Here is a 60,683-nt window from a genome sequence, read left to right as displayed (position 1 = left end):
TCAACTTTATTGTCATTGCACATGTCACAGGTACAGGGCAACGAAATGCAGTTTGCATCCATCCAGAAAGTGCTTTAGTCGTGATATAGATATATTACAATATAAATTAGCAATAATAGAGATGTGTAAGTATATTACAGAAATGGGTCTATTATGGTATGTTATAATGTACACAGTGTGAAGTATGTTATGAATATTCTATAACTATAAGTATGTACAGGCTGTAGTGAGTACAAGCTATGTACAGGCTATGAACAGGATATAAATATGAAATAAAAACTATACAGAAATCTGAGATATACAGTTATACAGAATGTGAACTATGTAAGTTATAAACAGTTGTGGGATTAAAAATTATCGTATGTACAGAATGATTATCTACACAGAACTATACAGTAGTGGTAAAGTGCTAGTGGTTGTGGGTGTGTGTATGTTCAGTCCATGAGTTTAACGTGCGTCAGATGTCAGGAGGCAGAGTTCAGGAGTCTGACAGCTGTGGGGAAGAAGCTGTTCCGGTACCTGGTGGTCTTAGTCCGGAGGCTCCTGTAGCGCCTCCCAGAGGGCAGGAGGGTGAAGAGTCTATGTGATGGGTGACTGGGGTCTCTGATGATTTTCCCAGCCCTTTTCAGACACCGCTTCCTGTAGATGTCCTTTATGGCAGGAAGTGGTGCTCCGGCGATGCGCTGGGCAGTTTTCACGACCCTCTGCAACGCCTTCCGGTCCGAGACAGAGCAGTTCCCGTACCAGACTGTTATACAGTTGGTCAGGATGCTCTCGATGGTGCAGCGGTAGAAGTTCACCAGGATGTCTGAGGACAGGTGGTTCTTCCTCAGAGTCCTCAAGAAGAAGAGGCGCTGGTGAGCCTTCTTGACCAGCTTGGAGCAGTTGGTCGTCCAGGTGAGATCCTCGGAGATGTGGACTCCCAGGAACTTGAAGCTGCTCACACGCTCCACAGCCGTCCCCTTAATGTGGATGGGTGGATGTGGGTCAGCATTCCTCCTGTAGTCCACGATGAGCTCCTTAGTCTTCTCGGTGTTAAGCAGCAGGTTGTTTGTGTCGCACCACTCAGCCAGACGATCCACCTCCTCCCTGTAGGCGGCCTCGTCGTTGTCACTGATGAGGCCAATCACCGTGGTGTCATCTGCAAACTTAATGATGGTGTTGGAACCATCAGCAGGTCTGCAGTCGTGGGTGAAGAGGGAGTAGAGGAAAGGGCTCATCACACAGCCCTGTGGTACACCGGTGTTCATTGTGATTGTTGATGAGCAGCGGTTATCCAGCCGGACATGTTGGGGGCGGTTGGTCAGGAAGTCCAGTAACCATTTGCAGATGAGGGAACTGATGCCCAGGTCTGTCAGTTTCCTGATGAGTTGTGAGGGGTGGATTGTGTTGAATGCTGAACTGAAGTCTATAAACAGCATTCTGGCGTAGGTGTTGTTGTTGTCCAGGTGTGAGAGGACAGAGTGCAGTGCGATGGAGACTGCATCCTCTGTGCTCCTGTTCTGGCGGTATGCAAATTGGTGGGGGTCCAGGGTGGGGGGAGACAGGATTTGAAGTGTGCTAAGACCAGCTGCTCTAAGCACTTAGTGATGATGGGGGTGAGGGCTACTGGGCGGTAGTCATTGAGGCTAGATGGGTTGGAGTTTTTGGGTATCGGGACGATGGAGGTGGATTTGAAGCAGGCCGGTACCACAGCGTGGGCCAAGGACAGGTTGAATATGTCTGTGAGCACTCCTGCAAGCTCCTCAGAACACGCTCTGAGAACACGCCCGGGGATACCATCAGGACCTGCAGCCTTGTGGACACTGATCCTGCTCAGCACCGCTCCTACATCGGTGGGGGAGAGAGTCAGAGGTTGGTGGTCTGGCGTCATGTCTGTTATGGTTGTGGTTGTGGGGTTCCCTCGCTCAAAACGAGCATAAAAGTTGTTGAGCTCGTTGAGGAAGGAGGCATCAGAGGATGTGGGGGAGGGTTTGGTGGTCCTGTAGTCTGTAATGGTCTGGAGTCCTTGCCACATGCGTCGGGGGTTGGAGTTGGAGAAGTGTTCTTCTACCTTCTTTTTGTAATGGTGTTTGGCTTTTTTGATGCCCTTCTTTAGATTAGCCCTGGCTGTACTGTAGGTGTGTGCATCTCCTGACCTAAAGGCGGTGTTGCGGGCCTTCAGGAGGAGATGAACATCCCGGTTCATCCAAGGCTTCTGGTTGGGGTACATGGTGATCCGTTTCTGGGTGGTGACACTGTCTGTGGTTTCGGAGATGTAATCCAGTACAGATGAGGCGTACTGGTCCAGGTCTGTGTGGGTGAACATATTCCAGTCTGTGCTTTTAAATCTGTCCTGGAGCACTGCGTCTGTCCCCTCTGGCCACACTTTAATTGTCCTCACAGCAGGTTTCACACGTTGGATGAGTGGTGAGTACCTAGGTGTGAGGAACAGGGAGAGATGGTCCGATTGTCCAATGTGGGGGAGGGGTGTTGCTTTGTAGGCTCCAGCCAAGTTGGAATAAACATGGTCTAAAGTCTTGTCTCCTCTGGTGTGGCAGGAGACATGTTGGTGGAATCTGGGGAGGACTGTCTTTAAGTTGGTGTGGTTGAAGTCGCCAGCAACAATAAAAGCAGCCTCGGGGTGTTTATTCTGGTGTTTGTTAATGGCTGCAGAAAGTTCTTTCATGGCCAACCTAGCATTAGCGTCGGGGGGGATATATACTGCAGTGAGTATGATCGAAGTGAGTTCTCTGGGGAGATAATAAGGTCTGCATTTGACCATTAAAAACTCCGCATTAGGTGAGCAGTGACTCTCAGTAGTAGTGGAGTTCATGCACCAAGCATTGTTAATATAAATGCACAAACCTCCACCTCTGGTCTTGCCAGAGTCATCTGCTAGCCTGTCGGCTCGGTGTGTGTGGCGTCCTGCTAACTCGATAGCATTGTCCGGGCAGCTGTTGTTCAACCATGTTTCGGTGAAAAACATGACATTTGAGTCCATAATCCGTCTGTTGTTAGTGATGGAGAGCCGTATCTCATCCATTTTGTTTGCCAGAGAACGGACATTGGCGAGGAAAATACTGGGTAAAGGCAGCCGATGTGGTGTTAGCTTTAGCTTAGCCCGTAGCCCTCCGCGCCTACCTCGCCTTTGTTTACGTTCTCGGCGCCGTCTGCGTGCACTTCCGCCCGGCCGGGGAGAGTGGGCAGCCTCCGGTGTTCTGGAGATCTCTGGGATGAGTCGGAGATCGGCGATAAAACTGTTGGAGTTATGAGTCCAGATGTCCAGAATCTCTTGTCTGCTGTAGGTCAGCAACGCACAGCAATTCTGGATGAATAATCCGGTTAAAAGTAGATAAAAAACCGCTAAATAGCAGATTCTGGAGAGACACTGAGCCTCGCGTTGTTCACGCGCCGCCATCTTGGTCGTGGCACCACTGACCCACCACTGACCCAGTTTTCAAATGAAGAGAAATGCTAGTCAGAAATTTTACCAGTATTAGCAATGGCAGATAGAGGACCTCTGGAATTTTATGTGCCTGGAAATGGGTTGCATTACCTGGATTTAAATGACACACTGTTGAGTTTAAGGCTCAAAATAACAAACGCTGACAGTACTGATATCGCGCCCGACGCTCCTGTCGGAATTATAAATTAGTCTTTAAATGCCATTTTCTCACAATGTGATGTGACTCTCGGTGACAGTTTGATTTCTCAAGCTAGTTCAACTCACACCTATAGGGCCATCATTGAGACATATTTAAATTACTTGGAATAAAGTCTGACATTTTTTTCTGTGAAAGATTATTGCTCAATAATGTGGATTCTTAGAGCTGTAAAAGCACATTATACTTGATTTGATTTTCTCTCTAATATCCCCCTCGTATTCCAAATCAGCTTCAGCCTTGTCTCTGATGCTTGTCCGAGACGAATTTCCCTGCGTTTCATGTCAGTGTTTGATCTGCTAAGGCGAGATTAAATACATTTTCTGCATTTTCATTTGTGAATGGCGCCTAGAGCTGGATCCCAACAAGAGGTAACATGGTTGTGTGAAGTGGTAACAGGAAACCAACTTTTTGAGTCATTAACTTTTTTCTTCTTCCTGACTCCATCCTGTCTACTCCATCTGTCTGATTTTATCTTTATAGCGTTTTCATTTCTTATGCTGGCATTGTGTGATAGGGATATTTCATTTTAAAAGATTGATACAAATTTCTTCTTCTCAGTCATACAGACATTTTTTGTTATTTGTTCCTCGTTAAAAAGACAAAGCTGTATTCTGTAGCTGTAGTATTCCTGATCTTAACCTTAGCTGCTCTGGACAGGTCGGTGTGAGATTTATCAATAAATATCCGTGGGGCTCTTTGGTGGCTTTTCAAGACTGTCCAAAAAGAACCGCTGCCATCCTGGACATATTTGTCTAGCTAATGTATTAACTTGTAATTTGTCACAAAGGTTTTTAAATAAGACCATATAAGTACTCTTCAGACAGATGGTTCTGCTGTGTTTACCTTGTAGAAACACATTTTGAGTCAACATCAGGACACTCATATTTTTATGATTTTTGTACTGTGTGAAAATCCAGACCACCACATCTAGTACATCTAGTCTGGTGTGGGGGAAACGAACTCTGATCTTCAAAAGAATTGGGGAGATCTTAAATGAATTTATTTTTTATATTTATTTTTCTGTTGAAACTCAGAACACAGAGGCTGAAAGGATGTGTAAACCCACACAACATTTTCAACAAGTTTATTCAAAACATGTCCACAGTTTTCCAATACAGATTTGACAAAAAACCTTTTTCCTGACCCGCTAGTCCCCACGATTGTACAGGAAATAGGGACTTGTATTCTCGGATAAAACTCGATTAAAGCAGGCTCAAACAATTTTATGAAATCAATAACCAGAAAGGTAAATTCACACCTCCTGGTAACATGTGAACAGTGTTGGTCAAGTTACTTGAAAAAAGTAATCAGTTACTAATTACTGATTACTTCCCCCCAAAAGTAATCCCGTTACTTTACTGATTACTTATTTTCAAAAGTAATTAATTACTTAGTTACTTTTTAAAAACACGATTTACAACCTGAATAGGTAATAAAGCGATAGATCTTTCAGCCCAATTCTACTTTTTCTGCATAATCCATCATACAAAATGTAATCAAATGGAAACATCTCTTTTTAAAACTTTAAATCTTTTAACTTTATGCATCAAGCAAAAACTTAATTATATGCAACATTCTCTGACTGGAAGAAATTTGTTTAACATTTAAACCTATTTTCTGCACATTCCAGCACATAAAATAAAATATGTTTTTGTGTTTACACTCACTCTTTCAAATAGATGCAAGTAAAACACAGCAGAAAATAAATAAAATCAAAGACTAGCGGTCCTGTTGCTCTATTTTCACCTGTAAAGCAGGAGTGGGGTAGGCGGAGGTTTACCCTGGTGCAGGTGTGCCGCAGCGGTCAGTGGAAGACTCCGCGAGTTTCTCTGTGAGTTTCACATTACATCGTAGCGCACTCGGTGCTTGCTTGGAAGTTTAGGGGTTTTTTCGCTGTAAAAAGAAGTTTTCTTCCCACGCACAACACTAATGTTTTTGTCACTTTTTATGGAATCAAACTCAAAATAAGGTCAGTACTTCCACGCTTTAAACGCTGCATGCTACACTCTGTCCCGCACTCGATATATGATCCATTGTTGATCTGCAGACAGCTGTTGTCACGAACGTCGCACTCGCTTACGTCACTGTCATGAGACGTTCTCGCAAAAACTCACGGTTTTAGTAACACAGTAACGCAGCGTTCCTACGTGAAGGTAACGGTAATCTAATTACCGTTTTTGCAATAGTAATCCCTTACATTACTCGTTACTTGAAAAAAGTAATCAGATTACAGTAACGCATTACAAGTAACGCGTTACTGCCCATCTCTGCATGTGAATAGGCTGGACTACAGCATGCTTAAAGGCCAGTGGGACAGAGAGTAGAGAAAAATTCATTAAGAATAGAATGCTCGGTCCAATTACGTCAAAGCAGCCCTTAACAATACATGACGGCAGAATATCAAACACAGTATTGGTGTTTTTCAGTTGATCAACCAGCTGGTTGAGAGTCAAAAATAACATGGGCTCAAATCGATGAAAAGTTGAATTACACTCAGAGGAAAAAAAGGACAAGAAGCAGACGAAGAGGAAGACTTAAAGATGAAACCTTATCTAAAAAAAGAATTTGAAAATGCTCACAAAGAGCTTGTGAATATGGTAAAGGCATATCAGAACAGGGATTAACAACAAAATTAAAAATTTAAATAACATTAGCCAAAAAGAAAAGATGCTTTAGCCATTCTAGCAGCAGTTTGAAAATTTGAGCGGCTAGTTCGTAACATATCACAAGAGACCTGAAGTTTATCTTTTTTCCACCTTCTCTCATCACGGTGACAAACACGTCGTAAGGCATGCGTAGTATCATTTAGCCAGTAATGAGAGTAGGTTCTAGAGCGCTTCACCTTGATGGGAGCAACAGAATCAAGAATGGAAGAACAAAAAGATAACAGGATATTAGCATAACCATCAACCAAGCAGAGAGAACAGTAGTCAGCAGAGATGGGCAGTAACGCGTTACCGTAATCTGATTACTTTTTTCAAGTAACGAGTAATGTAAGGGATTACTATTGCAAAAACGGTAATTAGATTACCGTTACTTTCACGTAGGAATGCTGCGTTACTAAAACCGTGGTTTTTTTGCGAGAATGTCTCATGACAGTGACGTAAGTGAGTGCGACGTTCATGACAACAGCTGTGTGCAGATCAACAATGGATAATATATCGAGTGCGGAGAGAGTATGAGCGTGCAGCGTTTAAAGCGTGGAAGTACTGACCTTATTTTGAGTTTGATTCCATAAAAAGTGACAAAAACATTAGTGTCCACTGTTCACTGCGTGGGAAGAAAACTTCTTTTTAAACCCCTAAACTTCCAAGCAAGCAGCGAGTGCGCTATGACGTAATGTGAAATTCACAGAGAAACTCGCGGAGTCTTCAACTGACCGCTGCGGCACACCTGCACCAGGGCAAACATCCGCCTAACCCACTCCTGCTTTATAGGTGAAAATAGAGCAACAGGACCGCTGAGTCTTTGATTTTATTTATTTTCTGCTGTGTTTTACTTGCATCTATTTGAAAGAGTGAGTGTAAACACAAAAACATATTTTATTTTATGTGCTGGAATGTGCAGAAAATAGGTTTAAATGTTAAACAAATTTCTTCCAGTTAGAGAATGTTGCATATAATTTAATTTTTGCTTGATGCATAAAGTTAAAAGATTTAAACTAATAAAACAAGTTTCCATTTGATTACATTTTGTATGATGGATTATGCAGAAAAGTAGAATTGGGCTAAAGGACCTATCACTTTATCACCTATTCAGGTTGTAAATTGTGTTTTTAAAAAGTAACTAAGTAACTAAGTAATTAATTACTTTTGAAAATAAGTAATCAGTAAAGTAACGGGATTACTTTTTTGGGGAAGTAATTGTAACCAACTTTAAGGTATAAAGGTGAATTACAGCACAATAACTACTTGGGCTCGTAATGAGGCCCTGGCCAGTATCAGAAGACGCCAAATTCCTATGGAGCCAAAGTATTGAGCAGCAATAATGACCTGGACACAATGTTAACTTTTGAGTAGCCACTCTTGTATTGTTACAAGATATAATAGGTATTGTCCAATTTGTACAGAAAAAAGTATAAAATAAAATAAATGGTGTGCACACTTAAACAAAATAAAAGTACTCGTTGGGGCCCTTTAAGGACTTGGAGTTAAGTTGGCAACAACCAACTTCAAAGGTTCTTGTGAGTGTAATTGGAATGTATGAGTGTGTGGGTGTGTATCTTCTTTGGGGTAGATCGTCCTCAAAGTGGTTGGCTCGCCATCTATCACAACCGGAATATCGTCCTGGTCCTTGGACTTTTCTGTCCTCTCCAAAAAACCTGACCTATAATCCAGGTCATAAAATGTACATTCTAATCAGTCTGTTTCAGATGCATTGTTTAAGGTTAAAATGTAAAATCAAAATATTGCATCAACCTCGTATTGATTGCATCAACATCTTAAATCTTATCAAATCTCACAGTTCTGTTGTACAACATTCAATTTTCAAGTATATCAAATATGAGAACTAACATCTAAGTTGTTCAAATATTTCTCTATTCATGTAAACATTAATTAAACAATACTTATGGTAAGTAACCATTGACATTCAAAATACAATACACCATAACCACCATAAGGGCGATCGTGGCTCAAGAGTTGGGCGATCGTGGCTCAAGAGTTGGGAGCTCGCCTTGTAATCGGAAGGTTGCCGGTTCGAGCCCCGGCTCGGACAGTCTCGGTCGTTGTGTCCTTGGGCAAGACACTTCACCCGTTGCCTACTGGTGGTGGTCAGAGGGCCCGGTGGCGCCTGTGTCCGGCAGCCTCGCCTCTGTCAGTGCGCCCCAGGGTGGCTGTGCACTGTAAAATGTAATTCTAGATGTTTGTTATTTCAACATATTATTCTATATCAGTTTGACGATAGATGACTGAAGTTGTTGTTATAACATAGAATTACAAGTTAAAAACGTCCCAATTACACCAAAAAAAGCTAACTTGAAAACTCATGTCCAGCTAAATCAAAAACTTATGTGAACTTGACAATGTGGGTAAGTTGAGCACAGCAGGATTCAAAACTGCCTCACGTGACTGCTACCGAGGTGCATCATGGGGAATTGGCGGTTAACGACATGCTCACTTTACTTGGACGTTTTCTAATCGTCTTCTTTGGAATATGCTTTCAAGGTGAGTAACATTGGTTATAACTATAAGGAAAGAGAGATACAAAAGTTGGAACATGTTTTGAATTTATGGCATGATGTGTGTTTTTGTCTTTTACCGAAATGTTTGGTTTAGCTAATGTAACTTTAGCCGACAAGGTCCAGCTTGTGTGTCATGACCAAACTTGACCTAATAAACTGACATATGGCCTTTTTTATGGGTTTAATGTGGCACTGACCAAATCACAAGTATTGTGCCGCTAGCTTTAAGGTTATGCACTCAACCACTGTTGCGATATTAGCAAGCTAACTCAGCTAATTAATAAAGCTTATTTCATATTGTCTCTGTGCTTGTAAATTTCTTTCAAGTTCACAGGCTGTTGTATTTTGGTGGAAGTTCATTTTGGCAATATTTCAATAACTGGCTGGGTTCAAAAAGAACTTTTTGGCAGGACTCCGATGCTTGTTGTCATCTGTTTACCCCTATGTAATCACTTAAATTGTTATTAACTGCTGCATGCTAAGCTGCAAGAGTGCACTGAGGACTGAGACAAAATATGGTCTACAAACCAGCATTATATTAGTTTTTATCAGATAGTCCTCCAGTTTGTTTATTTTTTGCTTTAATTCTATTGTGCAGTTATTTGTTACCCTGAAATGCTTTATGCTTAACAACAGCTCACTATTTTAACTTATTTTTGAACTCTTGTGATCAGTATGACTAGATTGTGTGAGTTTCCATACTAAAAGAGCTGTAGTGATAAAATAATTGGCATCAGAGACACTGATTTTTGGCATGGTATACTGCAGAAGTTTGTTTTTTTTTGCATAATTTACCTTTTAATTAAACTGCATTCTCTGTATTGTAACAAAACTAACATTGTTTATATGTCAGAAAATTAGCAAACATGAATAAATGGCGAAAACAATATAATTATAACATATATTTTTATTTTACTCATTTTAGGTCTGTGAAGCCAAACTTGATGCTGGGGATTTATTTTTGTCAGTGGAGTCAAATGGTAAGTTACAATTTGTGCATTTTGTCATACTGGAAACACCACAGATTATATTGTAATTTAATAGCGCTGTAGAACAAATGATATAAAGATTGTAGTGTCAGGGTACTTCTTAAGAAGTAATATGGCACTATTGATGATCACATGCAGGTGGCATAAACTAAATATTCAGACGTGTTACCAACAAATGATTCATTAACAAAAGCAATGGAGCAGACTGTTTAGGTTCTTGTGGTTGTAATAACATCCATAACTGCAAGTTTGTCATTAATTTATTTTCACAGGTCTAGATGATCACATCTGACTTTGTCATTTAAATGAGGTGGACTTGCAAACTTTGCGCTCTTTTGGGTAAATTGCTGTCCACTACATATACACAGAATGTGCACAGTATTTCAGATCTAAAAAGGGAGTATGTAATGGACTTGCTGGCTTTAATGTAAAAAGCCTGTTGTGTAACTTTAATGAGGCAGTTGGACTAAAACAGTATTGCTCATCAAGGTAAACATCTGAGGAATAAGGAAACTGTTACTTGTCCTTTTACTCAGTGTTCTTTTAATTGCACGTTTACTAAAGTTTTACATCACATAAGTCATTTTCACAATCATTCTACTTTAAAAGATTTCGAGACAGAGCTTATTGTTCTCTGAACTTCCTTGTTCGCTGAACGACAGGTAAAGTGCATCTTTTTGTTTGTTTGCTTTTGTGTGTTTGTGTTTTCTCTAATGGGCCTCAGATGACTGTTTGCTTAAATTTGGGTCTCAAAGAATCTTTTTTTTATTCTGCCTGTACTCTCCACCCCTCTTCTTCTATTGCTCAGGTTGAAGCAGAATTTGCCCGTCTTACATCTGTTGACCTGAAAGGGTTCCTTTTTGCTGTGCTTGACCATTATGGAGAGGTTCGTGGAGCTGTACAAAATCAAGAGCGGCATAGGAGGGCTAACTAGGCTCATAAGATGCTTCGGAGATGATGTAAGTGTTCAACTGCGAAATCTAATCCTTTGTTTAAGTTTTAGGTTATCCAGTTCAACTGATGAACTCATTGAAAGAAAGCTGATAAGTAAAGTCTGTCATCATATTTCACAACTGGACATTTAGTGTGGTAACTTTTACAGAATCTATGTATATTGGTGGTAGGTTGGATATCATATTCTACTTGAATGTCCTGATAAGCCTGATTCAAAATCTCCAATGATAATCATATATTGATGGAATTATGTATCAAAAAGCTGTGAATTTGGAGCTGTCTACATGCTTCATAAACACTGTTTAAAAAGTGTTTTTGTTTTCTTTTTGACTTCTTTGACCAGAGCCCTACACAAAGGAAGAGGACAGAGGACCTCATTTTCTAAAGGAAGATCCCTCACACACTTTCAAGACTGTGAAGGTTAGCATTGTTTCTTTTAGTAAATTTAATAATGACAGCACCACAGTGGATTTTAAATGAAACATGTGGCATCTATGAAACAATAGATGCCACATGATAACATGTGTACTTTTTCCTCACCAAATGTATTATTACAAGATCTTTGACACTGGATTTGGCCTGGGTTTCAGAGAAACTAACTGGCAAGCTAGCATTGATATTATTAGTGTCTTGTGTTTATTCATGTCTTCACCAGGGTCTTTGACATTTCGCTGCTGTACTGTTCACTTCAGCTTTACGTTTGATTTCTCACATTGTATATTGTAATGGCAGAGATATTAGGATATTTAAGGGGCTGCAGTGGCTGCTACAGCTGTGGGGGGCAATACTTTGGTGAAATGTCCTGGACCCTGGAAAAGAGACTGTGTAGACTGGGTAAGCAATTAAAGGTTACTGGCCGAGAGTCATTGGGCAGCTGGGTAAAGGTGGATGTTGATATTCAGTGCCAATTATGCAACCTGTTCAGCCATGTCTATATGCTCTTTTTTCATGCTGTTAATATAGGGGGAAAAATAAACTTTAATCAATAAACTGATTAAAGAAGCATTGTCTATGGAGCCACAATCTGATCCTGTAGTGTAGCTGCAGTTTGCACATTTCATGTATTCTCAGCCAGATTTGGTTTAGAGCACAGCCAATATTTAGCATAAGTAGATTTAAATTCACACACTGGTGATGGCAAGCTACATTGTAGCCACAGCCGCCCTGGGGCGCACTGACAGAGGCGAGGCTGCCGGACACTGGCACCACCGGGCCCTCTGACCACCACCAGTAGGCAACAGGTGAAGTGTCTTGCCCAAGGACACAACGACTGAAACTGTCGGAGCCAGGGCTCGAACCGGCAACCTTCCAATTATAAGATGAACTGTCAACTCTTGAGTCACGATTCAGTCATCCACCCATGTGTGTGAATGACTGAATGTGTAAAGCGCTTTGGAGTCCTTAGGGGACTAGTAAAGCGCTATACAAATACAGGCCATTTACCATTTAAATTGAAAATTTTGTTTGAATTCTGCAATTGAAGACATGCTCAGTTATTTATGAACATGGTCTTTGTTTAAAGCAAGAAATGGATTTGTAACATGGGGGTGCATATCTCATTCTGAAAAAACTTTAACAACTAATAAGTGTTACCCAAAGCCAATCACCATCATCCAAAGCATCAGTATGGCTCTTCTTTGGAAAGACATGAATTCTTAAGCACAAGGGATATTGTGTAATTGTAATTGTGTAATTTTTTTTTTTTTTTTTGTCTTTGAACCCTTTTATAGCCGACAGGTATTGAAGACACGTTTTCTAAGAGGATGAAAGTTGGCATTGCGATGGTGAAAGAAGAAGACATCATCGATGTGTTGGTTGTCCTTGAGGCGGCAGTAATCCTGTCTAATCTGAGGGATGTCTCAAGTGCCATTTCCATGCTGATGGGCCTTCTTTTTGCCCTCAACATAGACTATCCAAAGGAACTTAAGGACATCTTTGAAGTCATTCAGAACATCCTAATGAACATTGGTGGAAGGCAGTGCATCTCACTACTGCATGGTCTAAGAAACAGACTCTTGCAGAAAGCCATGCAGAACTGTAATTGTATGTTCCTTAGTGTTAAGGACGGTTTTTATTTTACTGTTTGTTTTTTTATTCTTGCAAGTTCTCATTCTCACTTTTGTATGTCACTAAATGACTACACTTTACATTCCAGATTAGACAATTACTCATTTGTTCATGGTTTAAGAAACTTATGTGAACAACAATATAACGGTGGACTCTGCAGATGCTTATCTCATGCAAGTCAGTAGTTTTTCCTTTGTTTTGCAATTGAGCAGACTCAAACTGATGTTTCTGAAATATCCATATTATCAAATGTTTCAGAAGCATGCACTCATTTTCAGAGATATTGGTTCTGTGGAATTTGTTGCAATTGTAAACGAAGACAAATACAAGAGTTTGATGTCTTACTTGTTATAAACTGATCTTTACTGTCACTTATCAAAGGTTTTGTACTATTTTAATATTTCAAGTTTTATGCTAACAGGTGTGACTGAGCACAATGAAGTTTAAAAATTTTGTAAATGTAAAGAATAACTTTTCTAAAATAGCAAGTGTCCCGTTGATACATTACATTAATGCAGACTTTATGTTGTTACTTCACAAGAATCACTACTGTTCCTAGAGTATTGGTCAGAATTTAATCTTCACCCAAACTGGGCTCAAGACCAAGTTCAAATTTATTGTTTCACAGGGAGCAGCCTTTGAGTTTTGATGGATTGTGAGCCTGATGAGCTACGTCACTGATTTTTCTGTTTCTCAGATGACTAAGATGGCACAATAAATGGTGAATGTTGGGTGCTCATGAGTAATTGTCTTGTCATGTTCTTAAAACAAACTTTCTGTATGAAATGATCAGATAGACTTTAATGGAATCTGTGGGGTTTTATTTTTTTTTCTGTAAACAACAGAAAATTAATTTAAAGGAATGTAGATATTTAAACCTGAGATCTAAGATAAACCTAACAGGTAGTTTTGCTGAAATGGATGTTAGAAAGCTAAAAAAAACAAAACAAAACTTAAGATGTTTAATACACATTTTTCTTTACATCCAGTCAATCAACTCTGATAATTAAAATGAAACTGATTCACAAGTTCACTCAGCTACCTTAAGGAGCTCAGGTAATTAATAAACTTAAATCAACTTAGCTAACAGGTTATGTTAGTTAAGCTAAAATAGATTCCTAAGTTAAAAGAACTACTAAAGTATTTGAATTAACTAAAAAACCCAAGTCAACTGAACTAGGACAAGAGTTTAAACAATAGATTATTTTAATTTAGCTGAAAGGGTTTTCCCAAGTAAAAATGACAATTAAAGGAGTTGAACTGACTAACAAATCTCAGTCAACTAAACTAAGATGAAAGTTTAGACAACATGTGATTTTTCATTAAGATAACAATTGGTTGTGTTATAAGAACAAACTCTATTTCTTGACTTAACTTAAAATTTTAAGGCAGCCCTTTACCTCATATTTTTAAGTTGAAACAACAAGTTATATTTTACAGTGTGGCTACAACGTAGCTTGCCATCACCAGTGTGTGAATGAATGTGTGTGTGAATGGGTGGATGACTGGATGTGTAAAGCGCTTTGGGGTCCTTAGGGACTAGTAAAGCGCTATACAAATACAGGCCATTTACCATAACAATTTCAGAACTATGTGCAAATAAGCAATAAAATACACATGTGAGTTCAGTTCAGAGGCATTAAAGCAGTGTGCTTAATTTCTCCACACTATAGGCCGATTCGTGAGAGAGAAATGCACTAAAAATTACCCTCTAGGTTACTTTAACTCACAGTGAACTGCCAAAAATTAGCTTTAGAGCGGCTAAGAAACATGTTGCTCACCGTTGCTCTGTTTCACAAAAGCCCAACACACACACTGGTGTTGGAATTGCAGCAGCTCTCCGGATGAAAGGTGAGTGGTTAGCTTGTGAGAGACCAAGCTAGCATTAGCGTGATCACGATGGTAAGTCTCTACAAGTTTTTTTTTCAGAATAACACTCGTCTTACCGACGTTGCTTCTCCTTCATCCAGCCACTCGACTCCGAACTTCCAGCAGGTAAGTATGCTCGCTTTCCTTCCTCTCAATTCTGAGTTTTCCTCTCTTTCGTCCGTGGATTTCTCGGTTTGAGTAGCAGATGCCTCCACTCCTTTTGCTGAGATGAGAAAAACCCGGGAGCACCATGCACCTTTCCCTCACTTTCTGGCTGACAGGGTCAGTGCGGCCTGTGTAGGCTCTGATTGGTCGCTGAGCTAGGTGCCCTCACGTGGGGTGAACTGAGAGGTGCATTCAATGGTCATAGGAAATATGACGCTTTGTTGATGTGGACAGTTAAAATAAAGAGGATAAATACTGTCTCTTCTCTATCATTGGTGTAAATGTGTTGTTTTTTCATCTGTGTTACATAATCAGTAATTAGTTACTGATTACTTTTTTCAAGTAACTTGACTAACACTGGTAGTCAGGTACAGCCAGTCAGGGGTAGATGAAAATACGAGATGAGAAGGAACTACAGACTGCGGTCCAGCGGCAAATAAACCAATATCAAAAATGATTGGGAAATGATCAGAAATCCCAGCATCATTTATAGTCTTAATACAGATATCCAGGCCATACGTAAAGGCCAAGTCCAAAATATGGCCTTTAGCGTGGGCTGGTTCATTTACCCACTGAAGGAGATTAAAACAGTCAGTTAAAGCAAGAAAGTCTTTAGCAAGCAGATCGTCCTTACAACAGATGTGTATGTTAAAATCACCAAGAATAAGAACAGAGTCATATTTAAGAAGAACGAAACCCAGGAAGTCAGCAAAGTCTGAGATTAAACAACACATTAAACAGTTATATTTGGGCGTTCGGTAGACCAACACACACAGAGTGGTCGTGGAAGCAGTCATCTCCAATAACTGAGCTTTAAAACTAGCAAAGTTAGATGAGGAAAGTTGCTGAACATTATATGCGTTTTTAAAAAATAAAGGCTAAACCACCTTCCCCACCAGTTTTTTATGTTTTGGTGACCTAAAAAAGGCACAGTTAATAGGAAGAAGACTAGAGAAAGGGATGAGCTCACCAGGGCAAATCCAGGTTTTCGTAAGGAATAAAACATCAAGGCCGCTTGTAGAGAAGAAGTAATTTAAAACAAAGCTCTTATTTACCAGCGACCTGACATTCAGCAATGCCATCCGTGGCCAGGGTAGTAAGTCACCTGTAGAAGCACGACTTAGAGTGCTTAGATTGCTTTGGCAAACTCCCCGTCGGCGTGACCTTATCCGAATCCGAGCAGGAAAGCGTGTTGCAGAAAGGTCAGAGGAGGATTGATGATCAACTGGGTAAATCCAGCCACGAGTAAGCATCTTAGCGTCAGAGCAACCCAGGGAGGAGGGAGAAAATGATGGAGTACCCAGGTTAGCATGTACATGGTCCGTAATTCTGGCTCTGAGAAAGGCCCTGAGACGGAGGCTACGGCCACTCCTTCCCGGCTTCCTGTAGCGTTTCTTGTAGAGATTAGGGAGTGGTAGGTAGGATAAGCCGAAGGATGAATCCAGTTGTGGTAGATTAGCGCTGCCCACACTCCAGCAGGGGTCGGCCCGAAACGAATCGAAAGAACGAAGATTTACAAGTGTTTGTCTGTCATATGTGATCAGTGCACAACCACTAGATGAAAATACGACTAAAAAATAAAAATAAAAAACACAGTGCCAAGGTCCATAAGTGAAGGTAAAGGGAAAAGGGAGGGTAAAAAATGACGAGACAGACACGACCGAGGACGCCGAGCCAAGCACACCGGTGCCATCTAAATCCAGACTGCACAGTGTGAGCCTGGATTCATCACAACACATTCTCACTCCCAAAGCGTCACATTTTACGCTAGGTGACAAATCGTCAACATATTACGTTTTCGGGCACCCAACACGTTCCTAAGTGACAACATTGGAAAAATGAGGACATATGACAACCGTTTGGACTCAATCTACACATGTTTGCTCTTTTTATTAAAATCACTTGGGAAAACACAATTTCATGTCATTAAAGTGCTGGCTGACGTTAAGATTAAGGTTATGGTTAGGGTTAGGGATAACGTTAGGTTTAGGGCTGGAATACAGGGCTGGAACGTCTGTTACCGCGGGACCGTCATTCCACTGGATTTTATCCATAACCCAGCACGTACCATAAGAACGCGGAAGGTCACCCTTCGCGTTCCTCAGGAATGCCGCGGGACGCGACACAACTCCGGGATGTTACGCCTCAGGAGTGAGAACGGGCTGCTCATCACCATGAAGGGGTCATAGTGCACACAAAACATTTGCATACTTGAAAATAATATTTTCATTGTAATCAACAGAATAGACAATAGAAAAAAACAAAAAAGAAAAATATTGCCATCAGGTGATTGGATGTTGGCACTCCAGTGCGCTCTGGGATTTGTAGTTGACCTCTTCATCAGGTGGTTTAGATGTTTATGATGATTATTCATCAAGTAGAATTTCATGTCCAATTTGATCCTCCACAGCTTCACCACTGAACTCTTAGATAACCAGTTAATAATGAAGTCAAAGATTAGCAGGCAAAGCTTTAAGCCTGTAAAGTCTCAAAGTCAAAGCTTGTTCACATTCATCTGTGTCAATGGAAAATTGTACTTAGTAGTCAGTATAATCTTTTAATGATACAAGTTTCCATATATGCTTAGAGGTGTATAATTGATTGTGTAGTGATAGGATGTGTGATCTTTAATAGGCTTTGTGTGCATTCCAGGGTGTTCTGGTATTCAAACCCACATCCTGGGAGCATGGGAGAGGTCATACCTTCTCTTATTGTTTTATGATAGGATAAACGTATCTATGTCTGTTTTTAGCTAAGTGCCTTTTGTTTAGATGAACTGCTGGACTTCCAGACCAGCAGGTTTAGGGAAGTCATTTATGGGGTCACCCACTAAGCCCACACACACATACACACAAACACACAAACACACACACACACAATGATGTATAAATAAAGACCAGGGCAGTGGCACGGGGCGAGTCTCAGAGCCCGCACTTCTGTGCGAGTGCTGTGGCTGCCCTTGCTTGCAAGTAACTAACTGCAGTGTGTGTTTCTCCTCTCTGATTCGAAGCTGAAGAAGTGTCTTAGAATACATCTCTTGACAATCTGTGTTCATCACATCATGTCAATCAAGTTTGAGTTCTCTAAAGGCAGAGTTGGAGACAAAAGGCGAGGCTGAGGAGATGGAAGAAGACAAAGATGAAGGAGTGAGCAGGACGACCCTCGCTGCTGTCAAACACACTATTTGAGTCAGTTGTGGAGGTGTAGGTACTGCTGGCAGTGGTGGTGACGGAGACATTAGTTGGGTCACTGATGGTGGTGTTGGAGGCTGGAGACAAGCGTGTCTCCAGCGTCTCCGTCAGGAAGGAGTCAAAGGAGCTCAGTCTGGTGAAGGTCATAACTGGAGTTTCTCGTCTTCTCCTGGCAGGGGGGCTCGGAGCTGTTAACACGACCGCCTGGAACCAAGAGCCGTCCTCCTTACACATCAGCGGGCCGCCAGAATCACCCTGAATTCAATTTAAAATCAGGAAATCACATCTAATATTATTTGGTTGCCATGTTTTTCCCTCCAATAAAATTATTTTAAAAGTTTTAAAACAAAGATATAGAGACACTCTAAAATTAAATCTTACTGCCAAAAATGAAAACTGAAACTCCAAAGTTGGAAATTCTTATATGTTTCTGAAGATTGTGAGCCCTCTGCAAACTCAAGATGATGAACTATCCAAATTCATCACGTGTCTCTGATAAGCAGCTTAATCCAAGGTCCAGAATAAACATGTCAGCAGACAGTGTGTTATAAGAAGAAGAATCCAGTCATTTACCTGCTGCAGTGCAAACACGTCTGTACAGATGCTCTCACTGGATGATGAGCTCCCACAGTTTACCACCGAGGTGTTAAACTGCTGCATAACTTCCTCAGCTAACATTATGAAAGATAAGAAAATTGTGATGTTTGACTAAAGAAACTGTAAGTGCAGTGGTCCACATGTGTAATCTGAGAGATGGACTGGTGCAGAGTCTGGGCAGAACTCTGTCAGCCTTCATGTTGCTGACTCACCTCCTCCTCTTCCAGGACTCCAACCGGCCGCCCAGCACGCCAAGCCCTCGGCGAAGGTTCTCCCGCTGTCCAAGCAGATGGGCTGGATGTAGTCGGTCAGGGTGGGCTGGGCAGATAGACGGAGGATGGCTATGTTGGTCCCGGTCGTGTTGCTCAGAGTGATATTTGTCACATTCAGCGTCACCTCAAAGGGGTTGGATCCATTTAGCTTCAGACGCCCCAACACGACAGTCCACTCGGACGCTACAGGGGAGCTGTGGGAGGAACGAAGCACCCAAACATAATCTTCATCAGCTTCAAACAAGATCTACACCTTTACACTCAACTTCATGGGGCCCAAGTTTTGCACATTTGAACCTGGTGACATTCAGACCTGGGTCTTATTAAAAAGGTATATATTTAACTAGATTAATTCCATGCAGAGCAGCATTCATGACGGCAGGTGTCATGTTAGGTCAAAACAGGGCTGGAGGTGGATTGCGTTGTGGCTTGCAGATCCACAGTAACCACTGTCAAAACAATTCTCTTCAAATTTTACTTATACAGCGCCAAATCAAAACAACTCTTGCCTCAAGGTAGACCCTGCAATAATACATACAATTAAAACCCCAACAATCATATGACCCCCTATGAGCAAGCACTTTGGCAAAGGAGGGAAGGAAAAACTCAATTTTAACAGGAAGACACCAGTTAGCAGTGAAGTTTCTCTCTGAGTTTGTTTGAAAAGAAAGTATCCAGAAACACGTCAGAGAAAATGCTGCTGTCAAATGGACCAATCACAGCAGGCTGAATCGAAGCCTTGTTATATTTCTATAGATTGTAAATCACAATGTACCTATGGACTAGATTTAGCACAGAATCAGCTTAAATCCTAACCCTGTGTGGGACTGACCAGTTACATGTGTGGAAAGTGTAGAAGTGTGGCACCATCAGGTGATGTGGGCTGGCACTGAGATCAGCTGATCTGCTGGGACTGTGTTCAGTTTCCATTTTTAAAGACTCGCTCATTTCCTTAAAGGGAGGGTTACATTTGTAGTTTGTTGGGCACAGTTTTCACCGGTGGATTGATCCACAGTGGAATAAAGTGTGTTTACAATGCATTGAGTAAGTCTGAACTGTAAAAAGTAGTGAGTGTGTGGCAGCACGAGGTGGAAATAAAGTAAATACTCTTCACAGTTTTAAAAGACAACGCCACCCTGGGAATTTCACCCAGAGAATACTGGAAGTAACACTAAATCACCAAAAAGGCACTTAGGTTCGCTATACTCAGTACAGAGACGAGGTTCAATGATAAGTTGACAATTTATTAATAATTATTTAAAACACCGTATAAAAGCACAATCATAAATAGCCATGTACAAATATGCTTAAAAAGGTATTCAGAGCTGAGGCTTACCAGTGGAGGGGCAGGGATGCCACACACAAACTAAAAAAAAGAAAACACACCAAGACACAAGTGCAGCACACTATCACACACTCACACTAGTCAATTAAACAAGGCAAGTGTGTGCACTCAGAAGATCCCACCACCAAGGCACCCTAGTCTCCTCCACGTCGGCACTCCGCATCTGAATAAAAGAAACAAAGAAAATTTTAATATATTACAACAAAACTAATATGCAGCGCTGGGGGATAACCCAACTGCAGGACCACACTGGTGATCTACAGCTAGAAAAAGGGCCTCCCACCAGTGGCGTAACAAAAATCCAAACTACAAATCAAAACAACATACACTCTGGATAAAACTGTAAAATATGGAGCAAACGGAATCGCCGTATTGCTCCAACTTGCCGTCTACACGACTACAAGTTAACGGTCAATCAATATGCACGCCAGCTGACTCCGATAACCGGCATGCATATGGCCGTTGTCCACGCCGACGTCCACTGTAAAAGCTGGCAGCAGCAGGGAAAGAAATCTCGCAACGGGAACAGACGGTAAAAGCACAGCAAAGCAAAGCAAAGCAAAACAGCAGCACTTCAGTTCGCGTAGCGTGGCGTAAAACTAAGGCCCACACTTCCGAGTAAGCCGCGTCATAAAACATGAGCAGAATGGCTCAACGGAGGCTTCTACAGCTACGACCAGCCGCGATGGAGGCTTCAGAAGTGTAACCCGCAAATGATCTCAGCAACACCAAAGGGAAGTCAGGTGACCAAAGGGGAGATCACAGGTAAGCGATCCAGGGACGCTCAAATGGCCACTATTTATACTAGCGCCCCCTAATACGCCAGGCTGAAAGTGGGTTAAACCAAGGAATAACATTCATCCTGCCACAATCTGCCCCTCCTTTTTGCATCGTCGCCCCGACGATGGATTACAAAGACACTCAGGTTAATCCCAAGGCCTAAAAAATGCAGAGACAGCATGTACCCTAAGCTCAGAAATAGAGTTAGCAGCCCCTTGTGCCACCTCCCCTGTTGGTCTTGGGAGATGATGGATGTTTGAATGCTGGCCAGCCGTGGACCGGGTTGTTTTGCGCACCACCACATTTCTTGTATCAGAACTCGTAGAGGGAGCAGGAAGAAAGCTAGATGGAACTGGTGCTGCACTCGGAGTAACTGTACAAGTGGCTGAAACATCGGAAGTTCGGTCTTCTGGCGGGAGCAACAACTCAGAGCTACTTGGAATCACTGCCACTGGGCTGTAAGATGGTGAAACATTTACTTGAGGAGCTCCTATGCTCAGGAATAGCAGGTCACTGTCACTTGATGAGTCGTGTTCTGGTTCTGGGGATGATATTTCTGGGCCATGTGGGCTACTGCTCGGAGCAGGCCCTTCCTGTGGTGTAGCTGCTATTACCACAGCCTTCAACAAGGTACGATGAACATGCTTCACGCTGCTAGGATCATCTGCAGGTGCAATGGTATATACTGCCCCACCTCCTTTAGGTGCCTTCAGGATCCTATATACCGCTGGCTTCCATCGATCTTGGATTTTGCATCTCCCTCTTCCACTCAAATCACGCAGGAACACCAACTGCCCGTCGTTCAAGGGTGCCTTTTTCACATTTTTATCATGGTGCCTTTTTCTGCGGTCGGCAGCCAGTTGCAGTTGTTCCTTGGCTCCTTCATGTACAACCTGTAGTCGGGCTTTATGCTCCTGAATCCACTCGTGCACATCTCCACTGATGGGGTCCGGTACTCTGCCCAACAGAAAGTCCACTGGCAACCTGGGTTCTTGCCCAAACATCAATAAGAATGGAGTTTCCCCAGTAGCCTGATGGGGAGTGGTGTTATAGCAGTAGAGTAACTGGGGCAAACATACATTCCAGTCTCTTTTTCTGGATACTGGCAGGGTCCGCAACAAATTGTGCAAAGTCCTATTAAAACGTTCGCACTGACCATTTCCAGACGGATGATAAGGAGTAGTATGAGACTTCTCAATACCATAAAACTTGCAGAGCTGCTGGATCAGGGAGCTTTCAAAGTTACTACCCTGATCAGAATGAATACGCGCAGGTACACCAAACTTTGAAAACCACTCAGTTACGAGAACCTGGGCCACTGTAGCAGCACATTGGTCCCGAGTGGGGACAGCCAATGTATACTTGCTGAAAACATCAGTCATCACCAAAACGTTCTCCAGCCCATTCCGGGAAGGTTCAAGCAGGGTGTAATCAATGGCCAAGATTTCATTTGGTCGAGAAGCCAACAAATGTCCCATGAAACTTTGAGCTGCTGGTTGGGTGTCTTTTGCAACTTGGCAACGTTCACATCTCTGACACCAGCGAGCTACCTCAGCCGACATACCTGGCCAGTAGCACCGTGAGCGGAGGAGCGCTAGGGTCCTTTCCACATCTTGATGGCCGTGCTCCTGATGAACATGAGTCAGCACCTGCTCAATTAGTGCACTCGGCAGCAAAAGCTGAAGTACCACGTCGGCACCGTCAGGGCGATGAACCTGACGATACAGAACTCCATCCCTTTCAATCAGACGATCCCATTGTCGTAGCAGCACCAGAACAGGTGGGGCAAGCTGCTGGCGCTCCTCGAAGCTAGGTCGCTGCTTCCGTCTCCAGAACACCAGGATCTCTTATATCACTGGATCGACCTGTTGGAGGGCATGGAGATCAGGAGTACTAAGATCCGGCAAAACTGTCATGGCAGCTTGGAATACCGCAGCTGGTCCCAGCCGCAAGGCTTGTTGAAGAGGTTCAGGCAAGGCTGTACCGGGAACCATGGCTTTAATTTCCTGAGGATCGGGTGGATGCTGGCGAGATAAGGCGTCTGCATTCTTATTACTCCTTCCTGACCTGTACTTTAAGTCGAAGTCAAACAAAGCGAGCTGAGCTGCCCAGCGCTGTTCAGTAGCCCCAAGTTTAGCAGAAGACAAATGACTAAGAGGATTGTTGTCGGTGTAAACAATACACTTGTGGCCCAACAAGTACTCTCTGAACTTCTCAGTCATGGCCCACTTAAGTGCCAAAAACTCCAGCTTCATAGAGCTATAGTTTAGCATATTGCGCTCAGTAGGCCTCAAACCCCGACTGGCATAGGCTATTGGCCTCACCTTACCTCCCTGCTCCTGGGAAAGCACTGCCCCTAGGCCGCCATGGCTGGCATCCACTTCTAAAATAAAAGGCAAAGAGAAATCTGCATAAGCAAGCACTGGTGCTGTTGTCAGTTTAGTCTTTAATGCCTCAAAACTTTGAGCACACTCTGCAGTCCAGTTCTCCGCTACACCATAGGTAGGGCGATCGTGGCTCAAGAGTTGGGAGTTCGCCTTGTAATCGGAAGGTTGCCGGTTTGAGCCCCAGCTTGGACAGTCTCGGTCGTTGTGTCCTTGGGCAAGACACTTCACCCGTTGCCTACTGGTGGTGGTCAGAGGGCCCGGTGGCGCCAGTGTTCGGCAGCCTCGCCTCTGTCAGTGCGCCCCAGGGTGGCTGTGGCTACTATGTAGCTTGCCATCACCTGTGTGTGAATGGGTGGATGACTGGATATGTAAAGCGCTTTGGGGTCCTTAGGGACTAGTAAAGCACTATATAAATACAGGCCATTTACCATTTACCATTTACCATGCTCTGACCTCTTCTTTGATTTTCTGCCTCCCCACTCTGCCACCAGTCTATGCAGAGGTGCTGCCAACTTGGCAAAACCCTCTACAAAACGGCGATAATAGCTGGCAAACCCAAGAAAGGAGCGTAGTTCCGAAACAGTCTTAGGGGGCTGCCAGTTAGCCACCACTTCCACCTTGCTAGGGTCCGTGGAGACGCCCTGATCGGAGATGACGTGGCCCAAGTAGCGAACCTCCCGCTGGAAAAAGGCACATTTGGCAAGCTTTGCTTTCAAACCCTCCTGCTGAAGCCAACCTAGCACCACATCCAGCCGCTCAAGATGTTGCTGTACTGTTGATGAGAAGATTACAATGTCATCAAGATAGAGAAGCAGAGACTGGCACTGTTGATCACCGAAAAGGCGTTGCATTAATCTCTGGAAGGTACTAGGGGCATTACAGAGCCCAAAGGGCATTCTGTTCCACTCAAATAGGCCGAAAGGAGTACAGAAGGCAGTCTTGAGCCTATCCTCTTCCGTAACTGGGACCTGATTGTAGCCACTTGCTAAATCCATGGTGGAAAACCAACGGGCACCAGTCAGCGCATCTAGAGATTCCTCAACGCGCGGCAGGGGGAATGCATCTTTCCTTGTCTTGTTGTTCAATTGCCGATAATCAACACACATGCGCGGGCTGCCATCCTTTTTCTTGACGAGCACAATGGGAGAAGCATAGGGGCTGCTACTCTCTCTAATCACCTTGGCCCCTAGTAACTGGTTAATATGCTCTTTCACAGCCTCGTACTCTGAAGGGGGGATGCGCCTATAACGCTGCCGCACGGGGATATCATCTAAGAGTGGAATGTCATGGGAGATCAAGTTAGTGCAACCCAAATCAGTGTCATGAGCAGAAAAGACCGAGCTGTATTTCTTAAGGAGAGACCTCACCTGTCCCTGTTCCTCTGCTGACAGTTTGGACAAATCAATTCCTTCCATCTGATCCTGCACAGTAGGAGTGGCGGTGTGAGATGCCATTATGGCTATGTTAGGGGGTATTTCTGTCACACCAGCAGGCAAACTGACCACATGAACATCTTCCAGGGTCCCTATAACGGTCCTGGGATGAAGCAAGACCGCCGTGGTCCCTACATTAACAACTGGTATGTATGCAGTACCTCTAACCACTCGAACCAATGCAGGGGACGCTAAAAGTCCAGCAGGCAAGTTAACATCATTAGGTTCAAATAACACGGTGGCACCTGAATATTGCTCAGAACAGGTGGCGGCCACTATTTTCATTACACCACCCGGAATGCAACATGCTCGCTTACCTCTCACTCTCACATGGCCAGACAAATCCAGTGGGGCTCTTATACTAACATCATGGCACTTTTGCAGCGCATGCACAAGGGGTTTAGGGGCCTCTGTCACAGAGCCCAAACTAAACAATGCTTCACCATGTTGCCCAAAAAGTTCGTGGTAACACTTCCGAATGACATTCATCCCCAATACACCCGGAACCGTGGAAGGTCCTGCACCTGGAGGATCTTTAACAATCAACACGCCACACTGTGGAAGAAACTTATCACAGAGCTCTACACTTAGCTCGATATAGCCAAGGTAGGGAATGGACAAACCATTAGCCGCTTTAAGCTGCAACCAATGACAAGCTTGGAGACGCTCTTGACCCCAGGACTCAAAATGCTGGCGGAAAAAGCTTTCAGTAATGGTGGAGACCATGGACCCCGTATCAACCAAACAAGATACTTTTATACCGCCCATGTCCACATCTATATGCGGACAGGATGAAATTAATTTGGAGACTGCCTCTGGACCATTAGAAACAACCCTTGAGCCAATAGACACCCCACCCGAACTGTGGCTCGGCAATACGGAGGGTGCTAGTTTTCCAAAGCCGTATTTAAAGGAGAGTGCCTGCGATTATGCAGAGGGGCCTGCGAAGGAGGCCGGGAACGAGGAACACGTTCCCCATCACACTCCCGAGCAAAATGTCCAGGTTGCTGACAACGTCGGCATATAATGGACTCGCTCCGTCCTGAGCGAGCCATTCGATGAGGGCCCTGCAATCGAGCAATGCTCTGAGTGAGCTGATTAAGTTGCTCCTGCTGGCGCTTTAACAATTCCTTCATCTCACTCATCTCAGACAAATGGGTGGACTGGGCTATTCCTGAAGGACCGCTATGGACCCCATACTGAATGCCATAGACAGAAGGAACAGAACTGCTTCTATGTCTAACGCCAGTAGGCAACCCTTCACGTTCCCACCTAATAGCTTCCCCTCTAATCTCTAGCAATGTCAGTGTTGGCTGCCTCCTTACTAGCTGCTTTAACTCCCGCCGCAAGGTACTGTCTAAGACCTGTTCAACAAATTGATCTCTTAATAAAACGTCAGCATTGGGCATGCCATTGGGGGCGCTCGATTTAACTTTTTCCATAAGACCCAAGAGCGCGAGGGAAAACTCTTGCAGCGTCTCACTTTCCTGCTGTTTTCTAGAGAAGAAAGCTTCCTGCAATGCTACATAGGAGTCTGAACAGCCATACAGTTCTTGCAATATAGTGATTATGTTAGCGGGATCAGTCCTCTCTGCACTAGAGCGATATTTGATCTCCTCACGTGCTTCCCCTTCCAGGTGGTCAAACAGAAAAAATGCTTTATCAGCCACAGACAAATGACGCGCCCTAGCACAAGCTTCTATTTCCTCCAACCATTCATTCAACCCTATACCTGATTTTCCTCTAAACATAGGGCATTTTCTGTCACGGGGCACAAAAACTAGTCTCTCTGCTACAGAGACACTAGCAGTTGGGGGGTTAACAGATGATGCAGTTGAACTAGAAGGTGTAGCACTAGTACCTGACCCAACAGCCCTCTCCTGATGCAGCCTCTCATTGTCTGCTTTCAGCTGCGCGATCAAGTCCCTGAGTTCCTGTAACTCTTCCTCCATCTCTGTAACACAGCTGTGGAATCTGTCAAGGTTCAAAAATGTTGAGGGGGAATCCAAACATAACCACAGATCCAGCCGGGTGCAATTAGACGACATTTTAATGAATACACATGTGTGAGTCCGACCGCTGTGAAGATTTCAGCGTCGAACTGCTTTACAATAGTCAGACAAAGGCTTTATAGGGTTTCTGTTGTCAGGCAGACTCAAACAAAGCATACGTCACTCCAAAACCACAAACGTTAAGTTAACTTTGAACACAGTTTTAAACAGAACATCATCTTCGCGTCGAAGCCAGGTGCTTCCTGTCTCCATCCTCGAACGCTCGCCTCCGCTGTCGCTTATCTCTGGGACATCTGGTGTACTTCCTGGAACAGACTAACATGTACGCTACACCTTGTAACCTTTCCACTAGACAGAAGGCCAGCACAACTGAAACTCTGTGTGTGTATGTCTCGTCTGTCTGTGCGTGCACGCTGCATGTGCTCTCTGAACCTTAGTTGACCTCAACTTAGGCAACCAGGCTAAGGCCATCCTGTGTGTAATGATCTTGACTTATATGTAAAATATATAAAACAAATGTTTCAATCTAACACAACTACTCAAAGCTTAATCCGCGATAAATGCATAAAAACACCCTACTCTTAACTTGCACTCACTCTGCTTTCGGTTTCACTTCTGCAGAAGCCTGCAGCTTCAAAAGCATGTAACTTCCTGTCGCTGCAGCTCCGTTTCTCCCCCACTGAAGACTATGTATAAGAATATAAAAACATTCAAAAGCCTTTAAAATTATAGATTCAACTCAACAGTTTAAAGTGGTTCTTACTGAACTTGTAATAAAGACTAATATAATACCAATATATTTGAACATCTGAATGCATCTGAATGCAACATCACTATTAATAATGAAATGGTAATGATGATTATAAAAATAGCAGCAAATAATAGCAGCATAATATTTTACCACTCCGGACACTCCCCTCTCTCGACCTCTGGCACACCAGAGGTCGCCATACATTATGTTGGGTCACTCCTTGGCCCATTCAGCTGCCTCCCTGTCCACCCCTGACGTCATGGACATTAGGATCACTGACCCTCTCTAGGCATCCTGTGACTTAGCGAACCAGACAACCTCATGTCATCTAGGTGGTCTTAGTAATAAAAGGCCCGCTCCCACTTGAGAACACTTCATGCTTAAGTGGTCTCTGCTCCTCTTCTGGGTCCCTCTCTAGTGGACATCTGGCCTCCTGCAAAGGATAGAAAACACTTTCTCCTCCTACGGCTCTAACTTACTCTGTTCCTCAAGTGCTCTCTTTATTCAAACCTGATTCAACCTAATATTACTCAAAACATGAACCTAATTTCGTATTCGTATTCGTAACACTACTCAGCCTTTGTAAAACTCTTAAAGCACTGCTTGCACGTCTCTGCATGTGCTTCCTGTTGCCCTTATCTGATCACCAACATCCTGTGCACAACACTGCCGCTGCTGCAAGGGCCTTCACTCTGATCTAAAGTCACCTATCACAAGAAAATATATCAAGAAAATCGCTATAACTGCTCATTCTACTAAAGGATCAAAGAAAAAACAACCACTTTAATCACTAAGTGTAAGCACATTATCAATTACTCCTCCATAAATTTCATCATAGCTAAAAGCTCCCTAGGAACAACTTCTGTGTGTTGACACTAACTTCATTTTAAAACTCACAGTTCCTGTGTTATAACCTGTTTTAATATATCATTTTATTTCAATTTTGCTGCTCTTAATGTAATATTCACTCTAATTTATACTTTATCAGACTTAACCAAAAATATATAAGCTTTCTCCCCTTTTGCTTCTGTTTTAAACAAAAACTTGGTCACTTCAACAAGCATTTGTTATTCTGTAACTGCATTTTATATAATAAGACTAATTTAGAGCTGCATGTGTTATCTCAATATTTTACATGTCACACAATTTAGTTACAAGCCAACTCCTATTCAGTTAAATGCTAAAGGAATTTCAGGCCCTTGGCCTCAAATCAATACTGTCATGTGTGTTGAAAACTCCCTATGTCTGTAAGCGTGCGCAGCCTTCAATGCTCTGTCATCTTGCACAATAAATTGCTCGGACATCGCGCCGAACAAAGCTTCTGACCTTCAGTTATTGACTTGAGCAATATTTCTTTAATAAGCACAACATGCAATGTGTATGAAATCATTCCTGTGTATGTAATCTTCAATGCTATTCATTTGGGTCAGTAACACTTCTAACATCCTCATAAAAAGCTCTCCTCTACCCTAGAAATAAATCTATTTAATATCTGTTTCTAAAGCCTACATTATAACAACTTATCCTAAAAATCAAAAAGAAATCACACATTTTCTACTCATAAAATCTTCACTAATCTTCCCCAAAGCATATCCTTTATTCCCACAGTTTCCCTTTAAGTTTGGTGTACAACTTCTGATTAACACCAGCAATTTATCTTCTAAACCTAATTCAGTTCATTTTAATCCTTTCTTTAAAAATAACATTCTCTGCCCCAGTTTTACCATATCTAAATTATCAAACAACCCCAATAGTTATAAAATCATACTAAAACCCATTTCAAATTAAACAAATTAAATCTTAACTCCCTCTCTTTTTTGACACATCTCATGTGGCAAAAAACCTCAAAATGCTTCCCCCAAGCTTAGGACATTAAAAGGAAAAAGGTTAGTCATTTCATTTCTCCAAACACTTCAGCCATCGTCCTCTCCGGTATGTCGCTCCGGCCCTAAAAACCTGTGTTTAAGGAACAAAATCAATTTAATTATTATGTCAAATCTTCTCAAACTCCTGCTCCCTTCAAAGTCTGGATCCTTGGAATTTCCTGGAAACAAAACCTGTACTTTACATTTCATACTCCCCCTTTATGATCCAGTCTGTGTCATGACAAAAATTAACTTAAACAGAACAGTTATTAATCATGTGTTACCTCAGTTAATGGTAACTTGAGTTTCATCAAACAATGTTTCCCTTTTCGCATTTAGCATTCTCCCAACAATATAATGTAATACCATAATCTAACCCCAGTAAAAAAGAAATTTTCTCCAAGCAAACATCAGCATCCCCTTTCTTTTCCTCACATGGTAAATTTGTCCACATTTATTCATCCCCACCTTAGTCCAGTCACTCACATTCACTCACATGCATTCACACATGATATTTTTGCTGATACTGCAGCCTTCTGCGCAAATAATGAAACGCTCCACATCAGCAAAATGAGCTCATTCGTTTGTTGTATTTCGTTTTCCTTTTTAGGAAAATAGTTCTCTATACTTTTGACCGGACTGAATCGCTACATCCTTGTAGACAGAGACTCGCCGCCATTCAGGTCTCCTCCTCAGCCAATTATAATTTGTAAAGCCCCCCTGATTTCCGTACTTGGTAATTTTGTCAGCGCCGTCAGTTCACTCTCTTCCAGGCCTGCTTAGAACAAAAATGAAAAAAGAGAGCTGATTATTAGCTCATCAAAGTACAAAACAAAATCACCTGACAGGTTTTTTCTGAGTGCACTACTACAAAAATTTCGGGCCCCTCTCAGACATATCCATGTCTAATCAAACTCCCTCTCTTGAAATAAAACAACAGCCTCAAAAATCTGAAACGATCTCAAAGTTCACCCGTTCACTGCACTGAAAACCTCGTCAAAAGATCAAAGACCGTTTGCACAATGTCTCCCTTCCTTACTCCGCCATGTTTTCATTCAGCCTAAGATATGAACCGATTTTGACAACGTATCATCCCTAAATTATAAATTTCCTGTCCAAATCTGCCCCTCTGAACAGACCTGACCACCGTAATCAAATCTCCTGTTACTTACTTATATTCGTCACCCAATAATCCTCGTCAGCCACCGCTCTCTCTTGAACTGAAAGCCTCCGAGACACAGACACACAGGAAGTGTCTTTGTCACTCACTCACTCCAGCTAATTTGCATACTGAGTCACAGCTCAACAGCCAACTTGACAAGAGAAATATGTGTTTAAACCTTATCACATTATTGAATTATTTTCATTTTCTTTCTATACTAATCACTGGTTTGATCACTCAGTACGAGAGCACTCCTAAGGCACTCTTGTAAAAACTACTTTAATAACTTTTCTTTTGTTTTTTCCATAGCTCACTCCCCTGTCATCTAACTTCTTTGAGTCAACTTCAACTTCAAGCTTTAAGTCTATTTTATTAAACATTCACACCATTCTCTCACTCATACAATTAGCAAGCTGATCTTCGTTGCGTATGCTTGTGTTCTTAGCCAGGTTTAATCAATATCTATGCATTTGTGTGTTATTTTGCGTCTATGGCTTCACAGTCTCTCAGACACCTTCCCAATTCTCCAGTTAACCAGTCAGTTTTCTCTTTCCCCAAATTACTAGCCCAAATTTTAATTTCCCACATAACAGCCCTCCTGGTCTTCAGCCAGGTGTTAGGGCTTGCTTTTCAGGTTCCTGGACACATCATTCTGTGAACAATTCAACCAGAAACTTGCCTTAACATATCCATTGATGTTAACCTCTAATTTCTTCCGACTGCTGCCGTGGAGAATTGGTCCAAGTCTGCTTGCCCCTGAAAATAACAAAACTAAGAGATTTTCATTATTATCACGAGTGCACTTCTGTCTCTCCTATCACAAATACCAATTATGTCATGTTTATGTCATATGTCATGCCAGGTGAGCATCTTAATTAAGTGTAAGCTGCATCTTCATTGCATCCTTATGTATTCATATTTAATTTATGCATCTTCTCACTGAGCTTTAGATTCAAACTATCTCACTTCTGATTCATTTCAAAATAATTTCACATGTAACAACTTGTGTATGTTGTGTTTTCTATTCATTAAGGTAATGACAATTATTTTCTTTCATTATTCTTACCTTTTCTAATGTTTACCTCTTTGTTATGCTGTGGTGGACATCCCTAAACAATCATGAGTTCCGGCTTCAATTTCAATCCAATCATACCCTGTATTCAGTCTTACTCGTCCAGCTTCATCTCTCACTGGTCCTTTTTCATTCACAGTGTCCTGTTCGGGCTTCAAAGCTCCAAGAAACACAGGCTCAACTCAGCTGTTGTCTTCTTCTCTGTTTCTTTACAGTCTTTTCTTTTAGGTTAAGTCCCAGCATGGCAAAATATCACATTCAGTGCCTTCAGTCTTATTTTCATTTGCTCTGTTTTCTTCTCCATTCATCTTTTCAGTCTTCTCCTCCAAGATTGCTCCTCCTTTTTCACTCCGGACAAATCCCACACCAAAGTAGCTGCTGCTTTGCTTTTATCCTGTACAAAATAAATTTTAAAAAACAGTTTACGTTACACCAGATAAAAAAAAATATAAACAAAGGAACACACGTCTCTGTTTTTAAAGAGTATATCCTGTCGACAAATGCCAAGTTTGTGGCAGCACGAGGTGAAAATAAAGTAAATACTCTTCACAGTTTTAAAAGACAACGCCACCCTGGGAATTTCACCCAGAGAATACTGGAAGTAACACTAAATCACCAAAAAGGCACTTAGGTTTGCTATACTCAGTACAGAGACGAGGTTCAATGATAAGTTGACAATTTATTAATAATTATTTAAAACACCGTATAAAAGCACAATCATAAATAGTGTCATGGTCCTGGGTCGGTGACCCAGCGCTTTAAGTTTATTATTATCCTTTTTCTAGTTTATTCTGATTTTGTATTTGTTCTTAGGGTTTGAGTTGTGTGTTTCTTTCATCCCTACTCTGCATTACTCTGTGTCTCCTCTATGTGCTCTCCCTGCAGTTCTCCTCCCGTGTTTCAGGTTTGCTACTCTTTGGTTTAGTTTCCCCCAGTTTAGTTCATCCTTGGTTCTGTTTTGCCATCCCCTCTTTATGTTCAGTATTCTTAATAAATCACCCTCACGTCTTAATAAGTGCTGCATTTGAGTCCTCCTTCCTCACCTCACACGGCCGCTGCCCCGAGCCGTGACAGTACGACGCGACCACAAGATGGACCCAGCAGCACTTAACCCGTCTAAGGAGCTACGGGAGAATCTCATCGATGCCACACAAGAACTCATCGACCTGTGGCTGGAAAACCCGGATGACAAGTCCCAACACGCTATAGAGAGACGGCTACAGCGTCTGGTGACCGGTCTCCCATGGCTTCTGGGCTCGCTTTATCCGTGGGAGCAGGAATTTCTTCTTTTGGATTTAGGACTTCATCCCCCGTCTGCATTCACATTCGAGCAACCAGATGTGGTGAGTGAGCGGGATACTTTGGCTTCCCCAGATTCCGGGACTTTGTTTTCTGGGGCTATTCAGAGTGGAATGAGAGACAGTCTGTGTAGATTACCTACCTTTGTGGTAACGGACCCTTCCCAAGTGGGTGTCTATAAACCTTCTGTTAAACCTAAAGACTGTGTCTCTGCCACTCCATCCGAGCCTGGACTTTATTGCCACTCTCCAGCTCAGTTTTGTGTTCAGCCGTTAGCTCCCCAGTCAGTAGCACAGCCATTTGCTTCCCATTCTGTAGCTCAACCGTTAGCCTCCCTAGAAGCGCAATTACCTGTTCTGCCAGCCACTCAGCTACCTTCACCACTAGCATCACTACAACCCACATTTCAGTCCATGGCTCAGTTCAGTCACGATCTTCACTCTCCCCTCTACAGGAAGCTATGCCCATGCACCCCTTAAAGGACGGTTTTTCCACCGCTGTTTCTGAGCAGGGAGACAAACTGTTTCAAAATGGACCTGTTCCTCTAAAGCTGACAACATTAGAGACTGTTACTCGCTCCAGGGCTTCCCCAGAGGCTGGGTTACAACCCTCAGCTAACTCTGGACCCCTGGAGGCCAAGTTGCCAGCTGTGGACTGCACTCGGCTGTCACTGCCTGAGCAGGGTCAGGGCTCTGTGCAGCTACAGCCCTCCTCGTGTGTGCCAGAGGCCCACGTGCCTACTGGTTTTGTTTCACGTGTACCAGAGGCCCACGAGCCTGCTGGTTTTGTTTTGTGTATGCTAGGGGCTTCCATGCCCACTGGTTTTGAGCCTGTTTTTGCTGGGGGGACCGAGGAGCCAATCCAGCCTTCGCCATCATCAGCAGCTTCCGCTGAGGGGTCTCGGGAACCACTTCAGCCTGCTGCTTTCGCTGGGGGGACTGAGGAGCCCATCCAGCCTTCGCCATCATCAGCAGCTTCCGCTGAGGGGTCTCAGGAACCGCTTCATCGGCATCAGCTTCTTCCTCGCCTGGTCCAGCCTCCGTGTCTGCATCCTTGTCTGGTCCAGCCTCCGTGTCTGCATCCTCGCCTGGTCCAGCCTCCGTGTCTGCATCCTCGCCTGGTCCAGCCTCCGTGTCTGCATCCTCGCCTGGTCCAGCCTCCGTGTCTGCATCCTCGTCTGGTCCAGCCTCCGTGTCTGCTTCATCATCCTCCTCGCCTGCAGGGTCAGCATCAGCCTCATCCACGCCTGCAGCCTCATCATCAGCCTTGCCTGCTGCAGCCTCATCATCCTCGCCAGCTGCAGCTTTTGCTTCTGCTTCCGTGCCTTCGTCTGCTTCCTTGCCCGCTGCATCAGCCGCATCATCCTCGCCCGCTGCATCAGCCGCATCATCCTCGCCCGCTGCATCAGCCACATCATCCTCGCCCGCTGCAGCAGCTTCAGCATTCTCGCCTGCAGCAGCAGCTTCCTCATTCTCATCACCTGCTGCTTCAGCTTCTGCTTCGCCTGGCCCGGCCTCTGCTTCAGCTTCAGCGTCACCTGGCCCGGCCTCTGCTTCAGCTCCAGTCCCGCCTGGTTCTGCTGGCACGCCGCCATCCAGTCCACGTCTGGCACCTCATCTTCACTGGCCGTTTTTTAGGCCGTTGGCTGGTCGTCATCGCCGTCGTGGACGCCCTCCTGAACGAGGTTGTCGCCGCCACCGCCTTCCGCGTGGCCGGCCTCCGGACTTCTGTGGCCGCCACGGCCTTCGGCGTGGATGGCCTCCTGAACTTTTTGCGCGCCGCCACGGCCTTCTTCGTGGACGGCCTCCTGAACTTTTTGCACGCCGCCACGGCCTTCTTCGTGGACGGCCTCCTGAACTGTTTGAGCGCCACCACGGCCTTCTTCGTGGCCGGCCTCCTGAACTGTCCCGTCCTGGCCTTCGGTGCTATCGGCCCCCGGGCGGGCCACCTGAACTATGTTTTGGACTTTGCTCCCCTTTGAGTGTTTGGGACCTTTTGATTGGGACTCTTGGGCCTCCGTTTTGGTCCTGGTCCGGACCCTCCGTCCTGGGTCCCCCACCACCCACCCGGGCTTTGTGGTGGTTTGTGTTTTGGGCTGTCGGGAGCCAGCCCTTGAGGGGGGGGTACTGTCATGGTCCTGGGTCGGTGACCCAGCGCTTTAAGTTTATTATTATCCTTTTTCTAGTTTATTCTGATTTTGTATTTGTTCTTAGGGTTTGAGTTGTGTGTTTCTTTCATCCCTACCTGTGTCTCTCCTCTGTGTTCTGTCCGTGTCCCCAGTTGGTTGTGTAAAACAGTCTGTGAGTTTCCTGTTTTACTTTGTAGGTTTGTGTCTCGTTAGGTCCATCAGTTCCAGCTGTGTCCCTTCCTGTCTGCCATTTCCTAATTACCTGGTGTGTGTATTTATACTGCGTGTCTGCCTGTGCTCCTCGTCGCATCGTCTGTGTTCATCCTCCGTGTTACTCTGCGTACTCTGCATTACTCTGTGTCTCCTCTATGTGCTCTCCCTGCAGTTCTCCTCCCGTGTTTCAGGTTTGCTACTCTTTGGTTTAGTTTCCCCCAGTTTAGTTCATCCTTGGTTCTGTTTTGCCATCCCCTCTTTATGTTCAGTATTCTTAATAAATCACCCTCACGTCTTAATAAGTGCTGCATTTGAGTCCTCCTTCCTCACCTCACACGGCCGCTGCCCCGTGACAAATAGCCATGTACAAATATGCTTAAAAAGGTATTCAGAGGTGAGGCTTACCAGTGGAGGGGCAGGGATGCCACACACAAACTAAAAAAAAGAAAACACACCAAGACACAAGTGCAGCACACACTCACACTAATCAATTAAACAAGGCAGGTGTGTACACTCAGAAGATCCCACCACCAAGGCACCCTAGTCTCCTCCACGTCGGCACTCCGCATCTGAATAAAAGAAACAAAGAAAATTTTAATATATTACAACAAAACTAATATGCAGCGCTGGGGGATAACCCAACTGCAGGACCACACTGGTGATCTACAGCTAGAAAAAGGGCCTCCCACCAGTGGTGTAACAAAAATCCAAACTACAAATCAAAACAACATACACTCTGGATAAAACTGTAAAATATGGAGCAAACGGAATCGCCGTATTGCTCCAACTTGCCGTCTACACGACTACAAGTTAACGGTCAATCAATATGCACGCCAGCTGACTCCGATAACCGGCATGCATATGGCCGTTGTCCACGCCGACGTCCACTGTAAAAGCTGGCAGCAGCAGGGAAAGAAATCTCGCAACGGGAACAGACGGTAAAAGCACAGCAAAGCAAAGCAAAGCAAAACAGCAGCACTTCAGTTCGCGTAGCGTGGCGTAAATCTAAGGCCCACACTTCCGAGTAAGCCGCGTCATAAAACATGAGCAGAATGGCTCAACGGAGGCTTCTACAGCTACGACCAGCCGCGATGGAGGCTTCAGAAGTTTAACCCGCAAATGATCTCAGCAACACCAAAGGGAAGTCAGGTGACCAAAGGGGAGATCACAGGTAAGCGATCCAGGGACGCTCAAATGGCCACTATTTATACTAGCGCCCCCTAATGCGCCAGGCTGAAAGTGGGTTAAACCAAGGAATAACATTCATCCTGCCACAATCGTAAATCTGAAAAAGAATTTTTGTTAAAACAGTTATCTTCAACACTATTTTAATAATATGTTGAGAACAATTTTGTTCTAGATAAAAAAAAAGGTACCTATTATAAATCATAAATGGTTTTGCAATTCTACTTCAGTTTGCAAGCAGAGAGCAAGTAAACCTTGTTGTGATGAAAAACACATCAACTAGAAAGATAAGTTCATTACATTTGTGGTGCTGCTTGTCTCTTTGTTTTTTCCTGTCTAATGGAGAAATTATGATTCAGCATAAAATGCAAACTTGTTAAAACTCTTACTCGTGCTGTTTTTGGTCAGGCAGATTAAGAGAGGAGTGACATCCCAACATACAAAGAGCTGAAACGATGTTAAAAACAATGAAAAGTTACAACTGCAGCTGTGCTCTTCATGCTATATTTTTGTATGTCTTTCCTGTGATTCTTCCAGTTCTTGTGCACTCTCCCATCTCTTCCTTCCCTGTTCTGGTCAACTTGTCAACCAGTCAGTATTTAAATGGTGCACAGGTGTTATCCACGTCACCCAGCGTGCAGTACTAATTTTTTGTTGATTAAATTGTGCAAACTTCAACCGCAGCTCCAACTAACCTTGAGAAACAGTCAGCGTTGCTCAGCACTGAGTCCAAGGCCACTAGAGTCCCACCGCACACGTGACTTCCATTTTTCTGTAAGCTTGCCATCCATGGCCATGAACCGGCTATCGCCACTGAGGTTCCCCCCGAAATGTGAGAAGTCCACAGACCACAGACTACTGCTGAGGAGAAAAAAAAACAAAAAACTTGGACCAAATAAACCCATCAGTTCATACTAGAGTAAAATTTAGACTGTTTTCTTTAATAAAGTGTTGCCATGATGGGCACTTACACTGGGGAGTGGTTGGAAGCAGGGTGGCTGTGGCAGGGATTATGATTGTTGTAGCAGTATTTGTGATGTAGGCTTGCATATTTGTGTCATGTTTAGGGTTATTAGGGTTTACATTTGCTATAGTGGTAGTTTTAGGGGTTGTGGTTGGAGAGGTGGTGGTAGTTTTAGGGGTGGTGGTGGTTGTTTTTTTAGTGGTGGTTGGAGGGGTGGTGGTTATAGGGGTAGTGGTTGTTTTAGGGGTCGTGTTTGGAGGAGTGGTGGTAGTTTTAGGGGTGGTGGTTGGAGTGGTGGTGAATGTAGGGGTGGTGGTTGTTTTAGGGGAGGTTTTTGGAGGGTTGTTGGTAGTTTTCGGGGTGGTGGTTGTTTTAGGGGTGGTGTTTCGAGGGGTGGTGGTAGTTTTAGGCGTCGTGGTTGTTTTAGGGGTGGTGGTTGGAGTGGTGGTGGATGTTTTGGTAGTGGTTGTTTTAGGCGTGGTTTTTAGAGGGGTGGTGGTAGTTTTAGGGGTGGTGGTTGTTTTAGGGGTGGTGGTGGTTGTTTTTTTAGTGGTGGTTCGAGGGGTGGTGGTTGTTTTGGTAGTGGTTGTTTTAGGCGTGGTTTTTAGAGGGTGGTGGTAGTTTTAGGGGTGGTGGTTGTTTTAGGGGTGGTGGTGGTTGTTTTTTTAGTGGTGGTTGGAGTGGGGGTGGATGTTTTGGTAGTGGTTGTTTTAGGCGTGGTTTTTAGAGGGGTGGTGGTAGTTTTAGGGGTGGTGGTTGTAGGAGTGGTGGTGGTTGTAGGGATGGTGGTTGTAGGAGTGGTGGTGGTTGTAGAAGTGGTGGTGGTTGTAGTGGTGGTAGTTGTAGGGGTGGTGGTTGGCACTGGAGGCAGTCCTGTGCAGTTGACACTGAGGTCACTGTTGGTCCCAGTGGACGTGAACGTCATGAAGCCCGGTTGGTTGGAGGAGATCTGGCTGTTGATCCAGGTCTGGTACTGGGATACTCTGGTGTAGACTCCTGGAAGATTCGGCCTGGCACAACCTTCCCCAAAACTGACGACTCCCGCCTGAATCCAGCGACCGTTCTGCTTGCTCACCATTGGACCTCCTGAATCCCCCTTTGAGAGCAGAAACATTTACTGTTAGCTGAGGAGAAGAAACTGTAGAAGGTGAAAATGTGCCAAACAGGTAACAACAATCACCTGACAGGAGTCCTTTCCTCCTGCACTTAACCCGGCACAGATCATGTTGTCAGTGATTCTTCCCACTCCATAGTTACAGTTACACTGTCTGTTTCCAACAACAGGAACCTCCACCTCCATCAGGTTTTGTGGAGAAGGAAGCGACACTGAAGGGGTAAAAAAAAAATCTGTTTAATAAACAGCGTGTGACAGATTAAAGGTACAAACCACAACAGTAATCAAAGCATCGTTCCACTTTGTGGCATTTATTCTGGTGGTGAACATTTTTAGCTCAAAAGATTTCCCACTTTCAGTGGTCACAAGACAGCTAGCTGTATATATTAAACCACCAGACAAATCTGATTAAAAGTTAAAAAAAAATGCTCAAACAGTTCTTTAAAGTGTTTTTGATGTTCTGTTTGTATCTCTGTATTTGATGCTGAAGACATTTCCCAAATATTTCAATCCATGTTTTAGTGTTTATAAAGTCTGTTTCCCCTCCACGTGCACAGGTTTATCATCAAAAACGAAACTAAATGAGGCCAGTTTCTTTTTTACAAACATTTCCTTTGAGGTTGGCTCAGAAATTTGGTGTCTTTTCTATAAATTCATAAATCATAGTTTCTGAAACTTATTTAGGCTTCTCTTCAGCAACAGAATCATGAAATAAGCAGACAAAGGCCTCCTTTATGGATACTTTGGAGAAGCTGTTTGTTTCCTGTCATCCTCAGAACGAAAGGGATCCTCAGACAATGTTAATCATGTCTAACCAGTGACCCACCTCCTTCTCCAGTGTTGCCCCAGCCGGTGACCCAGCTGTTAACACCGCTGTAGAAGGTGCTGTCGGAAGCTGCCAGGCAGACGGGAGAAATGTAGCTGGTGAAATTCACCGGTGAGGAGAGCTGCAGGAGGCAGATGTCGTTGTCATTGGTACCAGAGTTGTAGTTTGGACGTTTGATGATCTGTGTTACTGTCCGAGACACTGCATTGGGATTAGATCCCTGTAGACTCTGACGGCCCAGATTCATAGTCAAACCATTTACAGTGAGAGGAATAGAAATATTTTCCTGCTATTAGTTGCTGCTATTTTGATAATCATCATTACCGTTTCAGGTTAATAGTGATGTTGCTTTCACAGATGCATTCAGATGTTCAAATATATTGGTATTATATCAGTCTTTATTACAAGTCCAGTTATAACCACGTCGAACTGTTGAGTTGAATATATAATTTTAAATGCTTTTCTAATGCTGCTATGATCTCAGTGTTTCTGTGTAGACTGCAGGGACAGGAAGTTATATGTCTTTGAAGTTGCAGGCTGGTGCAGAAGTGAAACTGAAAGCAAAGAAAGCATTTAAGGGTGAGACATACACATCCAGACACGTACGCAGTACACAGCGTGCACGCGCCCCTGCACGTGCACGCACACACAAATTAGAGAGACTCATTTAGTAGGCAAGAGTTGAAATACGTTTTGCTATGGCTGCAAAGTCGAGGTGTACGTGTTAGTCTGTTCCAGGACCTGATGTCCAGGAAGATAAGCCTGGGCAGGATGGAGACAGGAAGCATCAGCCGTCGACACGAAGATGATGTTCTATGTTAAAAGTCATTGTGGTTTAGGCTGACGTATGCTTTGTTTAAATCTGCCTAGTAACAGGAAAGGGGGCTGTACTATCTTAACCCTATAAAACAGTTGTCTGAATATGATAAAGACAGTTCAACACTGATTGGGTTGTTGAACTCACACATGTGTTCATTAAAATGCCGTCTAAATTGCACACGCCGGGATCTGTGGTTATTTATGGATTCTTCTCTCAACATTGAACCCTAACATTTGGGGGCTCGTTCCGGGGAGAGAGGGAATTTTGGTGTAGATGGAGAGATCCAGGGTCTGTGGTGATTAGATGGGCAGATACGAGTCAGTGGTCTTAAGTGAGAGACAAGCCGGCTTAAACAAAGGTAAGGCACATACCTGTTGAATTTTCCAAAATGTGCTAGATTGGACATGTCAAATTAAAGTCTACTCACTGAAAATTACTGGTGAATGTCTGTTTTTTAATTTTGGCGAAATTTTGATGAAGTTTACCGGTTGAAGTAATGATAAGGAAGTATAAGTGACAGTACTGAGTAATGAGAATAAAGGAATGAAAAGAGAATTAAAGCAGTTGGACTGCTAAGTGAACTCTTAGAATGATAGGGAATTTGGTCATTGTGTGGGTTCAAGTCCCATTGGTTATGCAACCCTTAAGAACTTTCTCGGAGGTGACGCTCCCTGCTGGATAGAGAAATCTATCCTTCACCTAGCGGCGACTAGGGATAGTTTCGGGCAACATTCGAGGAGGACTCGGGAATCTCCAAAACTGTTGAGGGTTGTCCTTAATCTTAATCCTGTTTTGGGTGTAGATTGTTGTTTCAAATTATTCTAAAATTACTTTAGGACGAGGAGTCTGGGACCCTTAAGAAGCGCATTTTTCTCCTTGGTAACGCTTGCACCTGGGCAGGACGCTGACCCTTGGCCTACCCTGAAGAGTAGGGATAGTACCGTCGACAGCGGGGGAGAACTTGGGAACCTCCGAAATTGCTAGGAGTTAGAGTCTCCTATTTGCGCTTTTTTGGCTACGATAAATTTGGTTAGGGTATTAGCAATCGGGCCACCGTCAGGGACGGAATACTGGCTAAAATTGGTCGCAAAAAAGTCAGGGACTTTATCGGTCGGACCGTTATGGATAAATTTGTCTAAACTTCGTAGGATTTAAGAGGCCTAAAATCTGTGCAGTTGTAATTAAAGACGTCTGTAATATAAAATATGAGATCTATGAGTAGGATCAGTCTCTGTGTCAGTAATGCACAGCCGGATGTGCACTGATGGTGTGTGTAAATGCAAATGAGCAGCGGGGACGCGCAGAGAGGGTGGTTTCAGTTTCGACAGAATTGAGCTTTTTGCTAAATGCCTGTATATAAGAGGTTGGTTTTGCTTATTATGAGAGTGTAAATACAGTTTGAATATATTAGTGTGGATGTATAGTAAATGACTGAATTTTGATAGATGTATATTTCGTGAGCCATAAATGTTGGTGTGTTTTATTTTTCAGTTATGTGTGTGTGGGGAGAAGCTGTGAGACGATGAGAGGTTTCAGTTTTCTTTTTCTTTTTTCTTTTGACTTGCTCTTTCTGATTATGGAAGGCATGTCCAAAATACTCGTATGAAAGCGTATTTTGTGTGATTTTAACTGTGTGAAGGCTGTCAGTATTTGATTGGAGTGACTCTGCGTGAGTTCTCTGAGTGAGAGAAAAGGCAGGGTGTGTGAGACGAGTCATGGCGTCTGAAAGAGGTTAGAAACATTTAAAAGTGGGTATGAAATATATTTCTTTTGTGATGAAAAGTAGGATGTTTTAAAGTTTGAAAGTGCTTTTAATTCAAGAAATCTATGAGAGATGTTATGACAGGTTGAGTTTATTTTTTCCGATTGAAAACACATAAGTATATACACTTGGGAAACCCAGTTAAGAGATTATTGGGTGACTGATGCTATAAAACTGACCTAAAGAATGGTCCTGTGTGAGAAGGAGTGTTGATTGTCCTGATGTTTGAAAGAGCTCTATTTAAATGTGTGTGAGTGAAATGAAGGTGTATTGTTTTTTAGATCAAGATTTAGTAGAATTAAAGAGGGTTTTTAGACTATAAATATAAAGAGAGACAGACTCTGCAGAGAACAGGAAATAGTGAACAGGAACTCTGCATGCCCATAAAAGGAACTGAGTGTGTACAGAGAGAACACAGAGAGACAGATGAGGCCCATGAAGCAAATGAAGCCTTTAAGAAAAAATGAATATAATACTAATTATATGCTTTAGTGTGTCAATACAGGTGGGCGTCTTTCAACTTTGCAACCTTGAGTTCAGCAGCAGAAGAGCAGATTAACAGAATTGGGAGAAAATAAGCCAGTCTTTGGCTCGAAATTGTGCAGCTTGATCTCTCACTTTGTCCCTGAAACTGAGAAGAAACTCAAAGGACAGTCAAGGACAGTCAATCGCCTGATGAAGACCGACAGAACATCGTGGACTTGAATACAGCAGGCAAACGTCAGTGCCACTGATCCATTAACACTGATGACGACTGACGACCAGCAGCAGCATGTAAGAGTAATGCAACATGTACTGTGAAAATACAGGCTGGGCAGTTGAACAGTGGGATAAAGAATTGTGGAAGAGCACTGGACATTGAGTGATATTTTGCCATGCTGGGACTTAATCTAAAAGAAAGACTGTAAAGAAACAGAGAAGAAGACAACAGCTGAGTTGAGACTGTGTTTGCTGGAGCTTTGAAGCACGAACAGGACACTGTGAATGAAAAAGAGACCGGTGAGAGATGAAGCTGGACGAGTTTGACTGCGAGATAATTGGACTGAAAATTGAAACCTGAACTCGTGACTGTTTAGGGATGTCCACCACAGCATAACAAAGAGGTAAACATTAGAAAAGGTGAGAATAATGAACGAAAATAATTGTCATTACCTTAATGAATAGAAAACACACATACAAATTGTTACATATGAGATTATTTTTGAAATGAATCAGAAGTGAGATAGTTTGAATCTAAAGCTCAGTGGTGAAATGCATAAATTAAATATGAATATATAGGATGCAATGAAGAAACAGCTTACACGTAGAGTACATTAACATGAATACATCGCAAGGCAACGAAGAACTCAATGAATTAATTTAATGAAGAAGCAGTTTACACCCAATTAACATAAAATGCAAGGAAGAACACGCTTACATGCATGGCATAATTGGTATTTCTGACCAGAGACAGAGAAATGGGTCATTTAAGCACTTGTGGTAATAATGAAAATGTCTTAGTTTTGTTATTTTCAGGAGTAAAGCAGACCTGGACCAACTCTCCAGATGCACCAGTCAGAAGGAAATTGTAGGTTAACATCAATGGATAAGTTAAGGCAAGTTTCTGGTTGAATTGTTCACAGAATCATGTGTCCATGAACCTGGAAAACAGGCCCTAGCTCCTGGCTGAAGACTAGGAGTGCTTTATTTAAGGTGGGAAATCAAAACAGAGGGTTAGTAATTCGGGGAAGGAGAAAACTGACTGTTTAACTGGAGGGTTGGAAAGGTGTCTGACAGACTGCGAAGCCATAGATGCAAAATACCACACACAAACAGAAAATGTATTAACCGTACAAAGACAAGCTCATGAAGCTTGTCTAATCAAAGCTTGATGCATAGAGACATTGATTAAAACCTGGCTAAGAACATAAGCATATGCAATGAAGATCTGCTTGCTGCTTGTATGAGTGAGAGAATGGTGTGAATGGTTAATACAATTGATGGAAAGATTTAAAATAGATGGAAAAAACAAAAGAAAAGTGTTTATAAGAGTGACTCAGGAGTGCTCTTGCACTGATTGATCAAAGTAAGTGATTAGTATAGAAAGAAAATGAAAATAATTCAATAATGTGATAAGGTTTAAATATGTATTCCTCTTGTTAAGTTGGCTGTTGAGCTGTGTGTCTATGCAAATTAGCTGGAGCAGAGACACTTCCTGTGTGCGTGTGTGTCGGAGGCTTTCAGTTCAAGAGAGAGCGGTGGCTGTTGAAGAGTATTTGGCGAAATATATAATGGTAAAGTATCAGGATATTTGATTACGGTGGTCAGGTCTGTTCAGAGGGGCAGATTTGGACAGGAAATTTATAATTTAAGGATGATACGTTGTTGAAATTGGTTTAGATCTTATGCTGAATGAACACATGGCAAAGTGAGGAAGGGAGACATTGTGCAAACGGTCTTTGATCTTTTGACGAGGTTTTCGGTGTGTTGAACGGGTGAAATTTAAGATTGTTCCAGATTTTGGAGGCTGTTGTTTTATTTCCAGAGAGGGTGTTTGATTAAGACATGGATATGTCTGAGAGGGGCCCCAAAAAATTTTTTGTAGTAGTAAGTGCACTCAGGAAAAAACCTGTCAGGTGATTTTGTTTGTACTTTGATGAGCTAATAATCAGCTCTCTTTTTCATTTTTGTTCTAAGCAGGCCTGGAAGACAGTGAACGGACGGCGTTGACAAAATTACCAAGTACGAAAATCAGGTGGGCTTTACAGAATTATAATTGATTACAATCAGAGACTGAGTGGCGGCAAGTCTCTGTCTAAAAATGATTGCAGCGTGTCAATCCAGTCAAAAGTATAGAGAACTATTTTCCTAAAAAGGAAAACGAAATAAAACAAAGGATTGAGCTCATTTTGCTGATGTGGAGCATCTGATGACGTGCGCAGAAGGCTGCAGTATCAGCAAAAAAATATCATGTGTGAATGCATGTGAGTGAATGCGAGTGAGGGGACCAAGGGGGGAAATAAATGAAAGGACAAGGGGGAGACTTAAATAAGGGGGTGCTGATGTTGGGATATTGATGTTTGCTTTGAGGTAATTATTTACTGGGGTTGGATTATGTTATTACATTATAGAATGCTAAATGCTAAAAGGGAAACATTGATGTAACTCAAGTTACCATGAACTGAGGTGACACATGATTACTAACTGTTCTGTTTAAGTTTATTTTGTGTTATAACACAGGTTGGATCATAAGTGGGGAAATTGAGTATGAAATGTGAAGTTCTGGTTAACACACAGGTTTTGTTTTCAGGAAATTCCAAGGATCCAGAGTTCGATGGAGCAACGATTTTGAGAAGATTTGACATAATAATTTAATTGATTTTGTTCCTTAAACACAGGTTTTCAGGGCTGGAGCAAAACACCGGAGAGGAGAATTGCTGAGCTGTTCTGAGAAATGAAATGACTAACCTTTTTTCCTTTTAATTGGTTAAGCTTGGGTGGAGCATTTTGAGTTTTTTGCCACATGAGATGTGTCAAAAAGAGAGGGGTTTAAGATTTAATTTGAAATGGGTTTTAGTATGATTTTATAACTATTGGGGTTGTTTGATAATTTAGATATGGTAAAACTGAGGCAGAGATTGTTAATTCTAAAGAAAGGAGTAAAATGAATTGAATTCTGTTTAGAAGATAAATTGCTGGTGTTAATAAGAGGTTGTACACCAAATTTAGAGGGAAATTGTGGGAATAAAGGATATGCTTTGGGGAAAATAGTGAACATTTGATGAGTAGAAAATGTGGGATTTCTTTTTGATTTTTAGGATAAGTTGTTATAATGTAGGCTTTAGAAACAGATATTAAATAGATTTATTTCTAGGGTAGAGGAGAGCTTTTATGAGGATGTTAAAAGTCTCGCTGACTCAAGTGAATAATATTGGAGATTATATATGTAGAAATGATTTTTTATACACATTGCATTTTTGTGCCTTTAACGGAGTTGTGGCTCAGAGAGTCGTCTCTTGAGGGTCACAAACTTTTGGTTAGCGTTAATGATTAGCCAATCTACTGTGAGAATGACCTGAGTTATTGAAGGATTGCACACGCTTACAGACATATGGAGTTCTTAAGACACATGACAGTATTGATTCCAGGCAAAAGGCCTGAAATCCATTTAGCATTTAACTGAATAGGAGTTTCGCTTGTAACTAAACTGTGTGACATGTAAAATATTGAGATAACACATGCAGCTCTAACTTAGTCCTCTTATATAAAATGCAGTTACAGAATAACAAATGCTTGTTGAAGTGACCAAGTTTTTGTTTAAAACAGAAGCAAAGGGAGAAAGCTTATATATTTTGGTTAAGTCTGATAAAGTATAAGTTAGAAGGAGTCATTACATTAAGAGCAGCAAAATGAAATGAAATGATATATTCAAACAGGTTATCACCCAGGAAATGGGAGTTCAAAATACAGTTAGAGTTCAGCTTTTAGCTATGATGAAGTTTATCTAGGAGCAATTAACTATGTGTTTACACGTAATGATTAAAGTGGTTGTTTTTTATTATCCTTTTAGTAGAATAAGCCATTATGATGATTTTCTTGATACATTTTCTTGTGATAGGTGACTTTAGATGAGAGGCCCTTGCAGCAGTGACAGTTTTGTGCACAGGATGTGGGTGATCAGATAAGGAACCAACAGGAAGCCTGCAGAGACGTGCAAGCAGTGCTTTTAAGAGTTTTACAAATGCTGAGTATGGTTGATTAAGATATAAAAATAAAAGTCAAAACATAATTAGGTTCAGGCTTTTGAATAAAGAGAACAATTGAGGGACATAAGGTAGGAGAGCCGTAGTAGGGAGAAAGTGTTTTCTATCCTTTACAGGAGAAGATTTCCACGAGAGAGGGACCAAGGACGAACCTGACTTTACCCATGGAGTGTTCTTAGGGGGAGCTGGCATTTCTAGAGAGGGTCAGAGTAATGTTATAAGTGTATGGTGACCCTTTTTAAGGGTCACCAAGAGAGGGGATTGAGAGGAATAGAAATATTTTCCTGCTATTAGTTGCTGCTATTTTGATAATCATCATTACCGTTTCAGGTTAATAGTGATGTTGCTTTCACAGATGCATTCAGATGTTCAAATATATTGGTATTATATCAGTCTTTATTACAAGTCCAGTTATAACCACGTCGAACTGTTGAGTTGAATATATAATTTTAAATGCTTTTCTAATGCTGCTATGATCTCAGTGTTTCTGTGTAGACTGCAGGGACAGGAAGTTATATGTCTTTGAAGTTGCAGGCTGGTGCAGAAGTGAAACTGAAAGCAAAGAAAGCATTTAAGGGCGAGACATACACATCCAGACACGTACGCAGTACACAGCGTGCACGCGCCCCTGCACGTGCACGCACACACAAATTAGAGAGACTCATTTAGTAGGCAAGAGTTGAAATACGTTTTGCTATGGCTGCAAAGTCGAGGTGTACGTGTTAGTCTGTTCCACGACCTGATGTCCAGGAAGATAAGCCTGGGCAGGATGGAGACAGGAAGCATCAGCCGTCGACACGAAGATGATGTTCTATGTTAAAAGTCATTGTGGTTTAGGCTGACGTATGCTTTGTTTAAATCTGCCTAGTAACAGGAAAGGGGGCTGTACTATCTTAACCCTATAAAACAGTTGTCTGAATATGATAAAGACAGTTCAACACTGATTGGGTTGTTGAACTCACACGTGTTCATTAAAATGCCGTCTAAATTGCACACGCCGGGATCTGTGGTTATTTATGGATTCTTCTCTCAACATTGAACCCTAACAACAGCACTGCTGAGATCATCAGGAGAGACACAAACAGTGCAGTTATTGTGATTGTTAGAAACATGAAAACATATATAAAGTTTGACTTCCTGTCCTGTCAAATATTTGAGAATGATAATTTTATTTTCATGCCACATTTCATTACATTAAAACTAAATGTGTTTAACACAGAAAATGAAGAAACATTTAAAGATTATGTATATATAAATGTAAATATTTGTTCTTTTACCCCCCTGAGCCCCCAGAGAAGCACCTTTATCAGTGTCTTTAAATCATGTTTAGTGTGCAGCTTCAGCCTCATTACTCACGTTTGACAGCAGTGAGCAGCAGTCAGCACCCACTGACTGTTAATGAGGGATCCTCCACAGAAGTGGAACCCAGATCTTTGCAGACTGACCTGCCAGGGCCAGCTGCCATCGGGGGCCACCTGTCCTCCTACAATCCTGGTGTTGAGCTTTGGCTGACCACAAACTGAAGACAGACATGAAAACACAGAGTGAGCATTACTGTATGAGCTGTAAACTCTCAGCATTACAAACTGCTGAGTGAGGACACAGTGATCCTGGGAGTCTACAGTTCACTCACAAACTAATATTCATATGAAACTAAAGATTTATTACACATAAAACTAAATCATTACACCAAGAAACTTCATCTTACCATCCAGCTGTGACTCAGACTCTGAAACACAGAAAACAAGCAATGTTTAAACAAAAAATCTCCATTCATTTGTCTGTGATAAGTTCACTGTCTTTAATAATAGTGGGAAAGTTGATGGTCTATGGTTAGCTATAAGCATCCAGCAGAGGCTCCAGCAGTGAGTCAGTCCCCATGTTGGAGAATTTTAATGACATCATCTGATCAATGACGCGGCTGCTGTGAGGTGACTTTACTAACAGACCCTTTAAAATCTTGATTATGTGACCAGCTTTGTTTATGCTGCCACCCATTAATTTATTGAATTGTATTTTGGAAATTTTTCAGCTTGTATATATATTCATATATATTTATATGTACTGTATGGTCAAAGGAATTTGCAAAGAAAAGCGTCTGGACTTCTTTAAGTTGAGGACAGATGGTTTGAAAGAGGAGTGAAAGAGGCCATCTATGTCCACTGTGAGCGACCATCTTTGAACAGAGGCGGTGGTTTACGACACCAACTGTCTGCCATCTATAATCCAGTTTTGAGTTCCCTTAACGCCCACTCACATCCTGGCCCATCTGACCACAGGAATTCACATGACAAGGTGGGGCCAGGTTTCACAATGAGCTCACCTGAAACCCTGGCTGATTAGGTCCCACACCCGCTTTCACACCTTGGCTCATGTGATTAGAGGATCACCAGGGGGTCCTTTGTCCCTGTTTGGGGGGGATACTCCCACTGGGTTTAAATCTGGGACTCTCGGCCATTTGACCTTAGAACTGAAGAAGCTTCTCGGATGAGAGGTGAAACGTCTTCAAGCAACTTAAAGAAGTCCAGACGCTTTTCTTTGCAAACTCCTTTGACTACGATGACCTGGATGACTGAGAACCTTCACAGACATATGTACTGTATGTGTTGTTTATTCATTTAGTTTTACATCGATGGTATTTCTTCATTAACAGACGGATGACGCCACCCACTGGACTCCATTCCAATAATTCCAAATAATCATTGACCGAGCAAAGCAGCCAATGACGCCAGTGGGCAGCTTCATCCATCTGTTAAACACAATCTTTGTAGGAAGTTTGTGTGTGTGTGTGTCTGTGTGTATGTGTGCGGGGTTACCTTTTACACTGTTATTGTTTTCGTTCCATAGACTGGTTTTATCTCCATTTCTGAGAGGATTGTTATCGTGCTGTTTGTCTCGAAAGAGTTTCCTGATCTGTGTGTGTGTATTGGTCTGGGCTGCACGTGGTATTTTCATTTTCCACCCTCCATAAGTACTCCATCATTTGATAGAAAAGGTCTTTCCTCATATTTCTGATTTACCTTCTGAATCAGTTTGGGCACAAACGATGCGGCACCTTCTCAGAATCTAACGCACTTCATGCACGGAGCTGTGACGGATGAAACTTATTATCACATCTTCAACTGGCACAACAAACTGCTGCGCATTGCCGTCCCACTTTTCATTTAAAAAACTTCTCCAAAGCTCAGAGATCAAACATCTTGTAGAAACATCTCAGCTGGTTAAAGCTGCAGCTAATAATCCCGTGAATGACTGAATTAAAGAAATAAGCCAACCATCTTTCCCCTTAAATATATTTTTTAAATTTTAATTAAAGTGATACAACATTTCAGTCCACATTGTGCAGACTGAGATATGATTACGAAAGCAGATCTAAAATATTTACTAAATATGAAAGTCGACACTTAATGTCACTAAATAATGACGGAGTAGCTTTAATTTTATTGAGAAATATTTATAAAATAAACTTTTACTGTTGGAGGAAATTAAAAATAATCCTTTCTGTTTCTTTTTCAGATGCCATTAGATTGATTCATGTAGTGAAGACAGCAGCTGGAGAAAGCAGGCATACATTTACATTTACAATAATTGATTACACAGCAGTGGAGAGTAGACTTTATCAAAGTAGATGTCTTTCTGAAAGTGCTGTAACTAAGTTTAAGAATATAATCCACCCACTGTTATCATCTTCAATGCCCTGTACCAACATAGAGCAGAGCAGCTATCTGAACGCTACTCCAACAGAGGTCGATTATCTTGTTAATAATTTTACCTTCTCACTACGTACGACTCTGGATACTGTAGCTCCTGTGAAAACTAAGGCCTCAAATCCAAAGTCCCTGACTCCGTGGTATAATTCTCAAACACGTAGCCTAAAGCAGATAACCCATAAGCTGGAGAGGAAATGGCGTGTCACAAATTTAGAGGATCATCATTTAGCCTGGAGAAATAGTTTGCTGCTTTATAAGAAAGCCCTCCGCAAAGCCAGAACATCTTACTATTCGTCACTGATTGAAGAAAATAAGAACAACCCCAGGTTTCTCTTCAGCACTGTAGCCAGGCTGACAAACAGTCAGAGCTCTACTGAGCCAACCATCCCTTTAACGTTAACCAGTAATGACTTCATGAACTTCTTCACAAATAAAATTTTTATCATTAGATAAAAAATTGCCAATAATCATCCCACAGATGTAATATTATCTACAGCTACTTTTAGTACCATCGATATTAAGTTAGACTCTTTTTCTCCAATTGATCTTTCTGAGTTAACTTCAATAATTAATTCCTCCAAACCATCAACGTGTCTTTTAGACCCCATTCCTACAAATCTGCTCAAAGAAGTCCTGCCATTAATTAATGCTTCGATCTTAAATATGATCAACCTATCTCTAATAATCGGCTATGTACCACAGGCCTTCAAGGTGGCTGTAGTTAAACCCTTACTTAAAAAGCATCTCTAGACCCAGCTGTCTTAGCTAATTATAGGCCAATCTCCAACCTTCCTTTCATATCAAACATCCTTGAAAGAGTAGTTGTCAAACAGCTAACAGATCATCTGCAGAGGAATGGCTTATTTGAAGAGTTTCAGTCAGGTTTCAGAGCTCATCACAGCACAGAAACAGCTTTAGTGAAGGTTACAAACAGAGATGGGCAGTAACGCGTTACTTGTAAAGTCAAAGGCTAGTTACTTGTAACGCGTTACTGTAATCCGATTACTTTTTCAAGTAACGAGTAATGTAAGGGATTACTATTGCAAAAACGGTAATTAGATTACCGTTACCTTCACGTAGGAACGCTGCGTTACTGTGTTACTAAAACCGTGAGTTTTTGCGAGAACGTCTCATGACAGTGACGTAAGCGAGTGCGACGTTCGTGACAACAGCTGTCTGCAGATCAACAATGGATAATATATCAAGTACGGGAGAGAGTATGAGCGTGCAGCCTTTAAAGCGTGGAAGTACTGACCTTATTTTGAGTTTGATTCCATAAAAAGTGACAAAAACATTAGTGTCCGTTGTGCGTGGGAAGAAAACTTTTTACAGCGAAAAAAACCCCCCTTAACTTCCAAGCAAGCGCCGAGTGCACTACGACTGTAATGGGAAGTTCACAGAGAAACTCGCGGAGTCTTCAACTGACCGCTGTGGCACACCTGCACCAGGGTAAACCTCCGCCTACCCCAGTCCTGCTTTACAGGTGAAAATAGAGCAACTAGCCTTTGACTTTATTTATTTTCTGCTGTGTTTTACTTGCATCTATTTGAAAGAGTGAGTGTAAACGCAAAAACATATTTTATTTTATGTGCTGGAATGTGCAGAAAATAGGTTTAAATGTTAAACAAATTTCTTCCAGTCAGAGAATGTTGCATATAATTAAGTTTTTGCTTGATGCATAAAGTTAAAAGATTAAAACTAATAAAACAAGTTTTAAAAAGAGACATTTCCATTTGATTACATTTTGTATGATGGATTATGCAGAAAAAGTAGAATTGAGCTGAAAGATCTATCGCTTTATCACCTATTCAGGTTGTAAATTGTGTTTTTAAAAAGTAACTAAGTAACTAAGTAATTAATTACTTTTGAAAATAAGTAATCAGTAAAGTAACGGGATTACTTTTGGGGGGAAGTAATCAGTAATTAGTTACTGATTACTTTTTTCAAGTAACTTGACCAACACTGGTTACAAATGATCTTCTTATGACCTCTGACAGTGGACTCATCTCTGTGCTTGTCCTGCTAGACCTTAGTGCTGCATTTGATAATGTTGACCATAATATCCCATTAGAGCGATTAGAATATGCTGTAGGTATTACAGGTACTGCGCTGCAGTGGTTTGTATCATATCTATCTAATAGACTCCAATTTGTACATGTAAATGGAGAGTCCTCTTCACACACTAAGGTCAATTATGGTGTTCCACAGGGTTCAGTGCTAGGACCAATTCTGTTTACATTATACATGCTTCCCTTAGGCAGCATCATTAGAAGACATAGCATAAATTTTCACTGCTATGCAGATGACACGCAGCTCTATCTATCCATGAAGCCAGGTAACACACACCAATTAGTTAAACTGCAGGAATGTCTTAAAGACATAAAGACCTGGATGGCTGCTAACTTTCTGCTTCTTAATTCAGATCAAACTGAGGTTATTGTACTCGGCCCTGAAAATCTTAGAAATATGGTATCTAACCAGATTCTTACTCTGGATGGCATTACCTTGGCCTCCAGTAATGCTGTGAGGAACCTTGGAGTCATTTTTGACCAGGACATGTCCTTCAATGCACATATTAAACAAATATGTAGGACTGCTTTTTTCCATTTGCACAACATCTCTAAAATTAGAAATATCCTGTCTCAGAGTGACGCTGAAAAACTAGTTCATGCATTTATTACTTCCAGGCTGGACTACTGTAATCCATTATTATCAGGATGTCCTAAAAACTCGCTGAAAAGTCTTCAGCTGATCCAAAATGCTGCAGCAAGAGTCCTGACAGGGACTAGAAAGAGAGAGTAGATTTCTCCTGTTTTGGCTTCCCTTCATTGGCTTCCTGTTAAATCTAGAATTCAAAATCCTGCTCCTCACATACAAGGTCTTAAATAATCAGGCCCCATCTTATGTTAATGACCTTGTAGTACCATATCACCCTATTAGAGCACTTCGCTCTCACACTGCAGGCTTACTTGTTGTTCCTAGAGTATTTAAAAGTAGAATGGGAGGCAGAGCCTTCAGTTTTCAGGCCCCTCTTCTGTGGAACCAGCTTCCAGTTTGGATTCAGGAGACAGACACTATCTCTACTTTCAAGATTAGGCTTCAAACTTTCCTTTTTGCTAAAGCATATAGTTAGGGCTGGACCAGGTGACCCTGAATCCTCCCTTAGTTATGCTGCAATAGACGTAGGCTGCCGGGGATTCCCATGATGCATTGAGTTTTTCCTTTCCAGTCACCTTTCTCACTCACTATGTGTTAATAGACCTCTCTGCATCGAATCATATCTGTTATTAATCTCTGTCTCTCTTCCACAGCATGTCTTTATCCTGTTTTCCTTCTCTCACCCCAACCAATCACAGCAGATGGCCCCGCCCCTCCCTGAGCCTGGTTCTGCCGGAGGTTTCTTCCTGTTAAAAGGGAGGTTTTCCTTCCCAATGTCGCCAAAGTGCTTGCTCATAGGGGGTCATATGATTGTCGGGTTTTTCTCTGTATCTATGAAGCGCATTGAGGTGACTTTTGTTATTATTTGGCGCTAAATAAATAAAATTGAATTGAATTGAATTGAAACTCACGTTGGGAAGTGGTTGGAGGCAAAGTGGTAGTAGTAGTGGTGATGGTTGTAGGGGTGGTGGTTGGCACTGGTGGCAGTCCTGTGCAGGTGACACTGAGGTCACTGTCGGTCCCAGTGGACGTGAACGTCATGAAGCCCGGCTGGTTGGAGGAGATCTGGCTGTTGATCCAGGTCTGGTACTGGGATACTCTGGCGTAGACTCCTGGAAGATTCGGCCTGGCGCAACCTTTCCCAAAACTGACGACTCCCGCCTGAATCCAGCGACCGTTCTCCTTGCTCACCACTGGACCTCCTGAATCCCCCTTTGAGAGCAGAAACATTTACTGTTAGCTGAGGAGAAGAAACTATAGAAGGTAAAATGTGCCAAACACAGGTAACAACAATCACCTGACAGGAGTCCTTTCCTCCTGCACTTAACCCGGCACAGATCATGTTATCAGTGATTGTTCCCACTCCATTGTCACAGTTACACTGTCTGTTTCCCACAACAGGAACCTCCACCTCCATCAGGTTTTGTGAAACAGTGCCTGTTGAAGGGGTAAAATAAATATATCAGTTTGCAATAAATGACATGTGACTGATTAACCTTCAAACAAAAGGGCGGCTCCACCAAACCTAAAAACAAAGTGCAGTCATGTGTGCAAACAAAGATGGGAAACATGTTTGTCTGCTGGGGTTAAAGCTCTCTGCAGAACACAGTCACATGACTTTGATGTCACTCTGTCATCTTGTCCTGTTTTATGTTATTTGAGTATTTTAGATGAAGCACAACAGCTGCTGTTTTTAAACGTGATACAGAAACACTTGACACACAGACAGTAGATGGTCGTCAACATGTAGTAGCTGTCTAATACCACCAGGGGGCAGTGTCAGATACACAGAAAGTATACTTTCTTTTAACCAAGGATCTTTTTGAGCTTACATCATCGTGCAGACTCAGCATGCTTGCTGCACTTCCAGACTGTTTAATTCACATAATCATTCTTTCTTGTTTTGAACTCTGCACAGATTTAACCTCATGGAAATATTTAATTGCTCTAAATATTTCTGAGACAGCAAAATTGTTTCCTGCATTATTGTCATAATTTCTCTAAAAACAATCAGGTGTCTTTATGACCCACCTCCTTCTTTAGTCCTGCCCCAGCCGGTGACCCAGCTGTTAACACCGCTGTAGAAGGTGCTGTCTGAAGCTGCCAGGCAGACGGGAGAAATGTAGTTGTTGAAAGTCACCGGTGAGGAGAGCTGCAGGAGGCAGATGTCGTTGTTAAATGACGTAGAGTTGTAATTTGGATGTGGAATGATCTTTGTTACTGTCCGAGACACTGCATTGGGATTAGATCCCTGTAGACTCTGACGGCCCAGAGTAACAGTCACCCCGCTCGGGTCGGTGCTGAGATCATCAAGGAACACAAAACAGCATGCAGTTATTACGATGGCTAAAAAGAAATTATATTATTGACTTCCTGCCCCGTTAGATATTTATCCTGTTACACCCTCAGCCCCCTGATTAAGCTGTTTCATAATCTCTTTAAATCTTGTTTATTGTGCAGCTTCAGCCTCATTACTCACATTTTAAAGCAGTGAGCAGCAGTCAGCACCCACTGACTGTTAATGAGGGATCCTCCACAGAAGGACCCAGATATATGCAGACTGACCTGCCAGGGCCAGCTGCCGGGAGACGCTTCCTGTCCTCCCACAATCCTGGTGTTCAGAGGAGCCTGACCACAAACTGAAGACAGACATTGAAACACAGAGTGAGCATTACTGTATGAGCTGTAAACTCTCAGCATTACAAACTGCTGAGTGAGGACACAGTGATCCTGGGAGTCTACAGTTCACTCACAAACTAATATTCATATGAAACTTTAAAGATTTGTTACAGATAAAAGTAAATCATTACACAAAGAAACTTTATCTTACCATCCAGCTGTGACTCAGACTCTGAAACACAGAAAACAAAGAATTTTAAAACAAAAAATCTTTATTCATCGTTTTGTGGTTAGTTCACTGTCTGTAATAGTAGTGGGAAAATTGACTATCTGTGGTTAGCTATCAGCAAGGCTCTGAGAAATGAAGCCAATCCCTGCAGTTCCTTTGACATCCAGCAGAGGCAGCAGTGAGTCAATCCCCATAGACTCCCATGTTTAAACTTTACAGCAGAAATAAGCATTAGGGGAGGGTTTCAATTATCGATTTGAGAATTAATTTCGATGTTAGCTTGAATAACTCGCTATGGATTAGTTGAATCCTGAATCAATTTTTAAATATAAATGTATTTTGCCAGAAACCCCAGAATGTCAGGTTAAAGCTTTCATTTCAACAACCACGTAAACTACATTAGGCAGCTGCATACATTTGGGCACCCTTGTCGTTTTATTGATTTGAATACCTTTAGCACTAATTATTGGAACACAAAATTTGTCTAGTAAGCTCAGCTCATTGACCCTTGACCTACATACACTGGTGAATCCAATCATGAGGAAGGGTATTAAGGTGGCCAATTGCAAGTTTTTCTCCGCTTTGCATCTTCTCTGAAGTCTGGCAACATGGGAGCTTTAAAACAACTCTCAAATGACCTGAAAACAAAGATTATTTAACATCATGGTTTAGGGGAAGGATAGAAAAAGCCATCTCAGAGAATTCAGCTGTCAGTTTCCACTGTGAGCAACATAGTGAGGAAATGGAAGACCACGGTCACAGTTTTAGTTAAGGCCCGAACTGGCAGGTCAAGATAAACAAAGGCGAAGCATGGTAAGAACAGTCATAGTCAACACACAGATCAGCTTCAGAATTGAATTCAAAATCCTGCTCCTCACATACAAGGTTTTAGATAATCAGGCCCCACCTTATCATTAATGCCCTTGTAGTACCATATCATCCTATTAGAGCACTTCGCTCTCGCTCTGCAGGCCTACTTGTTGTTCCTAGAGTATTTAAAAGTAGAATGGGAGGCAGAGCCTTCAGTTTTCAGGCCCCTCTTCTGTGGAACCAGCTTCCAGTTTGGATTCGGGAGACAGACACTATCTCTACTTTCAAGATTAGGCTTCAAACTTTCCTTTTTGCTAAAGCATATAGTTAGGGCTGGATTATGCTGCAATAGACGTAGGCTGGAGAGTTTTTCCATTTCAGTCACCTTTCTCAATCAACTTGTGTTAATAGACCTCTTTGCACTCAATCACACTTCTTATTAATCTCTTTCTCTCTTCCACAGCACATCTTCTATCTAGGGCTGTCAACATTAACACCAAAACCATGTTAACGTGGCATGTCTCCGTTAACAGGTTAACGCGGTTCACCCTTTGCGTGGTGCTGGACAGCATCCACGCGTTATCGCTTGTAGCTCGATTAACGCTGACAGCCCTACTTTTATCCTGTCTTCCTTCTCTCACCCCAACCAATCACAGCAGATGGCCCCGCCCCTCCCTGAGCCTGGTTCTGCCAGAGGTTTCTTCCTGTGAAAAGGGAGTTTTTCCTTCCCACTGTCGCCAAAGTGCTTGCTCAAGGGGGCCATATGATTGTTGGGTTTTTCTCTGTATGTATTATTGTAGGGTCTACCTTACAATATAAAGCTCCTTGAGGCGACTGTTGGTGTGATTTGTCGCTGTATAAATAAAATTGAACTGAATTGAATTGAGTTAAGCTTACTGTGTGACTCAGCAGGATGAAAACACTGATGATCTGCCAGCGATCACATTTGTCTCTCAGACAGAAACCACACAGAGAAATACTGTACATACGCTGCATGTTGTACTACTAATACTGCTACTTACTTCCTGCAGTACCTGACAGGATGTTAAAGGAGAACTCCACTGATTTCTACAGCTGAACATATGTCAAGGTTGGCCCCGTCAGAGTCCTCACCCTCCATAAACACTACATGGGTCATTAGAAAATGGTTTTCTGGGACATTTCTAGGACTTTGCTTCTGGCAAGTCATCTTGTCAGTCAATGTTTAGAAAACACAAAAGTTTTGCAACCATAGCAAGATGTGGTGCCATCACAGTAAGTGACTCACTTCCTGCCCTTAACCACAATGAAGGATCCTGTCATCACTCCTTCAGCCGTCACAATAAACTGACACTTCAAATTATTCACGTTTTTCCCAAAACATCTTTCTTCAAAAAATGTGATGACCATGCATCAAAGGGTGAGAAAGAGAAGCTGTTACTGGACAAGCAGCAGAAAAAACAAAACAAAATTACAGAGAAAATGTTCTGTTAATAAACACTTCAATCAGTTTTTCTTTCAGCTGCTTCATCACAGGCAATGACATGAAAAGAGAAACTTAAATGAAAAAGTTTGCAATATGAATACTTGGTTTACACCATCAACAACTTACTGATTAATAGCACCCATATTATTATGCATGATATTTTAAAATCTAACTGTGATTCTAAAAGTAAAAAATAAGTACGTATGTAAAATGTATTTATTAAGCACTTTTCACAGAAAGACAGTCACAAAGTGCTGTACACAAAGAGTAAAATAAACAGTACAATCAATAGACATTATACACAATGTAAAACGTTTAAATGTAAATTAAAAATGTGAAGAGTATAAAATATGTAGATCAGCAAAATGCTTCTTTAAACAGAAAAGTTTCTAACTGCTTTTTAAAAGAATCCAACCAAATGTAGTTGTGGTGGTAAACTGTTCCACAGCCTTGGTGCCACAGACTGAAAGGTCTAATAACTGTGATACAGACGCTGATTGATGGAGAGCAGTTCAGCCTCTCAGCTGCTTCCCAGACCAAACAGATTTTCACATTAATCTGTGTTTTTGCTTTCATCACCAACATAAAGGTGAACCTAAAACACAACACCGGTCCTCCTTTTCCTGCAGTGTCACTTTAAAGTGAAGCCATGTGCTCCTGAGTGTTTTCGCCCTGTGAATCATACCTGATGCAGGTGTGTGCAGAGAGCTCTTACCTTGGGTCAGGAGCATCAGCCCAGCAGCCAAACACATCACTTTGTAGAAAGCCATTGCTGTAAGATCCATACCTCCAGACCTGCTGAGGCTTATATAACCTGCCTCTGTCCTCCTCCTCTCTGTCTGCATTAAACACACCTCTCTCTGACACGCTCATTGCACCTCACTGCAGCTCACCTGATCCTCCTCACATCAGACATGCTGTATTAAACAGCAATGTTGAAGTTTTATTAATTAATAATGGTTTTTAGGATTAATAATTCATTCACACCAGGAGACCAAAGTCAAAGTTGTTTTTAATGTGTTTGCAGTTTGATCAAAGCCACATTTCGCTTCACCAGGACAAATAAGATCGAATGGGAATATGCAACGTTCTTCCATCTTCACCTTCCACCATTTCATCCTTGCCTCTGCCTTCAGTCACGTCCTATTGTCCATGAAGCAGACAGTGACTGGGAACTGAGTGAAAGGTCATCATTTATTTGTTAACACTGCTGTGCGTCACATGTGGTATGTCCATGATACCTCTGTTTTTGCTGATCTGATGCAGATTTGACGTAGCTACTTAATAGTTATTCATTACTTGAACAGTTTAGTTCACTTTTTTCCTCATTTATACTGTGATCTTTTGTTTATTTTGTGTGCTTGTTCATTCTGGCAGAAACCACACCATATCTCACCCTTATGTACCCTCACACTGCATATTAGAGAAACTGCTTTTTTTGCAAGACCATCCTTCTGATTAAGGATAATCACGGGAGCACCATCTAGCTTTCAGCCAACAGACACCATACTGCACTACACCTTTGTCTCGGCAGGTTGTTTGTTCTGACTATAAATTGATCATGTGATCGGTGTAATTGATAAAACTGATCCAGGGTGGTGATGTTGTGCTCACTGGAGTGGATTACTGGAACGCTGCATGGAACTGATCTTTATCTGTTTTTTTTTTCTACAAACCAGCAGAAGCCCTTTGACTTAACAGGTGATTTAACTTGTTTTGAAACTTCCTTCTCTTCTTGATTCAAGTCTGAACAGCTGCAAACATATATTTGTCATTACTGTAGCTCAGTTTGCACAGTTCTGATTTCACTTTCACTGCTGGGTTACATGAAAATAAATAAATGTGTGTGCGTGTGAAGGAGGGGGTATTTTTGGAAACTGGTTCTCATGAAACACTGTAATGGTAACATTATATAAAGGATGTTGTACTGGAGGAAACATATATATAAATATTTGTTTCCTGGAACAATGCTTTCATGGCTGACACCAAACTGGATCTGCCAGTCAAGTCACCTATTTTTGTAAGGCATAAACCCTACAATATTACAGAGAAACCACAACAATCAAATAACCCCCTTTGAGCTTGTAAATGGTGACAGTAGGAAGGAAAAACTCCCTTTTAACAGGAAGAACCAGGTTCAGGGAAGGGCGCCCATCTGCTTGAACTAGCTGTGAGTGAGAGGAGGAAGACAGACGAAGATGCGCTAAGGAAGAAAGTCAGAGATTAATAATAACTAATAATCAAATGCAGAGAGGTTTACAAACACAGTGAGTAAAAAGTTCAACAGCACTGGTGGTTTATTCGATTTTCCATCAATTAATTTCTCCCCTTCTCTCCCCAGGAAAACCAACCTTATTAGCATGGTGTACCTAATAAAGTGACCAGTGAAGAGAGTGTAA

General features: G+C 42.3%; 2 protein-coding genes across 2 annotated transcripts; both read right to left on the bottom strand.

Annotated features, from left to right (window-relative positions):
• Positions 1 to 17,702: 17,702 nt before the first annotated feature.
• Positions 17,703 to 38,135, bottom strand: LOC109201870 (serine protease 27-like). Its single transcript, XM_019357591.1, has 5 exons — positions 37,537 to 38,135; positions 37,261 to 37,426; positions 18,874 to 19,127; positions 18,638 to 18,735; positions 17,703 to 18,319 (listed from the first exon to the last, which is right to left on the bottom strand). The coding sequence occupies exons 1-5, from the start codon at positions 37,613 to 37,615 to the stop codon at positions 17,957 to 17,959; spliced, it is 960 nt and encodes a 319-aa protein (XP_019213136.1). The 5' UTR covers positions 37,616 to 38,135; the 3' UTR covers positions 17,703 to 17,956.
• On the bottom strand, positions 38,121 to 59,089 carry LOC100696519 (transmembrane protease serine 9-like). Its single transcript, XM_019357596.1, has 12 exons — positions 59,000 to 59,089; positions 55,992 to 56,012; positions 55,641 to 55,800; positions 55,193 to 55,461; positions 54,459 to 54,598; positions 54,073 to 54,373; positions 48,502 to 48,522; positions 48,157 to 48,312; positions 45,935 to 45,946; positions 39,470 to 39,733; positions 38,710 to 38,855; positions 38,121 to 38,625 (listed from the first exon to the last, which is right to left on the bottom strand). Exons 1-12 carry the CDS (start codon positions 59,067 to 59,069, stop codon positions 38,134 to 38,136), a joined length of 2,052 nt encoding a protein of 683 aa, XP_019213141.1. The 5' UTR covers positions 59,070 to 59,089; the 3' UTR covers positions 38,121 to 38,133.
• Positions 59,090 to 60,683: the final 1,594 nt, after the last annotated feature.

Source organism: Oreochromis niloticus, linkage group LG4, assembly GCF_001858045.2.
Source record: "Oreochromis niloticus isolate F11D_XX linkage group LG4, O_niloticus_UMD_NMBU, whole genome shotgun sequence".
Classification (NCBI taxonomy): domain Eukaryota; kingdom Metazoa; phylum Chordata; class Actinopteri; order Cichliformes; family Cichlidae; genus Oreochromis; species Oreochromis niloticus.
Note: the sequence above shows the minus strand (reverse complement) of the source record. Positions and strands in the feature narration are given on the sequence as shown.

What these genes read in the sequence shown, in the direction of transcription:
- LOC109201870 (XM_019357591.1), bottom strand. Translation starts at nt 37,615, where the DNA reads ATGCAAGCCTACATCACAAATACTGCTACAACAATCATAATCCCTGCC. An exon ending in GAGTCCTGGAAGAGGAGGAG is followed by an intron (nt 18,736 to 18,873) that starts GTGAGTCAGCAA and finishes TCATAATGTTAG; the next exon opens with CTGAGGAAGTTATGCAGCAG. An exon ending in ACGTGTTTGCACTGCAGCAG is followed by an intron (nt 18,320 to 18,637) that starts GTAAATGACTGG and finishes AATTGAATTCAG; the next exon opens with GGTGATTCTGGCGGCCCGCT.
- LOC100696519 (XM_019357596.1), bottom strand. Translation starts at nt 59,069, where the DNA reads ATGGATCTTACAGCAATGGCTTTCTACAAAGTGATGTGTTTGGCTGCT. An exon ending in GCCTCCAACCACTTCCCAAC is followed by an intron (nt 48,523 to 54,072) that starts GTGAGTTTCAAT and finishes TCTGTGTTTCAG; the next exon opens with AGTCTGAGTCACAGCTGGAT. An exon ending in GGGCAACACTGGAGAAGGAG is followed by an intron (nt 38,856 to 39,469) that starts GTGGGTCACTGG and finishes TTACCCCTTCAG; the next exon opens with TGTCGCTTCCTTCTCCACAA.